The sequence below is a fragment of the Lolium perenne genome, chromosome 5, assembly GCF_019359855.2.
Source record: "Lolium perenne isolate Kyuss_39 chromosome 5, Kyuss_2.0, whole genome shotgun sequence".
Taxonomy (NCBI): domain Eukaryota; kingdom Viridiplantae; phylum Streptophyta; class Magnoliopsida; order Poales; family Poaceae; genus Lolium; species Lolium perenne.
In genome coordinates, this window is record NC_067248.2 from 238494322 (window position 1) to 238566410 (window position 72089).

A 72089-nucleotide genomic window follows, 5' to 3' on the forward strand; every position below is an offset into this window, starting at 1 on the left:
GATCAAGGGGGAGAATGTTAGGATGATCTCCACCCGTTCGAGTCCAACGGCTCGACGTAACCCTTGACCGCGCCCTGATCGGGGGCGCCCAACCGCATCTGGTTGGTGGGCCCCTGTCGCCTGCGCAATAAAGAGAGGTGGGGGTCGGTGGCACTCAGCACGAGGTGATCTGGAGCTGCCACTCGCCCCACTTACAGACCCACCGATTAGGGTTTGCGCAGTGCCGATGGGATGCTCCGCCGCCACCACTCCCTCACGGATCTGCCGCCGTCACCACGTCAACGTCGACGGGTTCGTCCTCCTCCAAGTGACAAGGTAAATGCTCACAGTTCCTCTCCTACCCGGCAATGATCTAGCCTAGATGATCCCAGCAATGTAAACAAAAATAAAATCTGAAGGATCACCATTCCACACATGGTTCTCCTTTGAGCTATAAGCAAATTTCGCTAAATCGTGCACCACTTTATTAGCATTTCTTGGACAATGATGGAAATACACCTCTATCATCTGACCGGCTTTTAAGAAACATTCAGCTAATCTCGCCACATATGGATTTCAGACTTCAATCGTGTCGTTACAACATTTGATCAGTTCAAGAGATTCCGACTCGATCGACACGCTGGAGCATCCAAATTTTCTAGGAATTCCAAGCCTTGCATCTGCCATAGTCGCACTTAGCATATTTTTAAGTTGGCAATACAATCCCCCTATCGCCTATCTTCGTGACTTTCTGTCTCTAGAATTCGATAAGAAACTTTCAACCCATCATCGGGACCCATCATAACATTTTTTAGGCAGTGGTACCATAACTATATGTCTGTATGTACAAGTAGTTCATTACCGGTCTATGCAGGGAATACTTAGTTAAATTTTTTTGGAATGCAAAGGAAATTACTTTTTTTAGAAGGATTACTACAAATACATTTTTTCAGGGAAGAATGAGAAAATTTGAGCAAACCTTCGATTTTTTCTTATTTAATCAGGAATTCCCTGCAAGCGTGGGCTTTCTCTTAGAAAGACGTGTTGGGCTTCTTTTAAGAATAGTGTTAGGCTTCATTAGCGCTTGCAATTACAATAACTTTGGGCCGACCCTCTGCACTATATATTGTGGCTGATTACAACTCCACCACATGACCTAGCGAGCTGTGAGAAGTGCGAGATGCGCAGCCGCCACGACGACCAACTCTCCCAGATCCTTCTTCACGCCGGTGACCACCGTTCCCTGTACGTGCGATGCACCCATGGTTTTCGAACTGGTGCTCCACACATCTCTGGCTTGAAGCGGTGTTGAGATGAGATTTCCCCATATATCGCCTCGTCGGAGACCTGCCTACGGGGTAATCTCATCTCAACATCTCTTCCATCCGAGGTTTCTAATCTTCTAATGAGCTTGCTTACCCCGTTATTGATACGAAGCAAGTTTGTTGGTATCCCCTTTACATGTTGCTTGGCAAGTATCCTTGAATTCAGTCTTGACAGGAATAGCCTAGCAGTCATACCTCTTCCTATAGGCGTGGATTCAGAGTTAAGTCGTTACTGCTGGCCATATCTGTAACTGACAGAGCGTAGCTGTTCTACGGTTTCAGCATATACCTGTAACTTGTCATTAGCCACTAGAATAACAGCTATGATTTGTGTTGATTCTAGTTTCTTCAGTTTTGGCCTCCATAGATGTTTAATACTCCCTCCATCCTATGAAACATGTCTTAACTCTGTCTAAATTGTCTTAGCTTTGTCTAAATTTCGATGTTTCTAGGTGCTAAATAGTGTTACCTACATCAAAATTTAAAAAAGATAAGAGAACTTTCATGAGATGAAGGGAGCACTTAATGTCGAAGGCATGATCAAAAAGACATAATTTGATTCGTCAGTAAAACTTCATTAAACTTGGTTTGTTAGCTACTATCTAGCTCGTCCATTTGTAGAATGTTTCTACTTTTCTACCACATGAGTCCCTAATGTAAATCTTAGAGCCTCTATTTGGACCAGTTGTAGCCAAGGCTGCTAATATTACAAGCCAGTACACTAATATTTGCTGTTTCAAATGTTGATTTTTAATATGATGCTGAGATGATTCAACTTCGGATCTGTTGTCACAGTTTGTGCATGAGTCATAAATAAATTGGGAGACTAAACTCCCAAAGTTTTTTTTTCATATTATCAGAACAAACGTCGGCTGCTGCTATTTTTTCCTTTGCAGGTATCAGGTGTTACATTTCGGTGGCCAAGATGCATAAATGTGCCATTAAGTCGATCTGACTTTTTTATTTTAATTAGTTTTTTATGGTTTTTTTAATCTGCTTTATGCGTTTCAACAATGCTGTGTGTGTGTGTTTGTGTGTTTTACTATTTTCCATGTAGTATCAGGCAGGGAGATGTTGACACCGGATTGCTTCTTATTTTCCATGATTTCCCATTTCTTTTTTTGTGTGTGTTTATTGAATTCGAATTTAGTTCAGATCTGATTATCTTGAACCTTAGTTTGATTGTAGAATGAAGAATGAATTGCACCTGCCTAATTGTTATTTGCTCATATGCTGGTGACTTAATCAGAGCGGGTTTCAGTGGTATTTTGCTTTCTTCTAGATGCTGCGAGTGCGAAGGATTGGACAAGTTTCCTAAAATCTGGATTGTTTGACGAGTTGGATAACATTTGAAAGTTTTAATGGCTTATCTTCTTAACACACAACATTTGATATAGTTATTTATGGCAATAAGTTAATATGCATAATTCGGTTGTTGTTACCACTATAGGAGATAGGTAGATCAGAGCCAAATTAACATTGCTGTGGATATTATGTATTGGTTGTGCTGCATTTGTTGGCGTAGAATGTAGTTCAGATTATTGGCGGCATGCTGCTCCTGCAGCCCTGGTAGCACAGGAAGAATTTGGAAATTAGGGCAATCTGCTGCTGCTGACCAGGCAGCATCAGGAGGAGCACTCGAAGGATGGCAACGGCAGTGTGGCATTGGGGTCTCTTATGTGGAACTCGCTTTTTGATGGCAGAAACGATGCTAACCTCGAAATGTATTTTCAGAGCATAGTATTTTGCTATTTTTTTCTTCTGTGGGGCGCGGTTTCATAACATCGCTTCCTAGTCATGCAGAGTATTTTGTTGAAGGGATGATGCTCAAGTGGTGGTTTTTCTGTAGCCAATTCTTGCATGGTGTTCATTTCTGGACATAGCCCATGGTGGTGGTGGTGCATCAGTCTCTGTGAAAACAAACTTGGATATTAAACTGATATCCCAACTCAACTGGCAATAACTTCATGCATGATAACTCCCATACTGGCTTTGACAATTAAGCTGATCTGAACGGATGGCATATTTCCGTGTGTTCCGTTTCAACTTTCAACAGGATAGGCCCTAGTTTATCTGCACAGCTTATTAATGTGAGAACTTACACTGCGATATCACACAAGATCCAGGAGCCAGGTGTGGTAGCTGACTTGGGGAAGACAAGGGTGGGTGGACTGCCAGGTTCTCATGAGAAGACAGCCAGCGATCCATGGCCATGATCATTTGATTTCTCTGATCAGTTGGCACTGTTTGATCAAGAAGAAGATTGGGTGTGTGAACTGTCGGTGAGGACTTTTCTTTAATTTTATTTGTAAATGTTCAGTCTGTCTCTACATTTTATTCAAACCACCAAAATCCATTAAAAACGAAAAGAGAGTTGTTGTGCCCTTAAAATCAAGTTGCGAAGGTACAAGCGTGCATTATGAAAAGCTAAAAAGACTTACTAAGAAATATATTTTCCCTAGAAGCTCATTCCATTCAACGAACTTCACGGCATTCGAAACAATAACAACAACAAATAAATCGTCCCACAGATTGCCGAACAATGATATGCACCAAGCATGAGACTTGATGCGGAAGCACGTGCATTGCGAGGCTAAATACAAAAATCTTAGACTCCATAAAGTTGTTGGGACGATATGAAAAATAATGATAGCTTTCATCGATCTATCAAGGAGATGTCTTCAGCTTTACAAATGGTGACGATCGATCGAGCAGCAAAGCGCTTAGAGGAGAAGCAAAGCTAAGCAGATCTCACGGAAACAGAAAGCCGGGGACGCGCTAGCAGCAACTTCTGGTATTTTGGGCATGAGTTACAAGGCGGGAGACCGCCAAAAAAAGCTGCCCAGTCTAGTTGCTAGCTACCTTTCGAGCAACGCATTTGATTAAGTCATCCTCAGCTTTAGACAGTGGCAATTTGGGACCTCAAAGAGCCAATCGCCTCCCTGAGGCAGTGCTAACTCCACATGCCTATTTTTTTCTCCAACACTTCTTTCGCATATGCTTTATTACGCTATTAAAAGCTTCATCACGACATGACATGAGAAAATATACTTCACTGTCAATTGCACGCTTAACTTCTGACTATAAATACAACATTGGAGGCTAAGACAAGTTCCATTCCCCAGAAACCAAAACCAGTTTCTCTCATCTCCAGTGACCTACCCTTTTTAAGCTTGAGGCATCACAGCTCCTTAGTTGTTGCCATACATAGGCTGGTGTGCCACCTCTCTGAAGCAAAGATGAAGATCGCCAAGGCCCCCATGCTCATAAAGAAGGCTGCGGCGATGTGCAAGAGCAAGACCGCCATGCTCGCGGCCAGGCTCCTCCTGCTCGCCTCGCTCCAGAGCCGTAGGATGGCCGCGGTTGCCGTCATCTCTCACAAGATCCACGCCCTCGTTGTAGCCGACCGACAAAGAGTGGATGGCCCGGGGGCTCTCGTGATGTGCAAGGTCGAGAATAGACAGCCCGTCGTCCATGGTGTGGACATGGCCGCCGATCTCTCACATCAATTGGCTCTGTTCGACCAGGAAAGTGGTCATGCTGGTTGACCTGACTGGACACTGCATCCCATATTCAGGGACGATGAAAATTGCTATACAGACGAGTGCGACGACGAAGATGATGGTGATGTGCTACTCGATGCTTGCCATGATGAGGACGAGCCATCAGTCATGGATGTAATCAGGATCAACCGAGAGGTAGACGGGTTAGAGTTCAACATGGAGGAGGAGATTGACCAGGCTGCCGATATGTTCATTAGGAGGTTCCGGGAGCGGTTGAGCAAGACCTTTTAGTGGGTCTAGTTTTCCGCATGCATGTATCCCATCCTTGCAACGGCCTAGGTGTTGTCGTCTTTTTTAGGCACCGACAGATTAGAAATTTTTGGAGAAATCAATGTGAGTGTGAATTGATATCGAGCACAAATGATCCTTTTAGTCCTTTATTTGAACAGTTTTGTCAAGATCTAAGACCTGCTGATTTAAGATCCATATCCACTATTGGTATCAGTTTTTTTTTTTGCATACTGCCCTCCGACTGTGTAACATACAAACACTCGGCATAAACATAATACACTCGGTGTTTTTTTACTTTACCAACAGTTTTCTTATGGGACACAATGTAAAGATGTAGTCACTATGAAAGGGTAACGTGAGCGTCAAGAAGGGGTTGAATAGACGCTACAAGTTTTTCGGTTTTTTAAATTTAATAGTGGAACACTGGAACTAGGAAAGTAATGGTGTAACTTAAAATAAGCGATGATTCTATGATGTGATGCAAATAAGAAAATAAAAACAAAAAGTAAAATAGCGTGCGAAAAAGGTAGTGGTACAACCAGGGAGCAAACGAAGACGAGACGAGATATGTTTACCGTAGTTCCTTTCCAAGGGAAGTACGTCTACATTGACGCAACACAAATGTGCCAACCGCCACATAGGCATCACCTTATTTCTCGTGAGCACACCACAAAGGCGTACTCACCTCTCCACTAAGCAATGCCACTCAAGACGGCTAACCTTCACACAAGGTTGGGGCACAACTTCACAAAGGTCATGGAGGCTCCCAACGACATCAAAAACTAGTCACAACAACATGTAGGCTCTAGATGCCCTCAACAACAAGGATCCCCACTAATTAAGAAGATCTAGGGTTTCCAAATTCACAAAGTAAAGGTTGGGGTTTTTTGAAATTTATTTCGTAGATAGGTAGATCTAGCCCTCCTCCTTCAATGCCTAAAGTTTGGGGTGATTAATTGTCTAGGGAGAGAGATCCACGCGATTGAAACTCAATAACTATGAAGAGAGAGTGTTCTTAGTGCTGGTCATATCTCATCTCAGGAGGACGTGACACTACTTCTTTCGCATCACCTCGAGGGCCACCGCCACACTTCCTGTAGATTGATTTTTAAGGGGGAGATAGTGATAGAGTTAGGTTCTCTAAGCGTAACATGGTGATGTATATTTACGGGGCCACACCCACAATTTTCCTTGCTCCACAGTTTACATAGAGGCCCAGATCAGAACGGGCCTAGTATAATGACCCATCTGGCATGTCTAGGCAATTATCATCCACTATTGACCATTGCGTATGTAGCTACGGTCTCACGATCACCCATTTCTATTATCCATCATATCACACGCGCCTTTTTATTTCACCATGTTTGTTGTGAGGCCCATGTATGATGGCGGGTGTGCTTAGGGCTGTTTTGTACTATTGACCACATCAATCATAGGGTCATGTTTGATTCCTTCGTTCCCTTTATTGACCAGGTCACCTACACTTCAATCATGGAGTATGGCACGGAGTGGCCTCGTCTAGGGGATTAGGGTCCCCCGCCCCATCGGTTGCCTAGGGGAGTTGACGCGAGGGGGTCACACAAACACTTGCCTCCCCACTTACCTTCTGAATAAAAAGGGTACTATCCAAAAGTGGGTTCCTTATATCTAAACTCCACAGCTTAATGTCATGAGCAAGAAGACCTTAAGGGAAATTCGTTAGAAAAACTGTTTTATGGTGGACCGAGCCTGAACTAGATTCAAAACATCTAACGACATTGTTAAACATAATTATTCTAGCACACTCAACGATGTGTTAAGCTTTATGCACTAGCCACTTGAACCAAAAGTCCGAACTGATGGAAAGGGCTAGGCAATCCACATATGCACTTCACAACACCCCCACTCGCGTGTGACGGGAGAAGAGAAAGTCAACACGTGAAAGAAGAAGAGCACACCGAAACAGCGGTGGCTAAAGAGGGGGGGCAACAGCAATTTTTAGGCTTAATTGCGAAAACCATGTGAAAGCCAGGATTTGAACTTAGACCTGGGGCTATGATACCATGTTAAGCTTCATGCACTAGCCACTTGAACCAAAAGTCCGAACTGATGGAAAGAGCTAGGCAATCCACATATACACTTCACAACACGATGCACGTACGACACAACATAAAAATATATATGCATACTGCTAAAATCCGAAAAACAATGTACACACCATGCATGAGACTTGATGGCTGCGTGAGAGCACGGCAAGCACGTGCATTGGGAGGCTAAATGCTCAAGTCTCCGTTTCCATAATATTTTTGTGACAACTAAAAAGCCAAAAACTCCCATCTATCTGTCGCAGATATCTCTACCGCTTTATGCGTGTTGAAGATCGATGGAGCAGCAGAGCACATAGAACAAGAAGAGAAGCAACGCTAAGCATATCTCACGGCAGCACAAAGCATGGGACGCGCTAGAACCGCAACTTTCTGTATTTTGGGCATGAATAACACGGCAGGAGACCGCAAAGAGAAGCTGCTCGTGTATTGGCTGCTAGCGAGCTTTTGGGCAAATCAAATTTTAATCATTCGTCAGCTTTAGATAGTGGAAATTTGGGACCCAAATAGCCTATATATCAGTCCCTGCGGAAGGACCCTTTGTGACCTGCTATTATATTTATCTCTTTTGCTTGTATTGACTTATAGTGCTCACTCCACATGCCAATTTTTTCTCCAATGGTACTTTCCCGTGCTTTCTTGCGCTGGAGACCAAAAGTTTGATCACGACATGACATGAACAAAGGTACTTCACGGTTAATTGCGTGCTCACCTTCTGACTATAAATACACCCTTGGAGCCTCCGGACAAGTTCCATGCCTCAGAAACAAAAAACCAACTTCTCTCGTCTCTGGATCCGATCCCAATTTCAAACCTGAGGCAGCTGCTTGGCAACCCTCCCAGCATCAAAGATGAAGATCTCCAAGGCTCCACAGCTCCTGAAGAAGGCCGCGGCAATGTGCAAGAGCAAGACGGGCGTGCTCGCAGGCAGGCTCCTCGTCCTCGCTGCGCTCCAGCGCCGCAGGATGACCTCGGTCGCGGTGATCTCTCACAAGATCCACGCGCTCGTTGTGCTTGACCGGGAGAGAATGGACTGTCGCAAGGCACTCATGCTGCACAAGGTCGAGAGGAGACCGGCCGTCATCCATGAAGATGACATGGCTTCCGATCTCTCTCATCAATTGGCTCTGTTCGGTCAGGAAACTGCTCATGGTGGCTGCCCTGACTGGACACTGCACCCCATCTTCAGCGATGATGACAACTCCTACACCGAAGAGTCCAACGACGAAGATGATGGTGATGTGCTACTCGATGCGTGCCATGATGATGACGACGAGCCATCGGTCATGGATGTTATCAGGATCAACCGAGAGGTAGAGGGTTTGGAGTTCAACATGGAGGAGGAGATTGACCAGGCTGCCGATATGTTCATCAGGAGATTCCGGAAGCAGTTGAGCAAGGGCTTTTAGTGTCTACATTCATGTGTCAGCATCCTTGCAACGGCCTAGGGTGTTGCTTCTTTGTTGAAGCACCCGCTAATTAATTAGGAAATTTTGGAGAAATCAATACGAGTAGGAATTGATATTGAGCACACAAATGATCCTTTTAGAACTTTTCTAATTTTCTCATCGATCTAAGTCCTGCGGATTTCAGAACCATCTCCACTATTGGAATCGGGTTTTCCACCCAGTCTCCATGCATCCCGATTGTATTCGTCGATCACATGGTAAATACAGTTATTATTTACTAAGTGTAACATACAAAACACTTGGTAATTTACCACATCAGCAAACTAACTGAAATACAACGCTAAGAAATACTCATTGTGAAAGGTCTCACATCCTCTGCATTCCAGCACCCACCCCTCGTGGGATGAATTGTCGTACAAAATCGCACAAGGATTGGTTGTATGTGGTAGTACTTTCAATCTTCTGGTAGTAGTGCAAATTAGCTATAGTATGAGACTCGGTCACTGGGTAATGCTGTTTATAGTGGAGAGTTATACAATATAGATTAGTGTACATCCAATATTACTATCGGGGGCGAAGCTAGGTACAATTAGTAGAGTCTATTCACCCGAATGGTTTAATGAAAATCATCATCAAGTTAGGAATAAATATTGCTCATTAGTTTTTGTAAATAGTAGGTCTTGGCCCTGTGTTAAATTAACTAGATGATACCCCGCGCGTTGCATCGGAATTTTTTAGCATTGTACGAATAAGAATTTTTATATATAGCTTTATGAAAACTTTGATGTAAATTAACAATTCATTTACAAAAAGTTTATTACATGATATGATATGACAACTTGATGAATGACATGTCTTTGAAAATTTGTTTGTCACCAGAAAGGATGGCTCTCACATGTCTTTCCATATGTATTCAATTGTGAAGAACATATGATCTGATCCAAGTATGCTTGTCATGTCGTTGAAAAAAAAGTATGATTGTCATGTCAGCACGTGAAGATTCCCCTCTTGTAAAGTTAGATGCAATGGTCGTTTCATATATTCGAGTTTTTGTACTGTCTTGGTATATATCTTGCAGGTTTCTATTTGGCGATTTAGCTTAAGATAGAAGTACTGCATGGATAGAGAGAAATGTATATGAAAATAGCAATGTGAAACATTAATAGAATTGTATGGTTGTGGCCTTGCTTCACAGATAGTAGAACCTTGTGGTTCAAAAGTTGTATCTTGATCATTGTTCAAAAAATCGTCCGATTCAACGATTAATCGCCCGATTAATCCCTATTCAGTGGTCATCGATTAGCCGATAAATTCATTTATCGTCCGATTAACTCATTTATCGCCCGATTAATCGTCCGATTTGCCTATTAATCGCTAATCGTCAGCCGACCGAGTTGAACCCGATAAGCGATTTTCTCAACATTGATCTTGATTTTGCTCCCGACAAAGGAAATGGATTGTTGTTGTTATAAGGAGGTATGCTTTGTGCCTTGAATTCGGTAAGGGGTTACTACAGCAGCTTCCAAATGGGCGTTTACCTAAGAATCATCTGAGGCAAATTTTCTAGCATATAATAAGTATTGGTTACTTTACTTATGTTTTAATTGGCAGCGGGGTATTTAGCCTGAATAACAAACATACTTGTATTCTGCACACACCAAAACTCACGAATGCCAAGGCACATTACCAACCAAAGTTCTATAAACTGCAGTAGAGGAGCATAATTAGAATATAACTGTAGAGTGTGAGAAAGACCTTAAACAGAGGTGCACAATAAAGAGAGGGAAAAGCGTAAAAGAATTTATTTTTACTTTCGTACCATGTATTTTTTTACCTCTAATTATTGCAAAACCAAACCGTAGGAAAGGATGGCATGTATATAATTCCAAATTTGGTGGAACATTACAATGCACAATTTTCAATGAATAGAAGATGGATATAACTAAATGAAATTTATTCTGAAGCATATCACTCTTTTTCGGAACTATCATTGATAAGATCATCACACTTGTAAAACCACTTATCACTTTGAAAATCTATTGTCAGCTGTAAACTGAGACCGCAAGAAGGCAACTGGGTACAGACATGTGTAGCTGGTCGGATGAAAGTTGTCAAATGTTTACCATTCGGATTGTTGTTACTGGTTGCAACACAATGCACTGCATATAAAGGAGAAAAATATGAATGTGCAAATAGTTGGCAACTCTGCAGCTCAAATTGACATTTTTCGAAAGGAGAATTGACTTACCTATTGATGCTGGCGCGCAGTTAACGTGCCCGTTGGGAACCCCAAGAGGAAGGTGTGATGCGTACAGCGACAAGTTTTCTCTCAGTAAGAAACCAAGGTTTATCGAACCAGTAGGAGCCAAGAAGCACGTTGAAGGTTGATGGCGGCGGAGTGTAGTGCGGCACAACATCAGAGATTCCGGTGCCAACGTGGAACCTGCACAACACAACCAAAGTACTTTGTCCCAACGTAACAGTGAGGTTGTCAATCTCACCGGCTTGCTGTAACAAAGGATTAGATGTATAGTGTGGATGATGATATTTGCAGAGAACAGTAGAACGAGTATTGCAGTAGATTGTATTCGATGTAAAAGAATGGACCGGGGTCCATAGTTCACTAGTGGTGTCTCTCCGATAAGAATAAGCATGTTGGGTGAACAAATTACAGTTGGGCAATTGACAATTAAAGAGGGCATGACCATGCACATACATATTATGATGAGTAGTGTGAGATTTAATTGGGCATTACGACAAAGTACATAGACCGCTATCCAGCATGCATCTATGCCTAAAAAGTCCACCTTCAGGTTATCATCCGAACCCCCTCCAGTATTAAGTTGCAAACAACAGACAATTGCATTAAGTATGGTGCGTAATGTAATCAATAAATATATCCTTAGACATAACATTGATGTTTTATCCCTAGTGGCAACAACACATCCACAACCTTAGAACTTTCTGTCACTGTCCCAGATTTAATGGAGGCATGAACCCACTATCTAGCATAAATACTCCCTCTTGGAGTTACAAGCAAAAACTTGGCCAGAGCCTCTACTAGCAACGGAGAGCATGCAAGATCATAAACAACACATAGATGATAGATTGATAATCAACATAACATAGCATTCACTATTCATCGGATCCCAACAAACGCAACATGTAGCATTACAGATAGATGATCTTGATCATGTTAGGCAGCTCACAAGATCCAACAATGATAGCACAATTAGGAGAAGACGACCATCTAGCTACTGCTATGGACCCATAGTCCAGGGGTGAACTACTCACACATCACTCCGGAGGCGACCATGGCGGTGAAGAGTCCTCCGGGAGATGATTCCCCTCTCCGGCAGGGTGCCGGAGGCGATCTCCTGAATCCCCCGAGATGGGATTGGTGGTGGCGGCGTCTCTGGAAGGTTTTCCGTATCGTGGCTCTCGGTACTGGAACTATTATCGACGAAGGCTTAAGTAGGCGGAAGGGTAGGTCAGGGGGCAACGCGAGGGACCCACACAACAGGGCCGCGCGGCCAGGAGGTGGGCCGCGCCGCCCTAGCGTGTCGTCGCCTCGTCGCCCCACTTCGTATCTCCTCCGGACTTCTGGAAGATTCGTGGAAAAATAAGATCCTGGGCGTTGATTTCGTCCAATTCCGAGAATATTTCCTTACTAGGATTTCTGAAACCAAAAACATCAGAAAACAGCAACTGGCTCTTCGACATCTTGTTAATAGGTTAGTGCCGGAAAATGCATAAATATGACATAAAGTATGTATAAAACATGTAGGTATCATCAATAAAGTAGCATGGAACATAAGAAATTATCAATACGTTGGAGACGTATCAGCATCCCCAAGCTTAGTTCCTACTCATCCCGAGTAGGTAAACGATAACAAAGATAATTTCTGAAGTGACATGCCATCATAATCTTGATCAATACTATTGTAAGCACATGTAATGAATGCAACGATCCAAAGCAATGGTAAAGATAATGAGTAAACAACTGAATCATATAGCAAAGATTTTTCATGAATAGTACTTTCAAGACAAGCAGCAATAAGTCTTGCATAAGAGTTAACTCATAAAGCAATAAATTCGTAGTAAAAGCGTTGAAGCAACACAAAGGAAGATTAAGTTTCAGCGGTTGCTTTCAACTTGTAACATGTATATCTCATGGATAGTTGTCAATGCAAAGTAATATGATGAATGCAAATATGCAAGTATGTAAGAATCAATGCATAATTAACACAAGTGTTTGCTTCTTGAGATGGGAGGAAATAGTTTAACTGACTCATCATAAAAGTAAAAGAATGGCCCTTCAAAGAGGGAAGCATCGATTGCTATATTTGTGCTAGAGCTTTTATTTTGAAAACAAGAAACAATTTTGTCAACGGTAGTAATAAAGCATATGTATCATGTAAATTATATCCTACAAGTTGCAAGCCTCATGCATAGTATACCAATAGTGCCCGCACCTTGTCCTAATTAGCTCGGATTACCTGGATTATCACCGCAATACATATGTTTTAACCAAGTATCACAAAGGGGTACCTCTATGCCGCCTGTACAAAGGTCTAAGGAGAAAGCTCGCATTGGATTTCTCGCTTTTGATTATTCTCAACTTAGACATCCATACCGGCACAACATAGACAACAGATAATGGACTCCTCTTTAATGCTTAAGCATTCAATAACAAATAATTTTCTCATAAGAGATTGAGGATTGTTGTCCAAAACTGAAACTTCCACCATGGATCATGGCTTTAGTTAGCGTCCCAATGTTCTTCTCTAACAATATGCATGCTCAAACCATTTAACTCATGGTAAATCGCCCTTACTTCAGACAAGACGAACATGCATAGCAACTCACATGATATTCAACAAAGAGTAGTTGATGGCGTCCCCAGAAACATGATTATCGCACAACAAGCAACTTAATAAGAAATAAGATACATAAGTACATATTCAATACCACAATAGTTTTTAGGCTATTTGTCCCATGAGCTATATATTGCAAAGATAAAGGATAGAAATTTAAAGGTAGCACTCAAGCAATTTACTTTAGAATGGCGGAGAAATACCACGTAGTAGGTAGGTATGGTGGACACAAATGGCATAGTTATTGGCTCAAGGATTTGGATGCACGAGAAGTAATCCCTCTCAATACAAGGCTTAGGCTAGCAAGGTTATTTGAAGCAAACACAAGTATGAACCGGTACAGCAAAACTCACATAAAAATATATTGCAAGCATTATAAGACTCTACACTGTCATCCTTGTTGCTCAAACCCTTACTAGAAAATATCTAGACTCTAGAGAGACCAATCATGCAAACCAAATTTCAACAAGCTCTATATATTTCTTCACTAATGGGTGCAAAGTATATGATGCAAGAGCTTAAACATGATCCTTATGAGCATAACAATTGCCAAATATCAAATTATTCAAGACATTCTACCAATTACCATATGTAGCATTTCCCGTTTCCAACCATATAACAATTAACGAAGCAGTTTAACCTTCGCCATGAACATTATGAGTAAAACCTAAGGACATATTTGTCCATATGCAACAGCGGAGTGTGTCTCTCTCCCACACAATGAATGCTAGGATCCATCTTATTCAAACAAAACAAAAACAAAAAACATACAGACGCTCCAAGTAAAGCACATAAGATGTGATGGAATAAAAATATAGTTTCACTAGAGGAACTTGATAATGTTGTCGATGAAGAAGGGGATGCCTTGGGCATCCTCAAGCTTAGATGCTTGAGTCTTCTTGAAATATGCAGGGATGAACCACCGGGGCATCCCCAAGCTTAGAGCTTTCACTCTACTTGATCATATTGTATCATCCTCCTCTCTTGATCCTTGAAAACTTCCTCCACACCAAACTCAAAACAACTCATTAGAGGATTAGTGCATAATCAAAATTCACATGTTCAGAGGTGGCATAATCATTCTTAACACTTCTGGACATTGCGCAAAGCTACTGAAAGTTAATGGAATAAAGAAATCCATCAACAATAGCAAAACAGGCAATGTGAAATAAAAGGCAGAATCTGTCAAAACAGAACAGTCCGTAAAGACGAATTTCTAAGAGGCACTAGACTTGCTCAAATGAAAATGCTCAAATTGAATGAAAGTTGCATACATATCTGAGGATCACTCACGTAAATTGGCAGAATTTTCTGAGTTACCTACAGAGAATTCAACCCAGATTCGTGACAGCAAGAAATCTGTTTCTGCGCAGTAATCCAAATCTAGTATGAACCTTACTATCAAAGACTTTACTTGGCACAACAATGCAACAAAACTAAGATAAGGAGAGGTTGCTACAGTAGTAACAACTTCCAAGACTCAAATATAAAACAAAGTGATGTAGTAAAATCATGGGTTGTCTCCCATAAGCGCTTTTCTTTAACGCCTTTCAGCTAGGCGCAGAAAGTGTGTATCAAGTATTATCAAGAGGTGAAACATCATCATCATAATTTTCACAATTTGTCCCATTAGGTATCTTAGATGCTCCCTTATCTATAGTGGTATTAATAGCTTTATCAATTTTAGGCCTATAATAGTTTTTTGGTTTAGGCACCTTAGAGACATACATGAACTTTTGCTCCTTACCCACATAAGCTTTCTCTCTAAACTTAATAGATGAAAAAGTTGAACCCAAGGTTCCCATAGCTTCTTCAAGTTCACTAATCCTTTGGGTTTGATTATCATGAGTAGCACAAGCTTCTAGGATGGTGATTCTCTCATTAATTCCACCTAGAGATTTGTCAAGTTTATCAGTGCTATTAAGTAATTCTCCCAGTTTAGTCTCAATACTTGGAAGGTTTTGCTCTATGGTTTCCAACTTTTTCATGACATCTTCAAGAGATGTTTCAATTTTAACTTCATTAACAGGTGGTATTCCAAATAGACTCTCAATAATGCAACTAGCTTCTAAGGCAGGAGTTCCTAGGAAGTTACCTCCCGCGAGACAATCAAGAACATACCTATTCCAGCTAGAGATACCAACATAAAAATTCCTGAGTAGGATAGTGGTGGTGTGTTTCTTAGTGCACCTATTATGGGCATCACTAATTCTATACCAAGCATGTTTTAAAAATTCTCCCCCTTGTTGCTTAAACGAACGAACTTCAACTTCAGGATTACTAATTTTAGCAATAGTAAATAAAGCAAACTAGATAAAGTAAATGCAAGTAACTAATTTTTTTTGTGTTTTTAATATGGAGATTGCAAACAAGACAGTAAATAAAGTAAAGCTAGCAACTAATTTTTTTGTGTTTTGATATAATGCAGCAGACAAAATAGTAAATAAAATAAAGCAAGACAAAAACAAAGTAAAGAGATTGGAAGTGGAGACTCCCCTTGCAGCGTGTCTTGATCTCCCCGGCAACGGCGCCAGAAAAAGTCTTGATGCTGGCGCGCAGTTAACGTGCCCGTTGGGAACCCCAAGAGGAAGGTGTGATGCGTACAACGACAAGTTTTCCCTCAGTAAGAAACCAAGGTTTATCGAACCAGTAGGAGCCAAGAAGCACGTTGAAGGTTGATGGCGGCGAAGTGTAGTGCGGCGCAACACCAGGGATTCCGGCGCCAACGTGGAACCTGCACAACACAACCAAAGTACTTTGTCCCAACGTAACAGTGAGGTTGTCACTCTCACCGGCTTGATGTAACAAAGGATTAGATGTATAGTGTGGATGATGATGTTTGCAGAGAACAGTAGAACGAGTATTGCAGTAGATTATATTCGATGTAAAAGAATGGACCGGGGTCCACAGTTCACTAGTGGTGTCTCTCCGATAAGAATAAGCATGTTGGGTGAACAAATTACAGTTGGGCAATTGACAAATAAAGAGGGCATGACCATGCACATACATGTTATGATGAGTAGTGTGAGATTTAATTGGGCATTACGACAAAGTACATAGACCGCTATCCAGCATGCATCTATGCCTAAAAAGTCTACCTTCAGGTTATCATCCGAACCCCCTCCAGTATTAAGTTGCAAACAACAGACAATTGCATTAAGTATGGTGCGTAATGTAATCAATAAATATATCCTTAGACATAGAATTGATGTTTTATCCCTAGTGGCAACAGCACATCCACAACCTTAGAACTTTCTGTCACATCGTCCTGCATTTAATGGAGGCATGAACCCACTATCGAGCATAAATACTCCCTCTTGGAGTTACAAGCAAAAACTTGGCCAGAGCCTCTACTAGCAACGGAGAGCATGCAAGATCATAAACAACACATAGATGATAGATTGATAATCAACATAACATAGCATTCACTATTCATCGGATCCCAACAAATGCAACATGTAGCATTACAGATAGATGATCTTGATCATGTTAGGCAGCTCACAAGATCCAACAATGATAGCACAATTAGGAGAAGACGACCATCTAGCTACTGCTATGGACCCATAGTCCAGGGGTGAACTACTCACACATCACTCCGGAGGCGACCATGGCGGTGAAGAGTCCTCCGGGAGATGATTCCCCTCTCCGGCAGGGTGCCTGAGGCGATCTCCTGAATCCCCCGAGATGGGATTGGCGGCGGCGGCGTCTCTAGAAGGAAATAGATTAAAAAGCTCATTGTTGTTTTCCATTATGCCTAACTAGTGAAAAATAAAAACAAGAAACAAAAAGATGCAATTGCAGGATCTAAAGGAAATAGCTTCGAGCACTCACACACCGGCAACAGTGCTAGGAAATAGCTTAGTAGTCGGAGGATGTGAATACCTTTTACCTTACCTCCCCGGCAACGGCGCTAGAAAATAGCTTGATGTCTACGCACGCTTTTATTCCTGTAGACAGTGTTGGGCCTCCAAGAGCAGAGGTTTGTAGAACAGCAACAAGTTTCCCTTAAGTGAATCACCCAAGGTTTATCGAACTCTGGGAGGTAGAGGTCAAAGATATCCCTCTCAAGCAACCTTGCAATTACGATACAATAAGTCTCTTGTGTCCCCAACACACCTAATACACTTGTCAGATGTATAGGTGCACTAGTTCGGCGAAGAGATAGTAAAATGCAAGTGATATGGATGAATATGAGTGGTAGTAACAATCTGAAATAAATATGGCAGCAAGTAAACATGCAGTAGGACAGTAAATAAACGGTGATTTAGATATTTGGAAACAAGGCCTAGGGATCATACTTTCACCAGTGGACACTCTCAACATTGCAATCATAATTGAATATAAATATAAGCACTTCATCATACTACTCTCTTATTGGATAGAGAACTCAAATTCATTGGGCAAGTGTGCAAAAGCACACCTCAAAGGCGTATTCCCAAGTACTAATAAACACCCCACACCGTCATCGTGAGCATTCATAGGAGGTACTAACACACCACAATTCATAAGGGAGCTACACACGGCGCACACACTGTCACCATTACACCGAGGTCACAGTAACCCCAAAGTTCACATAATTAAGCACTTGAATAGCATATGACATCTAGATTACAAAGCTCATCATATGGATCTCAATCATGTAAGACAGCTCATGAGATCATTGTATTGAAGTACATGGGAGAGAGAGATGAACCACATAGCTACCGGTAGAGCCCTCAGCCTCGGGGGAGAACTACTCCCTCCTCATCATAGGAGACAGCAACGATGATGAAGATGGCGGTGGTGTCGATGGAGATGACTCCGGGGGCAATTCCCCGCCCCGGCGGCCTGCCGGAACAGAGACTTCTGTCCCCAGAATTGGAGTTTCGCGATGGCGGCGGCGTCCCTGGAGTCTTTCTGGAGTTTCGTCAATTGGTATCGAAGTTTTAGGTCACGAGGGGTCTTATAGGCGAAGAGGCGACGCAAGGAGGCGCCTGGGGGGCCCACCCCATAGGGCGGCGCGCCCCCCTTCCAGGCCGCGCCGGCCTATGGTCTGGGGCCCCCAGACCTCCCCTCCGACTCTCCTTCGGTGTCCTGGTCCGTCTCGGTGAAGTATGATGTTTGGTCTTCGTTTCGTCGAATTCCGAGAATATTGCCCGAACAGCCCTTCTGGAACCAAAAACAGCAGAAAACAGGAACTGGCACTTCGACATCTTGTTAATAGGTTAGTTCCGGAAAATGCATAATAATGACATAAAGTGTGTATAAAACATGTGAGTATCATCATAAAAGTAGCATGGAACATAAGAAATTATAGATACGTTTGAGACGTATCATATATCCACGAGGAAAGTCACGAATCGGCGGAACACAACATTCCCCCTTTCGATGGCAACGAAAAAATCTATCGCCGCCGGTCCTGGGATGCAGAGGCTAGCGACGAAGAAAAAGCGGCGACAGAGGCGCTGATGACACGCATCCACGAGCTTCAAAATACCCGCGGACAAGAATTGTCGGGTATCCAAATCACGGCATATTTCCCTAGGATTAGGGTGCAGCCTTTGCAAGCTCGCAAAAACCCCCTTTGGATGTATGCTGGCGACAAGGATGTGGATCGCCTGTCGGTAGATTTACCGGTCAAGGACTTAGAAAAACTTGTCCGAAAAATCTCGTCGCTTAGCAAGAAAGACACCATCCCGTCATATTGCCGTGTGACACCATATAGCGCCACCAACGCGCTCCCGCAGGTAATATTTTTATCGTCTGCTTATTTGTTCACTTCTCTTCTTCTCTTTTTTTTACTGCTATTTCTTCGACTGCTGTTATTGATACAAATTCCTGTCGATACTTTTTCTATCTTTGTCCAGAACCACAAAACTGCGTCGCCTCTTCCTCCCCTTCCCGAAGGTGGAGAGGTCGAAGATCGCGCAATCATTACTGAAGACACCCAGGTTCCTCCTCATCCTGAGAGCGAGGTCACGGTTTCTCACAAACCCTCAGCTTCCTCCGAAAAGGAATATGAATCCGAGGCTACCGCATCGACACACTCCCTCCCCTCCGCTGTTTCTCCAAGGAACAAGAGAAAAAGGGACGAAGTTGCCGATTCTGGCACCTCCAAAGCCGGCGCATCTCCTGCCGAAGAAGTTGTTCCTACTGAGGAAAAGACAACTTTCAACCCTTACGAAGATGCCCTTGTCAGCTCGTAAGTTCTTGCTGCTCTTTGTTGTTTCCTCTCGATATTTTATCTATGTTGTTTCTTAAATTGTCGCCTTTTTATTGTAGTGGTGACGAGGATGAAGATCCACCCATTGACGCGACTGCTCGAACGAGTACGTCGCGTACTTTAGTTGTCTCTGAAGCTTAGCCTGATGAAGATGAAACCTCGCCTCCTCAGCAAGACATCGAGCATCCAACTTCAATTGCAAGCCCCCGTGCCCCTTCACCAAAGAGGGCTAGGGTTGAGCCGGCCAAGGAGCCTACCTTGCTAATTGGTAGTTCCACGACTCCTTCAATGGATGATGTAAGTTTTTCACTTCTTCTTTTATGTTCCAAATTTGTCAATGCTTTCGACTCTCCTTTGCTTGTTGCTGTCAAACTTTTTCGCTTCCTATATTGATTTTTTGATCTCTATTTTTCTTTGCAGCCTTTGATGAAGGAGTTTATCCGTCTCGGTACCCAATTCGTCGGGTACCGTGACCATGCGAAAAAGCTTGAAGGTACTATTTTTGCTGCTTCTTCTGGCAAATAACCTCCCCATGATTCTTTTGTCATGACATTTATTGCTATCAATTGTTTTACCAGCCAATCTTGCGGAAGCCAACAAGCGTGCTGATGCTCTTGCTCTTAAATTGGAGCAAAGCGAAAAAGCTCGCAAGAAAGCTGAAGCAGATGCTGCCGCTGTCGAAGATCTTCGAAAAAGACTTCAAGACACGGAAACTTCTTTAAACGAAAACATTGCTCAGCAGACTGCTCGAGAAGATGAAATCCTTGCTCGCTTGGAGTCGCAGAGTCGGCCTTTTGTCAGTGAGTACTTCAAACCATTGTTACTTCTTCGGGTGATCATATTTTTCCTTTCGCGCTTTTTGACGAGCTTCTTTTTGCTTGTTTTTTAGGGAAACGCATCAGGATTTTGACTTGGAAAGTCCTGAAGGCGATCGCCTTCTTGACGCGCTCTCCCTCCTTGAGATTCATGGAGACGAGGCACGCGAAGGCCTTGCTGACGCTAAAGCAGGTCTGTTGAAGCTTTTCCCCTACTTCTTTGCGAAGAAGAAAGAGCCCGAGACTTTTACTGCTCTCGCCAAGTGCTTTAATTCGAAAGAAGATCTTGGGCTCAATCTGCGACAAGAAGGCCTGAAGATTGGTGTCGAAGGCACCATTTCTTTGGTTGCTGACAGCCAACAAGATGTCGACTGGGCTAAAGTTGGCGATATAAAGGAGATGGAGACGAAAAAATGGCAGTCTTTGATTAAGGCTGCCAAGCCAAAATCAAAGCCAATCCTCGCCTTCCTTGGATGCAAGCGAACTCCTGCTCCCAGTTCGTCGAAGCCGGAGGTCAAGTAGACCACCTTGTCTCTCTTTTGTTTTTCTTCTCTTTTGATGCTGTCGCCAAAGTAGTTTTGGCGACAACTATCCCATTAGTTCAGTAGGAACCCTCCTTTGTAATAGCCACGTAACTATCTGACCTTATTAATGAAAAGCTATGTTGCAGAGATATTGATATCGAAGTATTTCTTTCCAGTTAATTTTTGACAACTACACCGTGGTGCCTCCCTCTGCTGCTTTGCCTGCTACATCTTACTCGAAAAGGTCCTCCGCTGACGAGTTTATTGGAGGTTCGTCGAGTGCTGCACAGAATGAAGATTTGGATGAGCTTCATCAACAACTGCAGTCGATGAAAAAACAATCTCTCGTGATAATGGAACAGTCTTGGAGATCATCTGAAAATGAAAAACTGGCTGTTCAGCAAGCTCGGGAAGCTATAGCGTTGAAGGAAACTGCGGTTGCTGAAGCTGCTAAAGCTACTTCCCAAGAAAATTTTATGCTTCAACTGATGAACGATGCTAGCTTGGATATGACGGGTATGCTCCACAAACGTAGTCATGCTGTCTTTTGTTCTTACTGTGTTGATTCCTTACTGATGCTCTCGCTGAAATAGGTTCTTTTTTGGATACTGCTGCCGAAGATCAACGCGTGGAAGCCCGAACCAATGTGCTTCTCAGGCTTGCTCATCAACATGGTTCCAATTTCTGGGTTACTCCTGAGCGTACTCGCCAAATAATCAGGTTCCAAGATCGCGCGAGTCAGGTCCGCGATTTTCTCGACTTCTACACAAGAACCTTGTCTCTAGTTTATAGTACCATGTTTCCTCGTAACAAAATACCAGACACTCTCCCTGCTCTGATGGAGAAGTTCCGAGATTCCCCTCGTATCCATAAATTTGTATGGGCTCAGCTATCTACTGGGGCAAGATTCGCCATGATTATGATACAGATCTGCTACCCGAAGTTAGATCTGACTCAACTTGTCACCAAGTGTCTGGCCAAGCAAACGAAGCGGAAGAGGAATATCGACAAAATCAACGACATTGTAACTCCTGTAGCCGAAGAATTGATGGACAAACTTCTTCGGATGGACTCAGAATTCTTTGTAAAAGGTAGCTATGCTGAACATAAAACTGGTGCTGCGAACAATGAAGGTGTAACCATAGATGATATACTAGGTAGCAACTGAGTTTTACTATATTGCGGGAGTTCATATATATTTTTTCTTGTCGAATTCTTGATGATGAGGTTGTCTATATTGTAAGATATAATCTACTCCCTCCGTTCTGATTTAGTCTACATTCTAGAAAAAATAAGACAAATTAGTAGTGTATTTATTAGTACTACTTAGATATTTGAACAACCAATCCAAGCTACATTGAAAATAACAATATCCAATAAAAAGTGTAAAACCACCTCGTTTTCAGTGTTGTTGTTGACTAAAAGGTAGAATGTAGAGTATTTCAGAACAAATTTTGGGGCTAGAATGTAGACTATTTCAGAACGGAGGGAGTATATTGTAAAGCCCCCGAGCCTTTGGCCGTAGCTTGAGCTATGTTTACGCCATGATGAATTTACTTTTTTGCGAGAGTGTATATGTATATCACCAATATCTTTTACTATATTGCAGCACCGCGAGCCCGCCTCATTAAAAACATTTCAGCCCCACTCGGTGCCCTGAAAGGAAAAGAGTGCGTCTGAAAACTCGCGGGCGTTTCAGTAGATTGTATGCTTACAAAGAGGACTATATTTCGACTTCAAGCATAAAAACGCCTTAGCTGCGCCACGTTCCAGGGATTTTGCTCGGGAACCCCTGTCTTCTTGTCCTTTATCCTGTATGCTCCTCCTTCGATTACTTCTGTGATGATGTAGGGGCCAAGCCATGGCGACTCGAGTTTTTCATGGCTTTTTTGTGTGAGCCGTAGAACTAAGTCGCCGACCTGAAAGGATCTTGGTCGCAAACGTCGACTGTGGTAGTTTTTTAAGTCTTGCTGGTATTTGGTGACCCGTGATAATACTTCGTCTCGGGCTTCGTCAAGTGCATCGACATCGTCCTCCAATGCTTTTCTGGAAGCTTCTTCATCATATTCCGTGACTCTTGGAGAATCATGCTCTATTTCTATCGGCAGTACTGCCTCAGCTCCATGGACCAGGAAAAATGGAGTCTCCTGTGTCGCTGTATTTGGTGTTGCTCGAATACTCCATAATACACTTGGCAGCTCCTCTGGCCAAGTATGTCGCGCTTTTTACAATGGTGCTAGCAGGCGCTTTTTGATACCATTGCAAATGATTCCATTGGCTTTCTCGACTTGACCATTGGTCTGCGGGTGCGCAACTGACGCAAAGTGCAGTTTGATGCCCACCTCTGCGCAGTATGCCTTGAATTCCTTGGATGTGAAATTACTACCATTGTCCGTGACGATGCTATGAGGTACTCCAAACCGAAAAACGATGCTTTTCACGAACTTTATTGCCGACGCTCCGTCTGGTGAGTTTATCGGCTTTGTTTCTATCTACTTGGTAAATTTGTCGACAACGACGAGCATATACTCGTATCCTCCTGGCGAGGCTTTGTGAAATTTTCCCACCATATCGAGACCCCACTGAGCAAAGGGCCAAGACAACGGTATTGGCATCAACTCTGCTACCGGAGAATGAGGTTTTGTGGCAAATCTCTGGCACGCGTCGCAAGTTCGAACTATCTCCTTCGCATCTTCGATTGCTGTCAACCAATAAAATCCTGCTCTGAAAACCTTGGCTGCTATAGCTCGACTTCTTGCGTGATGACCACATATTCCTTCATGTACATCTTTCAGAATTAGCCTTCCTTCTTCGGGTGTGACGCACCTTTGTAACACTCCCGAAATACTTCACTTGTACAACTCCCCTTTGACCACAGTAAAGGCTTTAGATCGTCTAATAACTCGCCTTGCTTCAACTGGATCGTCGGGTATTTCTTTCCTTAGGATGTATGATATGTACGCTTGCATCCATGGAATTTGCACCATCATCACTAGGTCTTGTTCCTCTTCTTCTTCTAGTGCTTCTTTTGTAGCCCCCGAGGGTTTCTCATCCTTCTGTTTCTTCTGTGATTCCTTCGGCTTTGCAGATCTCTCGGCTATCTCTTCCCAGAACACGCCTAGTGGAATCGCGAGACACTGCGACCCAATGTTTGCAAGAACATCGGCTTCATCATTGCTCAGCCTGCTGATGTGATTTACTTCGCATCCATCAAAGAGCTTCTCTAGCTCGTTGTACACTTCTTTGTATGCTACCATACTATCATTGACTGCATCACATTGGTTCATGACTTGCTGAGCCACCAATTGTGAGTCGCCGAAGATTTTTAGTCAAGTTGCACCACACGCCTTCGCCATCTTCATCCCGTGTATGAGAGCTTCGTATTCTGCCTCATTATTAGATGCGTTTGGGAATGTCATCCGTAAGACATATTTTAATTTGTCGCCTTCAGGTGATATTAGTATCACGCCTGCTCCAGCTCCCTCTAATCTCTGGGACCCATCGAAATTCATAGTCCAGGTTCTCGATAAATCCGGGGGTCCCGTATTTTGTAGCTCCATCCACTCTGCGATGAAGTCTGGCAAGATTTGCGACTTCATTGCTTTTCTTTTTTCATACGTGATGTCCCGAGGAGAAAGCTCTATTCCCCAAAGGGTGACACGACCCGTAGCCTCTGGATTGTTTAGTATATTGGATAAAGGCGCCTCGTTGACCACTATTATCGGGTGCGCCGAAAAATAGTGCCACAATTTTCTTGCGGTCGTAAACACTCCATATGCTAGCTTCTGGTACTGCGGATACCGCTGTTTTGAAGGCGATAAAACTTCACTGATGAAATATACCGGCCTCTGTACTCCATGGAGTTTTCCTTCCTCTTCTCTTTCGACTACAGGTGCTGTGCTGACCACCTGAGGCGTGGCTGCAATGTATAACAAGAGGGGTTCCTTCTCCTTAGGCGCCACCAAGATTGGTGGTGTCGAAATTGTGCGCTTGAGATCCTCGAAAGCTCTATCTGCCTCTTCGTTCCATTGAAACTTCTCTCCTTGTTTGATCAGGGCGTAGAACGGCAACGCCTTTTCTCCCAGTCTGGCGACGAATCTGCTTAAAGCTGCGTCTCGCCCAATTAGCTGTTGTACTTATTTCAACTTTGTTGGCTTTCTCATTGTTACGATAGCTTGAATTTTTTCTGGGTTGGCCTCGATCCCTCTTGCTGAGACTAGGAAAACGAGAAGTTCTCCCGCAGGGACGCCGAAAGAGCACTTCGTCGGGTTCAGCTTGAGGCAGAACTTGTCAAGATTGTCGAAGGTTTCTTTTAAATCCTCGATCAATGTTGTCCCCTTTTTTTGATGTTATGACGACATCATCAATGCACACTTGTACGTTTTTTCCAATCTGTGTTGCCAAGCATTTCTGCATCATCCGCTGATATGTTGCTCCCGCGTTTTTCAGACCAAAAGGCATTGTTTTGTAACAAAACACGCCGTAAGGTGTAATGAACGCTGTCTTGACCTCATCCCCTTCTTTTAATCTGATCTGGTTATAACCAGAATATGCGTCTAGAAAAGAAAGACGTTCACATCCTGCCGTGGAGTCGATGATCTGGTCGATCCTTGGGAGGGGGAAGTGATCCTTTGGACAATGTTTATTGAGAACCGTAAAGTCGACACACATGCGAAGGAATTTCGTGTTTTTCTTCGGGACCAGCACTGGGTTAGCTACCCACGTGGCCTCTGTGTGCAGCTCTTTAATAAAACCAGCTTCTCTGAGTCGATCAATCTCTGACAGCATAGCTTTGCGCTTTGGTTCCGAAAAACGCCGCAAAGGTTGTTTAATTGATCTCGCTATTGGATCCAAGTTTAGGTGGTGCTCGGCAAGTTCCCTGGGTACTCCTGGCATGTCAGCTGGACACCATGCGAAGATTTTCCAGTGCTCACGGAGGAACTCGACGAGCGCGCTTTCCTATGCGAGGTCCATGTCTGTTGCGATGGACGTTGTTTTCTTTGGTTCTGTCGGGTGAATCTGCACCTTCTTGGAATCTTTGGTAGTGTTAAAGGTTGGCTCCCTGAGAGGCCTCCCTACATCTGGCAACACATCATAATCAGTTGTGAGCCTTGACGTCATGTATTCTGCTTGCATCCCGAAAGTTTCTGACAGTCGATGAAAATCTTTGTCGCATTTATCGGCTAACGCAAAACTTCCTTTGACTGTAATTGGTCCTTTAGATCCAGGTAACCTCCACAACAGGTACGTGTAGTGTGGTACCGCCATAAACCTGGCATACGCTGGTCGTCCCAACAAGGCGTGATACTGCGAAAGGAAATCCACGACTTCAAACTCCATCTTTTCTGTTCTGTAATTTTCTCGGGTCTCAAACTGAACGTCGAGATTGATCTTCCCCAACGGATAACTTGGCTTCTCTGGCGTGATACCATGGAAACGTGTGTCAGTTGGTTTCAGATTTGCTAGGGATATGTTCACCTTCCTTAGTGTATCTGCGTACATAAGGTTTAAACTGCTGCCTCCATCTATGAATACTCTAGATACGTTGAACCCTGCGATCACTGTTGGTAAAATAAGTGCTGACTGCCCTGGTCGAGGAACTTGCTGCGGGTGATCCGCTATTGTGAAGCCAATATCCTGTCCCGACCAATTTAAGTACTCAATCGTTGGTGGAGGCATCTTCTCTGCCATGAACACTTGTCGCGAGATTACTTTATGAGCTCTATTGGACAGCCTACCCTTCTGAATCATCGAGACCACACCGTTGGAGTTGGGATCGAAATATGGAGGTGGGTGTGGTGCTGCCGTTATTCTGAGCTGGTGCCGATTTTCGTCCGTAATTGCGGGAGGACGTGGCAAGTGGATCTCACTCCTGGGCCCTTGGGGATTTCTATTTGTTGCTTGAGCATTGGCTTGCCCCGCAAATCTCAACATTGCTTGAAAATTTCGACAGTCCTTCTGCAGATGTCCTGACTGTCTCTTCCCATTACTGTCGAGATAAAAATGCATCTGACACGGCCCGTTCATCATATCCTCGGGAGACACGAAAGGTCTCTGGAACCTTGGTCCACTATTTTGCCTGTTATTTCGGGAGTTATTGATACGTCTCCAACGTATCGATAATTTCTTATATTCCATGCTCCTTTATTGATGATATACACATGTTTTATACATACTTTATGTCATATTTATGCATTTTCTGGCACTAACCTATTAACGAGATGCCGAAGAGCCAGTTGCTGTTTTCTGATGTTTTTGGTTTCAGAAATCCTAGTAAGGAAATATTCTCGGAATTGGACGAAATCAACGCCCAGGGTCTTATTTTTCCACGAAGCTTCCAGAAGTCTGAAAGGGAAACGAAGTGGGGCGACGAGGCGACGCCACAGCAGGGCGGCGCAGCCAGGGCTTGGGCCACGCGGCCCTAGCGTGTGGGCCCCTCGCGTCGCCCCTAAACCTACCCTTCCGCCTATAAAAAGCATTCGTCGATAATAACTCCAGTACCGAGAGCCACAATACGGAAAACCTTCCAGAGACGCCGCCGCCGCCAATCCCATCTCGGGGGATTCAGGAGATCGCCTCCGGCACCCTGCCGGAGAGGGGAATCATCTCCCGGAGGACTCTTCACCGCCATGGTCGCCTCCGGAGTGATGTGTGAGTAGTTCACCCCTGGACTATGGGTCCATAGCAGTAGCTAGATGGTTGTCTTCTCCTCATTGTGCTATCATTGTTGGATCTTGTGAGCTGCCTAACATGATCAAGATCATCTATTTGTAATGCTACATGTTGCGTTTGTTGGGATCCGATGAATATTGAATGCTATGTTATGTTGATAGTCAATCTATTATCTATGTGTTGTTTATGATCTTGCATGCTCTCCGTTATTAGTAGAGGCTCTGGCCAAGTCGTTACTTGTAACTCCAAGAGGGAGTATTTATGCTCGATAGTGGGTTCATGCCTCCATTAAATCTGGGACAGTGACAGAAAGTTCTAAGGTTGTGGATGTGTTGTTGCCACTAGGGATAAAACATCAATGCTATGTCTAAGGATATTTGTGTTGATTACATTACGCACCATACTTAATGCAATTGTCTGTTGTTTGCAACTTAATACTGGAAGGGGTGCGGACGCTAACCCAAAGGTGGACTTTTTAGGCATAGATGCATGCTGGATAGCGGTCTATGTACTTTGTCATAATGCCCAATTGAATTTCACACTACTCATCATAATATGTATGTGCATTGTCATGCCATCTTTATTTGTCAATTGCCCAACTGTAATTTGTTCACCCAACATGCTATTTATCTTACGGAGAGACACCACTAGTGAACTGTGGATCCCGGTCTATTCTTTACATCGAATACAACCTACTGCAATACTCGTTCTACTGTTCTTTGCAAACATCATCATCCACACTATACATCTAATCCTTTGTTACAGCAAGCCGGTGAGATTGACAACCTCACTGTCACGTTGGGGCAAAGTAATTTGGTCGTGTTGTGCAGGTTCCATGTTGGCGCCAGAATCCCTGGTGTTGCGCCGCACTACACTCCGCCACGATCAACCTTCAACGTGCTTCTTGGCTCCTACTGGTTCGATAAACCTTGGATTCTTACTGAGGGAAAACTTGCTGCTGTACGCATCACACCTTCCTCTTGGGGTTCCCAACGGACGCGTGCTGTACGCGTACCAGTCATCTCTATTGTCGCCTCGCTGCTCGCTACTCCTTTGATATTCATCTCTATTGCTTCCTCCAGTATTTCCTCGGAAACCAGCCGATATTTGGCCAGGAGCATCAGAACTCGAGAACTTCCGAGGAAATCGTCGTCTATTTTGAAAATTTCGACTGCGGTCCTCTTCAGGCGACCTGTGCCGCTTATTGTGAACAGCACCCTCTCCATCTACCCACCTGTTTGCTATCTCCATCAATGCTGATACTTTCCTTGGGTTGGTTCTCCCCAAGTCTTCGACAAAGTCTCCTCGTCGAATTCCTGCTACGAACGCATCTATCGCTCTCTCGTCAGATATGTTCTCTGCCGAATTTTTAATGATGTTCCACCTTTGGATGTACTTTCTCATTGATTTATCATGCTTTTGTCGACACGATCTCAACTCTTCTAGTGATGCGGGTTTTTTGCAGGTGGATCGGAAATTGTTGACGAACACGTCCTCAAAACTGTCCCAGCTGTCGATGGAACCTGGTGGAAGCTTCTTTATCCAAGATCGCGCGGCTCCGCACAGATGTACTTGAATGCTCTGCATGGCTGTTGCTCTTGTTCCTCCTATCAGCTTCACCGTCTCGAGATAATCAACTAGCCAATCCTATGGATCTTGCAGGCCGTCGATTTTTTTGAAATTATCGGGTAATTTAAACCCTGAAGGAACTCGAGTTTTCCGGACCCTCCTTGTAAAGCACGGCAGCCCACACATATCCTCGTCATCTATCTCTGGGGAATGCCGATGTTCTCTTCTATTTTGTCGTGCTCTGTCCACCCGTGCTTGTGTTGCTGTGTCTCTTGCTCCACTTGTTCTCTCGGGACCTGGTGCTGCTGCAGTAGGTCGTGGACTATTTTGCCTTGCTGATCCTTCGGGAGGTGAATTTACAAACGCCATTCCCGTGGCTCCAACTCCTGCCATGGCCATATTGTACAATGCTTCTCTTGGATCTCCGGGAGGTGGCTTGGATGCGAGGATGAAGGCTTGCATCGCCATATACCCAGCTTCCGGTGTCTTAGGGATAATATTCCCCCTTGTGTCTATCGACATAAAGGACATGTCGAGGTTTTGAACCAGATTTTCTCTGTCGGCCTCAGGTATGTTTTGCAGCCGAGATCTTGCTCTGTTTCGAGCTTCTCTGTGACTATCTCCCGAATTTCCTGATTGTCGGCTTAACTCCGCCCTTCGCCTACTTGACGCGGAAGCTGCCTCCCTTCTTCTATTCAGAGCAGCTGTCTGTTTTTCCAATTCTCTTCCAACACGGGCGAGTCTATATTGGTATGCTTGCAATTCTTCTGACGTAGCCGTTGTAGTCATTGGTTCTGTACCATCCATAGCTCTTGCGGCTCTATCCCACGCTTCTTGTGGAATTTGAACCCTTAAACGCGGTGTAGGCCCGACATATTTAGTGCCTAAACCCCGCCTAAGGTCAGCGGGATCGATGTATGGATTTCCCAAATCGTCGAAAGCATCTGATGTCTCCTCCTGTTCACGACTTGGTTCTCCAATGGCATAAATCTGATGATATCTTGGATACTGAACCTTGTTGGGTTTGGTGACACCATCATAGGGATTGGTGAAGACCTCTCCAACAATAATGGATCTGTCGATGAAGTTGAAGCCGTCGATGTTGCTTGAGTCATTGCTTATATCGGAGTCCGCAGATGACTCGAAAGACATGTCGCTGAAGATCCTGGCGAGTTTTTCACTTGCCATAGTGCTGATGAAGCGTGGCGACGAAATCTCTTCATCGCCTGACTCGGTTGACGATGCTGAACTCGAAAAATCGGGATCGACCGCTGATAATCCCGACGAGATCGGAACTTCGAGGCGATACGCTCCTTCTTTCTCGACGCGGAAGTGGAACTTTCCGAACGTCATCTCCATGGGCTCCTCCAGATACGCACATGCATCCAAACGGGAGGACGGGTGAGGAATAAAATCAACTAGACCAGTTTCGATCTGTTTACCTCTGTCCATCGCGTTGCTTGCAGTTGACGAAGTCGACGATCTTGAACGTGCCATCGAGATCAGATCCTTGACACCTCTAATTCCCACAGATGGCGCCAATTGACAAGGGATTAACTTATCAATGCCTACAGATTGTAGACTAGGGTTTTACTCGGAAGTAGAGGGCAAGTAGATCCCGAAGGTTTCAGCCGAAAAGTACTCGACGATGTGAAAACTAGGGTTGCGTGAAACAATGAATCGATGCTCTCTTTGTCCCTCGACTCCCCCTTATATAGGAGGTGGAGTCGAGGGATTCATAATACACAAGTTAGAGAGTTCGGGAGGGTTTCCAACTCCTCCCGTAAGATTACAAGTATGTATTTCCTAATACAATTCTAGCTTTCCTTAATACTAACTTGGGCTTCCGAATCTTCATATTCATCGAGTCGTGGGCCTTCAGGAAACCCCGGGTACCATCTTCGGCAGGCCCATTGGGGATGCCTATGTCACTGGACGTCAAGAATCACCTCCCCGGGTTCTGCCTTGGCCTCTGCATCGCGAAAAGAAATGTTATGCGTATCAAGGATTACCATGATTGAAAATAAATGTATACACACAGTCTTCCCCTCGCAGCACTCATAGCTGCAGTTTCCCGCGCAGTGTGTGCCACTGTCGCCTCGATTCTCCGCGTTCCGCCTCGCCATGACTGTGAAGTCCTCATCATGCCCGAGCCGCCTCGTCCTAACCTCCTCCTCCCATGCATCGGCATGCCGCTCAACCCACTCGGGGATAATCTGAAAATGCAATACTGAACTCAATATAATGCGATTGCAACTTAGCAGGAATGTAGAATCTCATTGATATTTTACTCCCCGACAGGTAGTCATCCACCGTCATCGCGTACCGGGGCTTAGGATTCTTACTGACAATGTCGTCCTTGTGGACCCTCTCGCCTCTCTCAGCCCCCAGAAATGACTAGCGGCTGTGACCTTTTGGTTGTACCACACCTGCGGTGTCAACTTCTCACAAGCCTTCCGCAAAGTCGATCATCTCCGCCGTCTCCTCATCCCCGGTCGACACACGATAAAATGCTTCAACCATGCATAAAACAATTGTGAGAGACATGAGTTAGCACATTTGGGTCATCAAATATGAACGAAGCTCGAGAAAATATGTCTTAGCCAAAACATGGTGGTCACGGACTCAGTAGATGTCCGGAAGCCTACGCCAGGGGCAGACTAGTGGCTAGCTTCTTCGGGCCAGCGGGGATCGAGCCAAGGGGATAGTACTTTCTCGTCCAGTACTTTCTAATCATAGCTCCAAGCATGCAGTTTGGCAGGTGTACCTTGGTCCCCGGAGGAAATGATCAATTGCTGCACATAAAAACAAACATTAGTACATGCCAAATTATCTATGACCAAAACATGCGTAGACATGATGTACCAATGAAATCTTCGAGAAGTTCCACCGCGGAAGATTTGTCAACCCTTACCCCAATAATGTTAGAGGAGATGGAGGCTTTCACGGGCTTCTGGGGAAATTTTTCTTAGGCGGAAATTCCGAAGATGTCCTAGGGCATATGCACCAACGACATCTTCGAGAAGTTCCGCCACGGGAGATTTGCCAACTCTTTCCCCAACATGGTTAGAGGAGATGGAGACTTTCATGGGCTTGCGGGGAAATTTTTCTCAGGCGGAACTTCCGAAGATGTCTTAAGACGTGTGCACCAACGACATCTTCGTGAAGTTCCTCCACAGGAGATTTTCCAACCCTTTCCTCCGGACATGGGGACGAAGCTCCCTACCTTCTAGGTTGGCTTGTTGAGCTGCTGGTGGTGTTGTGTTGGAGGAGAAGACATGTCTATATGTAGGGAGGCGAGAGGTTGAAACGACGGGAAAACATGGCGGGAGAGAATGGGTGGGAGAAAATGGTGGGAAAACTGGGTGGGAGAAAACAACGGGAAAACTTGGTAGGAGAGAAAGGGCGGAAGAGAAATGGCGAGAGAGAAATGGCAGGACATAAACGGTGGGACAAACTTGGCGGGAGGAAAAGGGCGGGAGAGAAAGAGTGAGAAAGTTTGGAGCAAATTGGGCGGGAAAAAGAAAAAAAATAGCGTGGGCAATGCCGACGGTACCCCTCGGCATAGGCATTGACTGTGACGTCATCTAGCGGGAGAAAAAAAATGGGCGTGGGCTACGCCAACGGTGCCCCTCGGCTTAAGTCTGACGCCGTTACATGGCCGTCAGGGCACGGCTAAGCTGGGTTGTCTACTCAGGGCTACGACGATGGCCAGGTATACGCCGAGGGGCACCATCGGCGTAGCCATACATACGCCAATGGCATCAATGTAGGGATTCGTAGCATAGAAAACAAAAAATTTCCTACCGCGAGAACGCAATCCAAGCCAAGATGCAATCTAGAAGATGGGAGCAACGAGGGGATGAACGAGACTAACCCTTGAAGATTTTGAAAGCCTACGAGAGGAGGCTCTCGTTGTTGCAGTAGACGATCACTTGCAGCTTTCAAAAGCGCGTAGAAGATCTTGACGGTGCCACAATCGGGCAGCACCTCCGTACTCGGTCACACGTTCGGTGTTGATGAAGACGATGTCCTTCTCCCCGTTCCAGCGGGCAGCGGAAGTAGTAGCTCCTCCTTGAATCCCGGCAGCACGACGGCGTGGTGGCGGTGTCGATGGAGATCTCCGGTGGAGCTTCGCTAAGCGTTTGCGGGAGAGGTGGAGGAGGTGGGGTGGCTAGGGTTTGGGAGAGGGGGTGGTCGGCCACTATGGGGTGCGGCCAAGGCTTTGGCTTGAGGTGGCCGGCCCCTCCCCTTGTCCCTCATTATATAGGTGGAACACCCAAGAGTTGGTCTACAAGTCTTCGAATAAGACCCCAAACCAAAACCTTCCATATGACATGAAACCTACCCAAGGTGGGATTCCCACTTGAGGTGGGATTCCCACCTTTCCTTGGGAGGGGGTGGCCGGCCACCATAGGTGGAGTCCACCTGGGACTCCACCCCCTAGGGCTAGCCGGCCAAGCTAGGTGGAGTCCCTCCAGGACTCCGCCTTCCATAGTGATTTCTTCCGGACTTTTCTAGAACTTTCCATAAATGCACTGAATCATTTTCAAACTATAAAATGACTTCCTATAGATGAATCTTATTCTCCGGACCATTCCGGAACTCCTCGTGATGTCCTGTATCCCATCCGAGACTCCGAACAAAACTTCAAACTCCATTCCATATATTCAATATCTACTAATACGACATCAAACCTTAAGTGTGTCACCCTACGGTTCGCGAACTATGTAGACATGGTTGAGACCTCTCTCCAACCAATAACCAATAGCGGGATCTGGAGATCCATAATGGCTCCCACATATTCAACGATGACTTAGTGATCGAATGAACCATTCACATATGATACCGATTCCCTTTGTCACACGATATTTTACTTGTCCGAGGTTTGATCATCGGTATCTCTATACCTTGTTCAACCTCGTTTCCTGACAAGTACTCTTTACTCGTACTGTGGTATGTGGTCTCTTATGAACCATTCATATGCTTGCAAGCTATTAGACGACATTCCACCGAGAGGGCCCAAAGTATATCTATCCGTCATCGGGATGGACAAATCCCACTGTTGATCCATATGCCTCAACTCATACTTTCCGGATACTTAATCCCACCTTTATAACCACCCATTTACGCAGTGGCGTTTGATGTAATCAAAGTACCTTTCTGGTATAAGTGATTTACATGATCTCATGGTCGAAAGGACTAGGTAACTATGTATCGAAAGCTTATAGCAAATAACTTATTGACGAGATCTTATGCTACGCTTAATTGGGTGTATCCATTACATCATTCATATAATGATATAACCTTGTTATGAATAACATCCAATGTTCATGATCATGAAACTATGATCATCTATTAATCAACAAGCTAGTTAAGAGGCTTACTAGGGACTCATTGTTGTTTACATAACACACATGTATCAATGTTTCGGTTAATACAATTATAGCATGTATATAAATATTTATCATAAACACAAAGATATATAATAACCACTTTTATTATTACCTCTTGGGCATATCTCCAACAATCAATACGCTGAGGGGCTGGGCTGGCCGGCCCATACGCAGACGGCCCCGATATTTGGCCATCGGCGTATGGCACGGACGTCGGCACCTCGTGCCATTCACGTAGACTCTAGTGTATCTCTTTTGGCTCGTATGTGTGTAGATGCACCCACTGTTTTAAATATATGTTTTAAAATGTTAAAAAATCTGAAAACAATTCTAGATGTACGTTCGGACATTTCATTACCGCACATAAATTTCACCAAAAAGTGAAATATTTATAACTTGTGCGAAAAAGATATTTTTTTGTTGCTCCAAAATAGCCTATCAGAGACCCAGCCCACAAAAAAGTCTCTTTCGCCGCAAAATTTCATGTATGAACATAACATATCCGGATGTATACCCACATTTGTTTCAGCACTTAGAAATACATTTAAAGTGCATTTTTCATAATAGATGCATTTAGACCTATTGCCAAACATTATTAGGAAAACAACTATAGCCGGCCGTGCTGTCTCCGGCGTGCCCAAACTGTTGTCCGCTGGTGCGATATACTGCCGGTGCAGCAAGTTTTCTGGAGAGCCAGTGATAGATAAATACTCACGGCGTAGCGAAAAAAGGGTGCATCGGGGATACGGTTGGACCAGGTCCGGGGCGGAGAAAAAAATGTGAGGCCTGTTACCGCCGACGCACTGCTATAGTGGGACGACGGTGGTAAATTAATTACCACCGGTATCCTACTATAGTGGTGCCCCGGCGGTAAAGGCGGCTTAGGTTTTTGCTCCTCCACCCCCTCAATTTTCTTTTTGGATTGAAAAATATATATGAAAATTATAGAAATTTTAAAAAATAAAATCCTTCGAGATAGCCATATGTTATATGTTCTAGTCGTTAGGAAAATTAACAAATATGATTTTCAACTTTTTTCCTTCAAAATGTCGTCGCCGTTCGGTAAAATGGCATTTTACGTTGCATATGACAACCTACGGTGAAAAAGTTATCTATATGAAAATGTATCTAGAGAAAAGTTTTACATCCGAGTGCGACGCTCTCAATGCATTTAGCAAATTTTTTAGAATCGTCAAATTCAAAACGGAAACAGGAGTTTTTGGAGGATGAAAAATTTGATGAAAAATAAAAAATAAAGAAAAAAATACCGTCAACGCACCTCCATATAGTTGGTACACCTGAGATAACCTTTCATATATTTGCACAAACCAGCCTCCTTCTCTTTCACTTCACCTCTCTCTTCCTCTTTCACTTCTCGTCCTCCTCCTTCACTTCTCCGGCCACCTTCTCTTCTCCTCCCTCCACTTTCCCTTCTCCCTACTCCTCTTCTACCTTATTACCTCTCCTCCTTCATCTCCCTCCCTCCGACAAGGACCTTCTCAAGCTACTCACCAGCGACCACCTCCTCGACCTCCCTCCGACGAGCTTCTGCCTCTGGCCGACCTCCCTCTGGTGAGCTTCTCCGACGCGACTACCTCCTCTCACTCCCGCAACCACCTCCTCTCACTCCAACGAACATGGCCACAGTGACAACCATGGTGACAGCGACGACCACGGTGATAGAGGGGCCACGGCCACGACCTAGAACTCGACCTAGATTTAGATTGGACTTTTTTTAAATCTTTGAAAAAATAACGTTGGCGATAAAATGTTACCACCGGCATGTTCCCACCAGCCATAATAAGTGATTTTGGTGCGCCAGGATAAGGCTTTCCCTAGTAGTGAAAACACCATGTCCGCTTCCGTCTTCCTTTTTCAGTGTTACGCGGCATGCATGTGTCGGGAGCCCAATAAACTCCCAAAAAACAAGAAGTGGGCTGGACAAAGTTATGGGTGGCGCCACCTGTTGGCAGTAATTTTGGGATGTCAGTACACTAGTAGGGAAAACGCTATAGGGGCACAACCATTAACAGCAGACCCATCTGAACACACGCAGCTGATATTAGTAGCCGGGGGACACGTAACTGATATACTCATACGTGGCAGCATAGCAGACAGAAAGGCACACGACTACTAGGTGGCCCCCAGATGTACTTAGTTTCGTAATATGCCGGTAGCGCGCACCAATGGAGACACGCGACTGCTATTTTCATACCGGTCACGTCTGTCGCTCTTCACCCACTTTGAATATATTGGGCTGACGGGTGTGGGTGAGCCAAAATACTAGTCACGTGCCTTGTTTTGAGCATGCTGCTATTATCAACTTAATAGAAGTGTGCCGTATTTTAGACATCCCAGGTGCATCGACGTCATCTTTTTCAGTTTTTGAAAAAGAATTCATAGAAAATGATAGAAAATTCAAAACATAAAACCTTTAGAGATGGCCATGTGTTATGTCATCTATTTTAAGAAACAATAACAAATATGAATTTTGATATATTATGCAAAATGAGGAGATGTTTCAAAAACGGTTATTCTGGTTGTATAAGACATCCGATGAAAAAGTTTTTTATATGAAAATATATCTACATAAAATTTTACATTCCACCTACATATGTTAAGAGATTTTTTAGATTCCAAAAAATGAAAAGGAAAACAGAGTTTTTTCTTGTTTTTTACCAAGAATTTTTTCAGGTTTTAGATTTCCGCGCAAAAAAATGCAAATCTGGAAAATTTCACTTTCCTACTACTACTCCACCCTCTTTCCCTCATTCTCTTACACTTATCCACCTCCTCCCTTCCTCCTCTTCCACTTCTTCACCCTCATTATCATCCATAGCCACCTTCTCCTCTCCTCCTCTTCCCCATCTCCACCTTCTTTCCATTCTCCTCTTTCACTTATCCACCATCTCCTCTCCGGCAATGACCGACCATCTCCGATGATGGAGACCACCGGCCCTCCTCTCCAGCAACTTGGCCACCTGCTCCTGGGGATGTGACCACCTCCTCCCGGCAACAGCGACTACCTCCTCTTCGGCGACGATGACCACATCCTCCCGCGACGACGGGGACCACCTCCTCCCCCGACGACAACAACAACTTTCTCCCCAATGATGGGCCACTGCCGACGCCTTGCTCTGGTGACCTGCTCCTCTCCTAGATCTCATCAATAACAAGGACTCGATTTTTTTTCTTTTTTGTTTTTAGGGTGTTTTGTAGAAAATCACGTGGAGAGCTGGTCGCTGGTCCTAGCTTCATTTTTAAATCGCCAAAAAATAAGGCCGGACGAGAGCCCATGACAAATAACTTATTGGCAGCATACCGGGTGCGCACACGACTAGTACCCGACATACTAGTCGAGTGCCTGGTGCGCACACGACTAGTAGGCCTTACCACGGGTGAGATACCACTAGTGGGCTAGTGCTCATGACTGGTAGCCAAAGTTGGCATGTGACTGGTAGGATTTTCTGTACTAGTGGTAAGAGAATAATTTATGGTATCCCAATAGACCTATCAGGGGTTTTTTTGGGACGTCGGTGGATATGCTCTTACCTAACTTCTACTTCTATTATGTTCCATAGTGGATCAATTTAACAATGAATTGGGATGCATCCTTCAGTGTCAAAGAAAATACACTCGTTAAACATGTGACCTGTTAGGGTTTCCCGAGTGTATTGTCATAACATTTGGTAAAGTAATATTCTAAAATAGTATTTTAATTTTATTGTAAATTATTGTATAATCCACCACTTCTGTGTTGTCCTTATGTTTCGGTTTTCCTTTACCACTTATGGTGATAAATTTGAATTAAAATCACCACTTTGATGCAACAAACAACTATTTACCATGTTCTGAAGATGTTTAAAGGGAAATGCAAATAATACCTTAAATTTGTCATAAGTTATTATTTTGTATAGTCATATTTTTTATATATAAAGATAGGGTAAACATGAAAATTCAATAACCCTGCGGCTGAGACAGGGCCCAAAAATGGAGGCCGCACAAGCAAATCTCTGCCGCCCATCACCTATGTCGGGGCATTTAGGCTGGTAGCAGCCTCAAGGAGCGGCGAAGGGATGGAGTGGCATTGGCTAGGGGATTAGGGTTCCCACATCGATCTCCTAGGGGAGATGACACGAGGGGGTCACACGAGCACTTACCTCCCTACTTACCTTCTGAATAAAAAAGATACTGTCCAAAAGCGGGTTCGTTACTTCCGAACTCCACAGCTTAATGTCATGAGGAAGACCTTAATGGAAATAGGTTTAGCAAAACTGTTTTATAGTGGACGGAGGCCGAACTATATTCAAAACATCTAATGACATAGTTAAGCATAATTATTCCAACACACACACACACTGAAGGATGCGCGCCCCCGACAGAACATAAACATATATATCTATTCACTGATAAAATCCGAAAAACAATGTACGCACCATGCATGAGACTTGATGGCTGCAGTGAGAGCACGAAAAGCACGTGCATTGCGAGGCTAATTGCTCAAGTCTCGGATTCATAATGTTGTTGTGACAACATAAAAAAAAACTAAAGCTCCCATCGATCTGTCGCGGAGATCTCTTCGGCTTTATGTGTGTTGACGATCGATGGAGCAGCAAACCACATAGAACAACAAGAGAAGCATACATATCTCACGCCAGCACAAAGCAGGGGACGCGCTAGCTGCAACTTTCTTTATTTTGGGCATGAATAACACGGCAGTACTCAGTAGAGCGCGAAGAAAAGCAGCCCGTGTGGGCAAAACAAATTTTATGCAATCATCAGCTTTAGATAGTGGAAATTTGGGACCCAAAATAAACTATCACGTCCATGCGGAAGGACCCTTAGTGACCTGCTATTATATTTCTTTCTTTTGCTTGTTTAGACTTGTAGTGCTCACTCCACATGCCAATTTTTTCTCCAATGGTACTTTCACGTGCTTTCTTGCGCTGGAGACCAAAAGTTTGATCACGACATGACATGAACAAAGGTACTTCACCGTTAATTGCGTGCTCACCTTCTGACTATAAATACACCCTTGGAGCCTCCGGACAAGTTCCATGCCTCAGAAACAAAAAACCAGCTTCGTCCCTCATCTCTGGATCCGATCCCAATTTCAAACCTGAGGCAGCTGCTTGGCCACCTTCTCAGCATCAAAGATGAAGATGTCCAAGGCCCCACAGCTCCTGAAGAAGGCTGCGGCGATGTGCAAGAGCAAGACAAGCGTGCTCGCAGGCAGGCTGCTGGTCCTCGCTGCGCTCCAGCGCCGCAGGATGACATCTGCCACTGTAATCTCTCACAAGATCCATGCGCTCGTTGTGGCTGACCGGCAGAGAATGGACTGCCGCAAGGCACTCATGCTGCAAAACGCCGAGAGGAGACCGGCCGTCATCCATGGTGGTGACATGGCTTCCGATCTCTCTCACCAATTGGCTCTGTTCGGTCAGGAAACTGGTCATGGTGGCTGTCTCGACTGGACACTGCACCCCATCTTCAGCGACGATGAAAACTCCTACACTGAGGATTCTGAAGACGAAGACGATGGTGATGTGCTACTCGATGCGTGCCATGATGATGACGATGAGCCATCGGTCATGGACGTTATCAGGATCAACCGAGAGGTAGAGGGTTTGGAGTTCAACATGGAGGAGGAGATTGACGAGGCTGCCGATATGTTCATCAGGAGGTTCCGGCAGCAGTTGAGCAAGAGCTTTTAGTGTCCTCGCATCGTTGCAACGGCCTAGGGTGTTGCCTTTTTTGTTGAGGCACCCACAAATTAGAATTTTTTGGAGGAATCAATACAAGTAGGAATTGATACTGAGCACATGAATGATCCTTTTAGTCCTTTTTCTTGAAAAAACTTCTCAAAGATCTAACACCTGCGAATTATAGATCCATCTCCACTATTGGAATCACGTTTTCTACCCACCATCCTCATACTTCCCGAGTGTATTTGTGGGGCACATGGTAAATACAGTTATTATTTACTAAGTGTAAAATACAAAACACTTGGTAATTTTTTATCTTTACCAACTGCTTTCCTATCGAAGGCAATGTAAAGATTTAGTACCTCAGTAAAGAAGTGGACATGTGTCCATCTTAACCTCGGTTGACGAATTTGGGTCAAAAAATGCATTGTACCTCTTATTTCAGCATGACACTATGGCCAACATTACACACCTGGTAGGGTACTAGTTTGTTTGTTAACAACTTTTACAGACTGTTCTGTGAAATCGATAAAAAAAAACCAAGGTGCTTGTAGAACAGTGGATATTTCCAAGGTAATAATTAACTTGGGACTATTCTATAAATTTTTTGATATGAGCTAAAATGTTAGCTAATACTAAAAAATTATGTTTTACTGCATTTATAGCTTGTTTTGTTTACACTAGTTCAAGATTTAATTATATCTAAAAAAACTAGATGTTCATTTAATTCAAGATACTAGCAAATGACACTCGAAAAATACACAAACTTGACATTTGTCTATAGCATGTAGAAAATATTTGGAGTATTTTGGATAAATATTTATGGATGCCACCACACAAGGTGATGTCTACGGGTGCTTCTATTCTTGTAGATAGTGTTGGGCCTCCAAGAGCAGAGGTTTGTACAACAGCAGCAAGGTTCCCTTAAGTGGATCACCTAAGGTTTATCGAACTCAGGGAGGAAGAGGTCAAAGATATCCCTCTCATGCAACCCTGCAACCACAAAGCAAGAAGTCTCTTGTGTCCCCAACACACCTAATACACTTGTCAGATGTATAGGTGCACTAGTTCGGCGAAGAGATAGTGAAATACAGGTGGTATGAATATATATGAGCAGTAGTAACGGCACCAGAAAATAGCTTGATGCTACAACTGGCGTGTGGTTGATGGTGGTAATATTGCAGGCAGTACAGATGCAGTAAAACAGTAAACAAGCAATGATTGCAGTATTTAGGAACAAGGCCTAGGGATTATACTTTCACTAGTGGACACTCTCAACATTGATCACATAACAGAATAGATAAATGCTATACTCTACACTCTCTTGTTGGATGATGAACACCACTAATTGTGTAGGATTACACGAACCCTCAATGCCGGAGTTAACAAGCTCCACAATATTCGATATTCATGTTTAAATAACCTTAGAGTACATGACAGATCAACAAAACTAAACCAAGTACTAACATAGCATGCACACTGTCACCTTCACGCTACGAACGGAGGAATAGATCACATCAATACTATCATAGCAATAGTTAACTTCATAATCTACAAGAGATCACAATCATAACCTACGCCAAGTACTACACGATGCACACACTGTCACCATTACACCGTGCAGGAGGAATAGAGTACTTTAATAACATCACTAGAGTAGCACATAGATGAATAGTGATACAAAACACATTGCAATCATAAAGGGATATAAATAAGCACTTCACTATGCTATCCATAACAGTGAATAAGTATTCTGTAAAATATAGCCTAAGAGACCCACACGGTGCACACACTGTCACCTTTACACACGTGGGACAAGGAGTCTCCGGAAATCACATAAGTAAAATTCACTTGACTAGCATAATGACATCTAGATTACAAGCATCATCATATGAATCTCAATCATGTAAGGCAGCTCATGAGATTATTGTATTGAAGTAAATAGGAGAGAGATTAACCACATAGCTACCGGTACAGCCCCGAGCCTCGATGGAGAACTACTCCCTCCTCATGGAGACAGCAGCGTTGATGAAGATGGCGGTGGAGATGGCAGCGGTGTCGATGGAGAAGCCTTCCGGGGGCACTTCCCCGTCCCGGCGGCGTGCCGGAACAGACACTCCTGTCCCCCAGATCTTGGCTTCGCGATGGCGGCGGCTCTGGAACTTTTCTCGTACCGTGGCTTTTTTTTCGTCTCGAAGACTTAGGTCAGGGGCTTCTTATAGGCGAAGAGGCGGCGTCAGAAGGGGTCTGGGGCCACCAGACACTAGGGCGGCGCGCCCCCCCTGGGCCGCGCCGCCACCATGTGTGGGCCCCCTGTGGCCCCTCTTTGGCGGCTCTCGGGTGTTCTGGAAGCTTCATGCAATCCTAAGACTCTGGGCGTTGATTTCGTCCAATTCCGAGAATATTTCCTTACTAGGATTTCTGAAACCAAAAACAGCAGAAAACAGGAACTGGCACTTCGGCATCTCGTCAATAGGTTAGTTCCGGAAAATGCATAAATATGACATAAAGTATGCATAAAACATGTAGATATCATCAATAATATGGCATGGAACATAAGAAATTATCGATACGTCGGAGACGTATCAGCATCCCCAAGCTTAGTTTCTGCTCGTCCCGAGCAGGTAAACGATAACAAAGATAATTTTTGAAGTGACATGCTACCAACACAATCTTGCTCCAATAATAATGTAAAGCATATGAACTGAGATCAAATCACTCAAAGCAAATGTCTATATTGATATAAGAGATGATAATGCAAGAGTTAAACAAGCTAGAAGTTTTCATGAACTATTGCTTAAAAGACATGAAACCGTACAAAGTGTATTAAAGATGTGTTAAGTATTCAGCGTAGAAGTTCTATCCTTCATTCCAAGCATCAAGTAAATTTTCACAACATAAGAAGGATTCAGTCAAGTAAACAAAAACATGAACGTCATGAATCAACTGTTTCGAAGTCTACTCAACTGGTGAGCGCAAGCATTTGGTATTAGCACCAGGATGTTATGGCATAAAGAACGTTATTGGGGGTTTGGAAGGCCAAAAGGAAGAAAGGCTTGCAAAGCTATAAGTGACCATTAGACAAGAGGAAGCCTTATGATCGAAGCTTATGCAAGGAGTAGTGATTGCCATGCAACGGATGCACATAGAGCTATATGTGTATAAAAGCTCTCCAATGGAACTAGTGGGGGTGCATCCAACTTGGTTGCTCACGAAGACCTAGAGCACTTTTGAGGAGGCTCATCATTGGAATATACAACCCAAGTTCTATAGTGTAAATTCCCCACATAGTTATACTAGTAAAACATGAAAACTCTCTCATATGGAATATAGGTGCTAAACATGAGCACAAATGATGACTATGAATACTGCAGGTGCTAAAACATGAGCACAAGTGTGGATAAAAGATAGCAATGCTGCCCCCTTTTTCTTTATTCTCTTTTTTTCCTTTTCTTTTTCTTTTCTATTTTTTCTTTCTTTTCTTTTTCTCTTTTTGATGGTCTCCATGGCTCTTTTCACTTTTAGGGGCAACATCCTAATATGACAACACACTTTTTGGTACAAATAACTCATAATGAATAAAACATGATGTATGAAACTGTATGCCTCTCGCTGCCAGTAGCAGATGTGCAATGATCTAGCGTAACATGGGTAAACCACACATCAGCTGTATATGATCATGCAAAGCAATATATAAATAATAAATGACAACATGACATGTAATGTAAAATGGATGTTGCATGGCAATATATCTCGGAACAGCTATGGAAATGTTGTGGTAGGTAGGTATGGTGGCTGTTTTGAGGAGATGTATGGGCTTATGTGTAGGAGGACAAGAGAAAGTCCTCCCACGGGTTTGGATGTACCGGCGAAGTATGCACAATTCTCAATGTGAGCAAAAGGCAAAGCATAGTACCGAAGAGGCTAGCAAATTTGGATGGTGGAAGTGCCAAAACCGTAGCTTAACATTAGTCAAAAAGAACTCACAAGCTTATTGCAAACAACTAGCAGGTTCATCATTAAGAGCATGATTAAAATTTACTCCAAGGAGGGCGTTCACGGTGGCACAAGTACCCCGCTAGCTCCCTCGACCTTTAGCACAACTTAGTTATTACGATGAACTCTCAGACATGGAAAGCTATCAAGTCCAACTACACCTTCAACTATTTAAATAGAGTTTGTAGTACGGCACAAGCTTTAAAGACAACAATCCACTACTAATCTTAACTTATTCATCCTGCAAGCTTTACCATCTAAATACCTCAAAAAATTTGCCAAGAATCAAGTTATCAAAGCTCAATGATCTACAAGATTATGCAAGTGTTTCATTATACCACTACCACATGTAGCATTTCCTGAACCGACCAAATAATGATGAACGAAGCAGTTTCAAACTTCGCCATGAACATTAAAAGCTAAGAACACATGTGTTCCTATGAACCAGCGGAGCGTGTCTCTCTCCCACACAAGCATGAATTTATTCAAACAAAACAAAAATAAAAACAAACAGACGCTTCAAGTAAAGTACATAAGATGTGATGGAATAAAAATATAGTTTCACTAGAGGAACCTGATAATGTTGTCGATGAAGAAGGGGATGCCTTGGGCATCCCCATGTTGGAGATATGCCCAAGAGGCAATAATAAAATGGTTATTATAATATCTTTGAGTTTATGATAATGTTTACATATCATGCTATAATTGTATTAACCGAAACATTGATACATGTGTGTTATGTGAACAACAAGGAGTCCCTAGTAAGCCTCTTGTATAACTAGCTTGTTGATTAATAGATGATCATCGTTTCATGATCATGAACATTGGATGTTATTAATAACAAGGTTATGTCATTATGTGAATGATATAATGGACACACCCAATTAAGCGTAGCATAAGATCACGTCATTAAGTTATTTGCTATAAAGCTTTCGATACATAGTTACCTAGTCCTTATGACCATGAGATCATGTAAATCACTTATACCGGAAAGGTACTTTGATTAAATCAAACGCCACTGCGTAAATGGGTGGTTATAAAGGTGGGATTAAGTATCCGGAAAGTATGAGTTGAGGCATATGGATCAACAGTGGGATTTGTCCATCCCGATGACGGATAGATATACTCTGGGCCCTCTCGGTGGAATGTCCTCTAATGTCTTGCACGCATATAAATGAGTTCACAAGAGACCACATACCACGGTACGAGTAAAGAGTACTTGTTAGGAGACGAGGTTGAACAAGGTATAGAGTGATACCGATGATCAAACCTCGGACAAGTAAAATATCACGTGACAAATGGAATTGGTATCGTATGTGAATGGTTCATTCGATCACTAAAGTCATCGTTGAATATGTGGGAGCCATTATGGATCTCCAGATCCCGCTATTGGTTATTGGTCGGAGTGAGTACTCAACCATGTCCGCATAGTTCACGAACCGTAGGGTGACACACTTAAAGTTGGATGTTGAAATGGTAGAACTTGAATATGGAATGGAGTTCGAATATTTGTTCGGAGTCCTGGATGAGATCCCGGACATCACGAGGAGTTCCGGAATGGTCCGGAGAATAAGATTCATATATAGGAAGTCATTTTATAAGATTTAAAATAATCCGGAAGGTTCTACGGAAGGTTCTAGAAGGTTCTAGAAAAGTCCGGAAGAAATCACTAAGGAAGGCGGAGTCCCGGAGGGACTCCACCTCCCATGGCCGGCCAACCCTAGGAGGGAGGAGTCCACCTTGGGCTCCACCAAGGTGGCCGGCCAACCCCCTACATGGAAGGGGGGAATCCGATTCACCAAACCAATTCTTATCTCTTTCTGAAGGAATAAATAAAAAGAATAAGCAAAAATGAAGAATGGGTTTAATTAATTAAATTAAAAAAGTTAATCAAATAACTTCGTTACCTAGTTATTACCTAAATAAGGATATTTATTAAAATAAAAAAAAAGGTTGCATTTTTTTACTTTCTATTAATTTTGATATTTCTTTAAAGAGTGGCATTCTATGTCCAATATCTCGATTTGTGGATTACCCCAAGTGGGATTCCCACCTTGGGTAGGTTTCCCTATCACATGGAAGGTTTTGGGTTTGGGTCTTATCCGAAGACTTGTAGTCCAACACTTGGGGCTTCCACCTATATAATGAGGGGCCAAGGGGAGGGGCCCGGCCACCCCAAGACCACAAGGTGGCCGCACCCCCTAGTGGCCGGCGCCCCCCTCTCCCAAACCCTAGCGGCCCTCTCTCCTCCACCACATCCCGCACGCTTAGCGAAGCTCTGCCGGGTTTCTCCACCACCACCGACACCACGCCGTCGTGCTGCCGGATTCAAGAGGAGCTACTACTTCCGCTGCCCGCTGGAACGGGAGGTGGACGTCGTCTTCATCAACAACCGAACGTGTGACCGAGTACGGAGGTGCTGCCCGTTCGTGGCGCCGTGATCAAGATCTTCTACGCGCTTTTGCAAGCGGCAAGTGAACGTCTACCGCAGCAACAAGAGCCTCATCTTGTAGGCTTTGGAATCTCTTCAAGGGTGAGACTCGATAATTCCCTCGTTGCTACCGTCTTCTAGATTGCATCTTGGCTTGGATTGCGTGTTCGCGGTAGGAAAATTTTTGTTTTCTATGCAACGAATCCCTACAGTGGTATCAGAGCCGTGTCTATGCATAGATGGTTGCACGAGTAGAACACAATGGTTTTGTGGGCGTTGATGCTCTTGTTGTCTTTAGTTTGAGTACTTTGCATCTTTATGGCATAGTGGGATGAAGCGGCTCGGACTAACTTTACATGACCGCGTTCATGAGACTTGTTCCTCGTTCGACATGCAACTTGTATTGCATAAGAGGCTTTGCGGGTGTCTGTCTCTCCTACTATAGTGAAGATTCAATTTACTCTTCTATTGACAACACTAGTATCACCGTTGTGGTTCATGTTCGTAGGTAGATTAGATCTTACTCGAAAACCCTAAACCACGTAAAATATGCAAACCAAATTAGAGACGTCTAACTTGTTTTTGCAGGGTTTGGTGATGTGATATGGCCATAATGTGATGATGAATATGTATGAGATGATCATTATTGTATTGTGGCAACCGGCAGGAGCCTTATGGTTGTCTTTAAATTTCATGATGAGTAGTTTTTCAAAGTAGTTGTAATAGTTGCTACATGAGGTGAACAACCATGAAGACGGCGCCATGAACCTTGACGCTACGCCGACGATGATGGAGATCATGCCCGTTGATGATGGAGATCATGTCCGTGCTTTGGAGATGAAGATCAAAGGCACAAAGACAAAAGTGTTCTCCCCTCGTATGCATGTGATGTTAATCCTTTATGCATCTTATTTTGCTTAGAACGCGACGGTAGCATCATAAGATGATCCCTCACATTAATATCAAGATAATAAAGTGTTCTCCCCTCGTATGCACCGTTGCCAAAGTTCGTCGTTTCAAAGCATCTCGTGATGATCGGATGTGATAGATTCAACGTTCATATACAACGGGTGTAAGCCATGTTGCACACGCGGAATACTTGGGTTTGCTTGACGAGCCTAGCATGTACAGACATGGCCTCGGGACAACGGAAACCGAAAGGTTGAACACGAGTCATATGGATGATATGATCAACATGTTGATGTTCACCATTGAAGCTACATCATCTCACGTGATGATCGGTTTTGGTGTAGTGGATTTGGATCGTGTACCACTTAACAACTATGAGGGATGTTGTATTAAGTGGGAGTTCATTAGTAATTAGATTAAAACATGAACTAATTATCATAAACTTAGTCTGAGTAGTATTTTGAATTAATTTTGTAGTATTGGCATCCGTTTTCTAACATGCGCTAGTCTTGTAATTGAGATAGAAATACTGTTAAAATCTGACAAGAAACTTTACGGATTGGTACCGTATTGTTAAAGAATCAAGAATTGATTAAGTCCTATTGCAAACTTTTAGTAAACCTCACATTGTTGATTCAAAGAGCTATGTTTTCAATTAGTACCTAAAGTTATCTTGTCTCTATTCAAATCTGTTTGAAAAGTAAGGAGCTGAAAAATTAGTTTTCAGAAATAATCAAGGTATGAGATATATGTGATATCTAAGACCTTATTACAAGATGATAGAATATAATTTGGTGAGACTACATAAACTCATAAGTTTTATGGGAATGTATGAAGGTTGAAGACGCCAGGCGTCACAATCCTCCAACTATTGGGGCACTAACAATATTCGCATATCCATGAAGTTATCATCCTTAGTATGCACCGTTGCTAAGACTCGTCGTATCGAAGCATCACGTGATGATCGGGTGTTATAGATTCTACGTGTGCATACAACGGGTGCAAGCCAGGTTTGCACATGCGAATACCAAGGTTAAAAATTTATTAGCCTAGCATGTACAGACATGGTCTCAGAAAGTCATCATGATACAATGGATAAAATTATGAGTGAAATTGTTCATCATATTACAAGGTTACTAATAGTGAAATCCGGAACACTTGTCATATGATGATCAACTTCAAAGTAAGAAACTCAAGGTTATTGGTATTTGACCAACAAACCGAGAAGATATTGAAGTTGATGTGTTTTTCTGAATAATGAGGAAAGCTAAAAGAGAAACTACAAAAGATTATTGGCAGAAAGAAAGAAAAGACTAGAATGTCTAGCTCAGGTGTATATAAATGATATACATGTTATGATTATATTTCTAGTTAGGTCACACAATGAAATTCTTGGGTATTTGTACCATATTGGTTGGTATGAAGTGTCATACAAAACAACGCAATACAAGAATACAATGGCCTAAGTAACGACAAGGAATATGATAGGAATGCACGACTGGAACAAAATAAAGTGTTATTATGTTCGTCATTAGCATTCTATCTAGCCCTTAGAATTTATAATAAAGAACTTAATAATTGTTATTTTGCTCTGGTCAAATGAAAACAATGAGTTGTTCAAATTATGACATTAATCCATGTACGATGGATAAGTTATTATAAATCTTAATGGTGAAACACACACACACATAACACTGACGCTAAAATGCCATAAGGCAAAATGATTTGAATTCCACTTATTTGTGGAACCGCCATTTAGGTCATATTAGAAAGGAACACATGAAGGAACTCCATGCAAATGGATTTTTGGAGTCATTTGATTTTTGAATCGTTTGGCGCTTGCAAATCTTTTCTAAAGAGAATGACTAAATACCGTTCATAGGCCAAGAGTTGAACGGGCAACTAACTTAGTGAAAATATACATGATGATGTATGTGGTTCACTGGGCATAGTTGTGTGCGGGAGATTCTTCTACTTCATGAAAACTTCCAACAATGAATTGAGTATATATATATGGATATATTCGATAAGGAAGAAGTTTGAAACATTTGAATGGATTCAAATAATTTTCAGCATGAAGTGGAAATCATCGTAATAGAAAAGTCAAATATCTATGATTGGATCATGGTGGAAATATTTGAATTATGAATTTTAGTGAACATCTAAGAGAGTTATGAAATTGTTCTACAACTCACGTTTCTTGGAGTATCATAGTGATGATGAAGTATCCGAGAGATGTATCCAAACCTTGTTGGATTAATAAATATTATGACGCCATTATATTTTTGTGGATTATGCTTTAGTGACTACCGCTTTTACACTGAATAGAGCATCATCATGATCCGTAGAAATGACACCATACGAGTTATGGCATGGGTATGAACCCTAATAGTCCTTTCTTAAATTTTGGTATGCATAGCATAAGTAAATAAGTTTACAACCAAAATCAGATGAATGTCTTTGTTGGTTATCCCAGAGAATTGATTGGGAATTCTTCCCACTATGGAGACAAATACAAAAGTGTTTGTCAATGTTTATTATTTCCAAGAAATTGTTTCTAGCGAAATTTTTGAGTGGGAGGACAATAGAACTTGATAAAGTTTATGAACCTGAGCATAATGATCAGAGTAGCGTAGCATCGGAATTGGTTCCGGAAGCGGCCACGACGATCATGGCTCCCATGACTACAAAGTGTTTTAGCCATGGAGATCGAAGTACATATTGAACCTTGTAGGTATGGTTTACTTTGTGATCAAATAAATAATTTGTGGACAAAGGGTTGATTTTGAACAATGATAAACCAACTACAAACAAAGAAGTTATGATGGGCCCTGACTCTGTTAAAATGGCTATACGCCATGAAATCCAAGATAGATGAATACTTTTTGAAAGTAATGGATCTATAAAATTGATGGACTTGGAAGAAATATCTTTGAAGAAGCTCGACTTTTCGAAAAATTATTTACGATAAAGTTCAAAGAATTGACTACGATAAGATTAGATCTTCCGTAGCAATGCTTATAGTCTATGTGGATTATTCTAGTAATCACTACATATTTCTTTTATGAGATATGCTAGTAGGATGGAAAAATACATTACTTAACAGAAGTGTGTATTAAAGGTGTATACAAGATACAACCAATTGTTTTGCTAGTCCGTGGAATACTAGATAGGTATACGAACTTCAATTGGAAGAAGTGAGTATCACGGAGTTGGAATCTTCACCAGATGAAATAATCAAAGAGTTTTTGATTTCATCAGAAACGACAAAGAGGCTTGCATTTGCAAGAAATTAAGTGGGAGCGCTGAGACATATTTATAATACTTTATGTAGATGACATATAGTTGGTTATAAATGATATAATTATATACTTGTTTAAAAGGTTTCATTGAGAAATTAACTTTAATGAAAGGATATGGACTAAAACAAATTTTGTGTCAAGATCTATGAAGATAGATTGAAACACATAATATGTTTAAGTCAAAGTACATAGAATGGATATTGAAATAGTTCAATATAGAAATATTAAGAAAATGTTCTTGTCATGTGAAGTTTTAACAAAACTTAAGTGTATCTGACACTTGATGAGTAAAAACACATGAGTGATTTTAGATCACGAATAATATGTACAAAATCAGATGTCCTATGCTCTAAAAAGTTAGGAGCATATACCAGAATGATTCATGTGATGATCATTGAAAAACAGTAAGAATATTCTTGAGTACTTAAAAAGAACCAGGAATATATATATATAGTTTTTGTATGAAGAAATGACAAACAAATCGCTGTAAAGTGTTGCACCGATATTTGTTTTGTCACATATGAAAATAAAATTTCAATTTCAAATTAGACTAAGTGTTGTTTAAAAGGTAGCACAATGAGCTAGAAGTTGTCTATGCTAGATTTAGAAGAGTTCTAAATATTGTGACGGATTCTACAAAAGAAGGCAAAGTATGTCATTGTTTTGACAATAACAAAGGATGTTAAGTCAAAATGTTCTTTTAGAACTTGGTGTAGTTCCGACAGAGTCAGAACTTTGAACCTATATTGTGTGTGACAATATTAGTGACATATTTCAGACCACGGAATTAAGGTTCCACCAGAAGACCAAACATATTTAATGCCGACTCATTTGGAAATGAGTGATGCGTTGAGACGCAAATGAATTACAAAATACATATGGTTCTGAGCATGTCAGATCCGTTGACTAAAACCTCTTGATACGTCTCCGACGTATCGATAATTTCTTATATTCCATGCCACATTATTGATGATATCTACATGTTTTATGCATACTTTACATCATATTTATGCATTTTCTGGAACTAACCTATTAACAAGATGCCGAAGAGCCAGTTGCTGTTTTCTGCTGTTTTGGTTTCAGAAATCCTAGTAAGGAAATATTCTCGGAATTGGACGAAATCAACGCCCAGGGGCCTATTTTCACACGAAGCTTCCAGAAGACCGAAGAGTCAACGAAGTGGGGCCACGAGGTGGCCAGGAGGTAGGGCGGCGCGGCCCAGGTCTTGGCCGCGCCGGCCTGTCTCCTGGGCCCCTCGTGACGCCCCTTGACCTGCCCTTCCGCCTACAAATAGCCTTCGTCGCGAAACCCCCAGTACCGAGAGCCACGATATGGAAAACCTTCCAGAGACGCCGCCGCCGCCAATCCCATCTCGGGGGATTCAGGAGATCGCCTCCGGCACCCTGCCGGAGAGGGGAATCATCTCCCGGAGGACTCTACACCGCCATGGTCGCCTCCGGAGTGATGAGTGAGTAGTCTACCCCTGGACTATGGGTCCATAGCAGTAGCTAGATGGTTGTCTTCTCCTGATGTGCTTCATTGTCGGATCTTGTGAGCTGCCGAACATGATCAAGATCATCTATCTGTAATGCTATATGTTGTGTTTGTTGGGATCCGATGGATAGAGAATACTATGTTATGTTGATTATCAATTTATATCTATGTGTTGTTTATGATCTTGCATGCTCTCCGTTATTAGTAGAGGCTCTGGCCAAGTTTTTGCTAGTAACTCCAAGAGGGGGTATTTATGCTCGATAGTGGGTTCATGTCTCCGTGAATCTGGGGGAGTGACAGAAACCTCTAAGGTTATGGATGTGCTGTTGCCACTAGGGATAAAACATTGATGCTATGTTCGAGGATGTAGTTATTGATTACATTACGCACCATACTTAATGCAATTGTCTGTTGTTTTCAACTTAATACTGGAAGGGGTTCGGATGATAACTCGAAGGTGGACTTTTTAGGCATAGATGCATCTTTGGATAGCGGTCTATGTACTTTGTCGTAATGCCCAATTAAATCTCACAATACTCATCATATCATGTATGTGCATGGTCATGCCCTCTCTATTTGTCAATTGCCCAACTGTAATTTGTTCACCCAACATGCTATTTATCTTATGGGAGAGACACCTCTAGTGAACTGTGGACCCCGGTCCATTCTTTACATTTGAAATACAATCTACTGCAATTGTTCTACTGTTCTCTGCAAACAATCATCATCCACACTATACATCTAATCCTTTGTTACAGCAAGCCGGTGAGATTGACAACCTCACTGTTTCGTTGGGGCAAAGTACTTTGGTTGTGTTGTGCAGGTTCCACGTTGGCGCCGGAATCCCTGGTGTTGCGCCGCACTACATCTCGCCGCCATCAACCTTCAACGTGCTTCTTGGCTCCTACTGGTTCGATAAACCTTGGTTTCATACTGAGGGAAAACTTGCTGCTGTACGCATCACACCTTCCTCTTGGGGTTCCCAACGGACGCGTGCTGTACGCGTATCAAGACTGTTTTCTGGCGCCGTTGCCGGGGAGATCAAGACACGCTGCAAGGGGAGTCTCCACATCCCAATCTCTTTATTTTGTTTTTGTCTTGCTTTATTTTATTTACTACTTTGTTTGCTGCACTAAATCAAAATACAAAAAAATTAGTTGCTAGTTTTACTTTATTTGCTATCTTGTTTGCTATATTAAAAACACAAAAAAAATTAGTTACTTGCATTTACTTTATCTAGTTCGCTTTATTTACTACTGCTAAAATGGGTACTCCTGAAAATACTAAGTTGTGTGACTTCACAACCACAAATAATAATTATTTCTTATGCACACCTATTGCTCCACCTGCTACTACAGCAGAATTCTTTGAAATTAAACCTGCTTTACTAAATCTTGTTATGAGAGAGCAATTTTCTGGTGTTAGTTCTGATGATGATGCTGCCCATCTCAATAATTTTGTTGAACTATGTGAAATGGAAAAGTATAAAGATGTAGATGGTGACATTATAAAATTAAAATTATTCCCTTTCTCATTAAGAGGAAGAGCTAAAGATTGGTTGCTATCTCTGCCTAAGAATAGTATTGATTCATGGACTAAATGCAAGGATGCTTTTATTGGTAGATATTATCCCCCTGCTAAAATTATATCTTTGAGGAGTAGCATAATGAATTTTAAACAATTGGATACTGAGCATGTTGCACAAGCATGGGAAAGAATGAAATCTTTGGTTAAAAATTGCCCAACCCATGGACTGACTACTTGGATGATCATCCAAACCTTTTATGCAGGACTGAATTTTTCTTCACGGAACCTATTGGATTCAGCTGCTGGAGGTACCTTTATGTCCATCACTCTTGGTGAGGCAACAAAGCTTCTTGATAATATGATGATTAATTACTCTGAATGGCACACGGAAAGAGCTCCACAAGGTAAGAAGGTAAATTCTGTCGAAGAAACCTCTTCCTTGAGTGATAAGATTGATGCTATTATGTCTATGCTTGTGAATGATAGGACTAATGTTGATCCTAATAATGTTCCGTTAGCTTCATTTGTTGCTCAAGAAGAACATGTTAATGTAAACTTCATTAAAAATAATAATTTCAACAACAATGCTTACCGGAACAATTCTAATAACAACTATAGGCCATATCCTTATAATAATGGCAACGACTATGGTAATTCTTATGGGAATTCTTACAACAACAATAGGAACACACCCCCTGGACTTGAAGCCATGCTTAAAGAATTTATTAGTACACAAACTGCTTTTAACAAATCTGTTGAAGAAAAGCTTGGGAAAATTGATATACTTGCTTCTAAAGTCGATAGTCTTGCTGCTGATGTTGATCTTTTGAAATCAAAAGTTATGCCTCATGAAAATCATAATCATAAAATTGTTACTACAGCAAATTCCATCCAAGTTAGAATTAATGAGAATATAAGATTGATGGCCGAATTGCGTGCTAGGTGGGAAAGAGAAGAAAATGAAAAAGAAGATAATATAGCTAAAGTTTGGACTATTACCACCACTAGTAATGTTAATGCTACACATGTTGTTGCACCTCCTACTAATAATGGTAAAAGAATTGGTGTTAGCAATGTTTCCACTTCTAATGCAAAGCGCGAAAAACTGCCTGAAACTGCTAAGACTGCTGAAACTGCTGAATTTTTTTCCAACATTGGGGATGATGATCCCATTGCTTTAGATTATAATGGTTTAAATTTTGATGATTGCCACATCTCTGAAGTTATTAAGTTCTTACAAAAACTTGCTAAGAGTCCTAATGCTAGTGCTATAAACTTGGCTTTCACGAAACATATTACAAATGCTCTCATAAAAGCTAGAGAAGAGAAACTAGAACGCGAAGCTTCTATTCCTAGGAAGCTCGAGGATGGTTGGGAGCCCATCATTAAGATGAAGGTCAATGACTTTGATTGTAATGCTTTATGTGATCTTGGTGCAAGTATTTCTGTTATGCCTAAGAAAATTTATAATATGCTTAACTTGCCACCATTGAAAAATTGTTATTTGGATGTTAATCTTGCTGATCATTCTACAAAGAAACATTTGGGGAAAGTTGATAATGTTCGCATTACCGTTAACAATAACCTTGTCCCCGTTGATTTTGTTGTCTTGGATATTGAATGCAATGCATCTTGTCCCATCATATTGGGAAGACCTTTTCTTCGAACTGTTGGTGCTATCATTGATATGAAGGAAGGTAATATTAAATATCAATTTCCTCTCAAGAAAGGTATGGAACACTTCCCTAGAAAGAGAATGAAGTTACCTTATGATTCTATTATTAGAACAAATTATGATGTTGACACTTCGTCTCTTGATAATACTTGATACACACTTTCTGCGCCTAGCTGAAAGGCGTTAAAAAAAGCGCTTATGGGAGACAACCCATGTTTTTACTACAGTATTTTGTTTTATATTTGAGTCTTGGAAGTTGTTTACTACTGTAGCAACCTCTCCTTATCTTAGTTTTGTGCATTGTTGTGCCAAGTAAAGTCGTTGATAGTAAGGTTCATACTAGATTTGGATTACTGCGCAGAAGCAGATTTCTTTGCTGTCACGAATCTGGGCAAAATTCTCTGTAGGTAACTCAGAAAATTATGCCAATTTACATGAGTGATCCTCAGATATGTACGCAACTTTTATTCAATTTGAGCATTTTCATTTGAGCAAGTCTGGTGCCTCAATAAAATTCGTCATTACGAACTGTTCTGTTTTGACAGATTCTGCCTTTTATTTCGCATTGCCTGTTTTGATATGCTCGATGGATTTTTCGATTCCATGGACTTTCAGTAGCTTTGTGCAATGTCCAGAAGTGTTAAGAATGATTATGTCACCTCTGAACATGTATATTTTGATTGTGCACTAACCCTCTAATGAGTTGTTTTGAGTTTGGTGTGGAGGAAGTTTTCAAGGATCAAGAGAGGGAGATGATACAACATGATCAAGGAGAGTGAAAGCTCTAAGCTTGGGGACGCCCCGGTGGTTCACCCCTGCATATATAAAGAAGACTCAAGCGTCTAAGCTTGGGGATGCCTTCTTCATCGACAACATTATCAGGTTCCTCCCCTGAAACTATATTTTTATTCCATCACATCTTATGTACTTTGCTTGGAGCGTCGGTTTGTTTTTGCTTTTGTTTTGTTTGAATAAAATGGATCCTAGCATTCTTTGTGTGGGAGAGAGACACGCTCCGCTGTTGCATATGGACATGTATGTCCTTAGGCTTTACTCATAGTATTCATGGCGAAGTTTCTTCTTCGTTAAATTGTTATATGGTTGGAATTGGAAAATGATACATGTAGTATTTGCTATAATGTCTTGGATAAAGTGATACTTGGCAATTTTTATGCTCATGTTTAAGCTCTTGCATCATATACTTTGCACCCATTAATGAAGAAATATAGAGCATGCTAAAATTTGGTTTGCATATTTGGTCTCTCTAAAGTCTAGATAATTTCTAGTATTGAGTTTGAACAACAAGGAAGACGGTGTAGAGTCTTATAATGTTTACAATATGTCTTTTATGTGAGTTTTGCTGCACCGCTTCATCCTTGTGTTTGTTTCAAATAGCCTTGCTAGCCTAAACCTTGTATCGAGAGGGAATACTTCTCATGCATCCAAATACTTGAGCCAACCACTATGCCATTTGTGTCCATCATACCTACCTACTACATGGTATTTCTACGCCATTCCAAAGTAAATTGCTTGAGTGCTACCTTTAAACAATTCAAAATTTATTACCTCTGATTTGTGTCAATGTTTTATAGCTCATGAGGAAGTATGTGGTGTTTATCTTTCAATCTTGTTGGGCAACTTTCACCAATGGACTAGTGGCTTCATCCGCTTATCCAATAATTTTGCAAAAAGAGCTGGCAATGGGATTCCCAGTCCCAAATTAATTAATAAAAATAGACACTCCTCCACGGTATGTGATTGTTGGACGGCACCCGAAAGATTCGGTTAGCCATGGCTTGAGAAAGCAAAGGTGGGGAGGAGTGTCATCATAATAAAACTAAAATAAAAAGGCACTCCTTCATGGTATGAGATTGTTGGCAGGCACCCGAAGGATTCGGTTAGCCATGGTTTGTGAAAGAAAGGTTGGAAGGAGTGCCACACAAAAATAAAATAAAATGGGAGCCGCTCTTTGAAGGTTTGTCTGGCAAGGGGGTTAGAGTGCCCACTACCATTCGTTGACAACAACAAACACCTCTCAAAATTTTACTTTTATGCTCTCTACATGTTTTCAAAATCAAAGCTCTAGCACAAATATAGCAATCAATGCTTTCCTCTTTGAAGGACCATTCTTTTACTTTTATGTTGAGTCAGTTCACCTATCTCTCTCCACCTCAAGAAGCAAACACTTGTGTGAACTGTGCATTGATTCCTACATACTTGCATATTGCACTTGTTATATTACTCTATGTTGACAATATCCATGAGATATACATGTTATAAGTTGAAAGCAACCGCTGAAACTTAATCTTCCTTTGTGTTGCTTCAATGCTTCTACTATGAATTATTGCTTTATGAGTTAACTCTTATGCAAGACTTATTGATGCTTGTCTTGAAGTACTATTCATGAAAAGTCTTCGCTATATGATTCATTTGTTTACTCATGTCATTTACATTGTTTGGATCGCTGCATTCACTACATATGCTTACAATAGTATGATCAAGGTTATGATGGCATGTCACTCTAGAAATTATCTTTGTTATCGTTTACCTGCTCGGGACGAGCAGAAACTAAGCTTGGGGATGCTGATACGTCTCCGACGTATCGATAATTTCTTATGTTCCATGCCACATTATTGATGATATCTACATGTTTTATGCATACTTTACATCATATTTATGCATTTTCTGGAACTAACCTATTAACAAGATGCCGAAGAGCCGCTTCTTTGTTCTCGCTGTTTTTGGTTTCAGAAATCCTAGTAATAAAATATTCTCGGAATTGGACGAAATCAACGCCCAGGGGCCTATTTTCACACGAAGCTTCCAGAAGACCGAAGAGTCAACGAAGTGGGGCCACGAGGTGGCCAGGAGGTAGGGCGGCGAGGCCCAGGTCTTGGCCGCGCCGGCCTGTCTCCTGGGCCCCTCGTGACGCCCCTTGACCTGCCCTTCCGCCTACAAATAGCCTTCGTCGCGAAACCCCCAGTACCGAGAGCCACGATACGGAAAACCTTCCAGAGACGCCGCCACCGCCAATCCCATCTCGGGGGATTTAGGAGATCGCCTCCGGCACCCTGCCGGAGAGGGGAATCATCTCCCGGAGGACTCTACACCGCCATGGTCGCCTCCGGAGTGATGAGTGAGTAGTCTACCCCTGGACTATGGGTCCATAGCAGTAGCTAGATAGTTGTCTTCTCCTTATGTGCTTCATTGTCGGATCTTGTGAGCTGCCGAACATGATCAAGATCATCTATCTGTAATGCTATATGTTGTGTTTGTTGGGATCCGATGGAAAGAGAATACTATGTTATGTTGATTATCAATTTATATCTACGTGTTGTTTATGATCTTGCATGCTCTCCGTTATTAGTAGAGGCTCTGGCCAAGTTTTTGCTAGTAACTCCAAGAGGGGGTATTTATGCTCGATAGTGGGTTCATGTCTCCGTGAATCTGGGGGAGTGACGGAAACCTCTAAGGTTATGGATGTGTTGTTGCCACTAGGGATAAAACATTGATGCTATGTTCGAGGATGTAGTTATTGATTACATTACGCACCATACTTAATGCAATTGTCTGTTGTTTTCAACTTAATACTGGAAGGGGTTCGGATGATAACCTGAAGGTGGACTTTTTAGGCATAGATGCATGCTGGATAGCGGTCTATGTACTTTGTCGTAATGCCCAATTAAATCTCACAATACTCATCATATCATGTATGTGCATGGTCATGCCCTCTCTATTTGTCAATTGCCCAACTGTAATTTGTTCACCCAACATGCTATTTATCTTATGGGAGAGACACCTCTAGTGAACTGTGGACCCCGGTCCATTCTTTACATCTGAAATACAATCTACTGCAATTGTTCTACTGTTCTCTGCAAACAATCATCATCCAACTATACATGTAATCCTTTGTTACAGCAAGCCGGTGAGATTGACAACCTCACTGTTTCGTTGGGGCAAAGTACTTTGGTTGTGTTGTGCAGGTTCCACGTTGGCGCCGGAATCCCTGGTGTTGCGCCGCACTACATCTCGCCGCCATCAACCTTCAACGTGCTTCTTGGCTCCTACTGGTTCGATAAACCTTGGTTTCATACTGAGGGAAAACTTGCCGCTGTACGCATCACACCTTCCTCTTGGGGTTCCCAACGGACGCGTGCTGTACGCGTATCACCTCTCCCGTGAGCAGAACATGATAAAGCACCGGAAGGCCAAGGTGTTATATCTTTACAAATGTAAACTAGATTATTAACTCTAGTGCAAGTGGGAGACTGTTGGAGATATGCCCAAGAGGCAATAATAAAATGGTTATTATAATATCTTTGAGTTTATGATAATGTTTACATATCATGCTATAATTGTATTAACCGAAACATTGATACATGTGTGTTATGTGAACAACAAGGAGTCCCTAGTAAGCCTCTTGTATAACTAGCTTGTTGATTAATAGATGATCATCGTTTCATGATCATGAACATTGGATGTTATTAATAACAAGGTTATGTCATTATGTGAATGATATAATGGACACACCCAATTAAGCGTAGCATAAGATCACGTCATTAAGTTATTTGCTATAAAGCTTTCGATACATAGTTACCTAGTCCTTATGACCATGAGATCATGTAAATCACTTATACCGGAAAGGTACTTTGATTACATCAAACGCCACTGCGTAAATGGGTGGTTATAAAGGTGGGATTAAGTATCCGGAAAGTATGAGTTGAGGCATATGGATCAACAGTGGGATTTGTCCATCCCGATGACGGATAGATATACTCTGGGCCCTCGGTGGAATATCATCTAATGTCTTGCAAGCATATGAATGAGTTCGTAAGAGACCACATACCACGGTACGAGTAAAGAGTACTTGTTAGGAGATGAGGTTGAACAAGGTATAGAGTGATACCGATGATCAAACCTCGGACAAGTAAAATATCGCGTGACAAAGGGAATTGGTATCGTATGTGAATGGTTCATTCGATCACTAAAGTCATCGTTGAATATGTGGGAGCCATTATGGATCTCCAGATCCCGCTATTGGTTATTGGTCGGAGTGAGTACTCAACCATGTCCGCATAGTTCACGAACCGTAGGGTGACACACTTAAAGTTGGATGTTGAAATGGTAGAACTTGAATATGGAATGGAGTTCGAATATTTGTTCGGAGTCCCGGATGAGATCCCGGACATCACGAGGAGTTCCGGAATGGTCCGGAGAATAAGATTCATATATAGGAAGTCATTTTATAAGATTTAAAATGATCCGGAAGGTTCTACGGAAGGTTCTAGAAGGTTCTAGAAAAGTCCGGAAGAAATCACTAAGGAAGGCGGAGTCCCGGAGGGACTCCACCTCCCATGGCCGGCCAACCCTAGGAGGGAGGAGTCCACCTTGGGCTCCACCAAGGTGGCCGGCCAACCCCCTACATGGAAGGGGATTCCCCCCTTGGGTAGGTTTCCCTATCACATGGAAGGTTTTGGGTTCGGGTCTTATTCGAAGACTTGTAGTCCAACACTTGGGGCTTCCACCTATATAATGAGGGGCCAAGGGGAGGGGGCCGGCCACCCCAAGACCACAAGGTGGCCGCACCCGCTAGTGGCCGGCGCCCCCCTCTCCCAAACCCTAGCGGCCCTCTCTCCTCCACCACATCCCGCACGCTTAGCGAAGCTCTGCCAGGTTTCTCCACCACCACCGACACCACGCCGTCGTGCTGCCGGCTTCAAGAGGAGCTACTACTTCCGCTGCCCGCTGGAACGGGGAGGTGGACGTCGTCTTCATCAACAACCGAACGTGTGACCGAGTACGGAGGTGCTGCCCGTTCGTGGCGCCGTGATCAAGATCTTCTACGCGCTTTTGCAAGCGGCAAGTGAACGTCTACCGCAGCAACAAGAGCCTCATCTTGTAGGCTTTGGAATCTCTTCAAGGGTGAGACTCGATAATTCCCTCGTTGCTACCGTCTTCTAGATTGCATCTTGGATTGGATCGCGTGTTCGCGGTAGGAAATTTTTTGTTTTCTATGCAACGTATCCCTACACCCCAAGCTTAGACGATTGAGTTTTTTTGAAATATGCAGGGATGAACCACCGGGGCATCCCCAAGCTTAGAGCTTTCACTCTCCTTGATCATATTGTATCATCCTCCTCTATTGACCCTTGAAAACTTCCTCCACACCAAACTCGAAACAAACTCATTAGAGGGTTAGTGCACAATCAAAATTCACATGTTCAGAGGTGACATAATCATTCTTAACACTTCTGGATATTGCACAAAGCTACTGAAAGTTAATGGAATAGAAAAATCCATCAAACATAGCAAAACAGGCAATGCGAAATAAAAGGCAGAATCTGTCAAAACAGAACAGTTCGTAAAGACGAATTTCTAAGAGGCACCAGACTTGATCAAATGAAAATGCTCAAATTGAATGAAAGTTGTGTACATATCTGAGGATCACTCACGTAAATTGGCATAACTTTTTGAGTTACCTACAGAGAATTAGGCCCAGATTCGTGACAGCAAGAAATCTGTTTCTGCGCAGTAATCCAAATCTAGTATGAACCTTACAATCAAAGATTTTACTTGGCACAACAATGCAATAAAATAAGATAAGGAGAGGTTGCTACAGTAGTAACAACTTCCAAAACACAAATATAAAACAAAATTACTGTAGTAAAATAAACACATGGGTTATCTCCCAAGAAGTTCTTTCTTTATAGCCATTAAGATGGGCTCAGTAGTTTTAATGATGCACTCCCAAGAAATAGTATTTGAAGCAAAATTGAGCATCAAGAAGCAAATTCAAAACACATTTAAGTCTAACATGCTTCCTATGAAAAGGAATCTTGTAAATAAACAAGTTTATGAAGAGCAAAGTAACAAGCATAGGAAGATAAAACAAGTGTAGCTTCAAAAAATTTAGCATATAGAGAGGTGTTTTAGTAACATGAAAATTTCTACAACCATATTTTCCTCTCTCATAATAACTTTCAGTAGCATCATGAGCAAACTCAAAAATATAACTATGACATAAAGCATTCTTATCATGAGTCTCATGCATAAAATTATTACTACTCCCAACATAAGCATAGTCATTTTTAGTAGTTGTAGTGGGAGCAAATTCAACAAAGTAGCTATCATTATTATTCTCATCATCAAATATAGGAGGCATATTGTAATCATAATCAAATTTACTCTCCATAGTAGGTGGCACCAAAAGACCACTATCATTATAATCATCATAAATAGGAGGCAAAGTATCATCAAAGTACATTTTCTCCTCAATGCTTGGGGGACTAAAAAGATCATGCTCATCAAAACCAGCTTCCCCAAGCTTAGAATTTTCCATATCATTAGCAACCATGGTATTCAAAGTGTTCATACTAATATGTTTCATGGGTTTTTTAATTTTTGCATCAAACCATCCATGTCTTAACTCAGGAAAAAGAATAAAAAGCTCCATGTTGCTTTCCATTATGCCAAACTAGTGTAAAACAAGAAACAAAAAGATGCAATTGCAGGATCTAAAGGAAATAGCTTCGAGTACTTACAACGGAGCCGGAAAATAGCTTAGTAGCCGAGATCCGGAGTGTGAGTACCTTTTATCTTTCCTCCCCGGCAACGGCGCCAGAAAATTGCTTGATGTCTACGGGTGCTTCTATTCTTGTAGACAGTGTTGGGCCTCCAAGAGCAGAGGTTTGTAGAACAGCAGCAAGTTTCCCTTAAGTGGATCACCCAAGGTTTATCGAACTCGGGGAGGAAGAGGTCAAAGATATCCCTCTCATGCAACCCTGCAACCACAAAGCAAGAAGTCTCTTGTGTCCCCAACACACCTAATACACTTGTCAGATGTATAGGTGCACTAGTTCGGCGAAGAGATAGTGAAATACAGGTGGTATGAATGTATATGAGCAATAGTAACGGCACCAGAAAATAGCTTGATGCTACAACTGGCGTGTGGTTGATGGTGGTAATATTGCAGACAGTACATATGCAGTAAAACAGTAAACAAGCGATGATTGCAGTATTTAGGAACAAGGGATTATACTTTCACTAGTGGACACTCTCAACATTGATCACATAACAGAATAGATAAATGCTATACTCTACACTCTCTTGTTGGATGATGAACACCACTAATTGTGTAGGATTACACGAACCCTCAATGCCGGAGTTAACAAGCTCCACAATATTCGATATTCATGTTTAAATAACCTTAGAGTGCATGACAGATCAACACAACTAAACCAAGTACTAACATAGCATGCACACTGTCACCTTCACGCTACGAAAGGAGGAATAGATCACATCAATACTATCATAGCAATAGTTAACTTCATAATCTACAAGAGATCACAATCGTAACCTACGCCAAGTACTACACGATGCACACACTGTCACCATTACACCGTGCAGGAGGAATAGAGTACTTTAATAACATCACTAGAGTAGCACATAGATGAATAGTGATACAAAACACATTGCAGTCATAAAGGGATATAAATAAGCACTTCACTATGCTATCCATAACAGTGAATAAGTATTCTGTGAAATATAGCCTAAGTGACCCACACGGTGCACACACTGTCACCTTTACACACGTGGGACAAGTAGTCTCTGGAGATCACATAAGTAAAATTCACTTGACTCGCATAATGACATCTAGATTACAAGCATCATCATATGAATCTCAATCATGTAAAGCAACTCATGAGATTATTGTATTGAAGTACATAGGAGAGAGATTAACCACATAGCTACCGGTACAGCCCCGAGCCTCGATGGAGAACTACTCCCTCCTCATGGAGACAGCAGCGTTGATGAAGATGGCGGTGGAGATGGCAGCGGTGTCGATGGAGAAGCCTTCCGGGGGCACTTCCCCGTCCCGGCGGCGTGCCGGAACAGAGACTCCTGTCCCCCAGATCTTGGCTTCGCGATGGCGGCGGCTCTGGAACTTTTCTCGTACCGTGGCTTTTTTTTCGCCTCGAAGACTTAGGTCAGGGGCTTCTTATAGGCGAAGAGGCAGCGTCAGAAGGGGTCTGGGGCCACCAGACACTAGGGCGGTGCCCCCCCTGGGCCGCGCCGCCACCATGTGTGGGCCCCTTGTGGCCCCTCTCTGGCGGCTCTCGGGTGTTCTGGAAGTTTCATGCAATCCTAAGACTCTGGGCGTTGATTTCGTCCAATTCCGAGAATATTTCCTTACTAGGATTTCTGAAACCAAAAACAGCAGAAAACAAGAACTGGCACTTCGGCATCTCGTCAATAGGTTAGTTCCGGAAAATGCATAAATATGACATAAAGTATGCATAAAACATGTAGATATCATCAATAATGTGGCATGGAATATAAGAAATTATCGATACGTCGGAGACGTATCACAAGGTATTCAAGAAACATTAGTTACAAAGAAATCTATATCCAAGTGTTTTGAACTTGTCCAAAATTTTGATCATGTTCTTTTGAGAACATATAGAATCACCATCCCAACTTTCATAAGTTTTAAACCACACTTAGATCATATAACGAAACAGAAACCAATAGTGTACATTATAACTTTGGATTTTCCTAAACAAACTTTTGAGCGTCCCATATATTTGTGTTCCGGTCGGTTTTGTGTTCGTTTGTGCAGCTCCATCTCTTCCGATCAAGGTTGTCATCATTGACGACGTTTGCAGCTCTGGTGTGCTGGTCCTTGGCCTTAACAAGAAGACTACCCAACTATCTACTACGAATCCCTACTACTATAAGCTTTATCCAGCTCCAGCAATGGAGGGCGAGGACAGTGTTGTGTCTTCGGTTGTCGCTAGTGTTTATAGTTGTACACTACGGGAGAAAAGGTTGTTGCCATGCGGCACTTTGCACGGCAAAGGCTGCTATATGCACGGCAAATGCTTTGCCGTGCGTGCACGCACGGCAAAGGCTGCCTGGCAAAGAGACCGCCGACAAAGCCAACGTTGCCGTGCGCATCGCCAATCTGCACGGCAAAGAAAGAACCGCACGGCAAAGGAGCCTTTGCCGTGCACCTTGTCTGGCCGCACGGCAAAGGGGCCACCACGGCAACGTCCACGGCCTTTGCCGTGCATCGTTTCTTTGCCGTGCGGCTTGCTGTGTCTTTGCCGTCGTTTCTTCTTTACCGTGCGCTTTTTTTTTTCTTTGTCGTGCGCAGTATCATTGCCGTGCGTCACAGCTGACTTTGCCGTGAAGATTTTCTTTACCGTGCGCTTCTCTGAGACTTTGCCGTGCAGTTTGTCGTTGCCGTGCGTCCTACTGTCTGTGCTTTGCCGTGCAGTAGCTCACGGCAAAGAAAAGCCGCACGGCGATGCCTATTTTTCCCGTAGTGTGTCTAGGTGGTCAAAAGCTCTATTTATAATTTTTGTTACTGTTAACATTTTTCGTGCATATGTTAATGATCATTAATCGATAGGTGAATTCTTTGTAAAAAAAAAAACGATAGACTTGTGAAGCTTTCTTCCTTTCTCCTCTAAGAAAGAATGCACAAGTATGACGTCGCAGGCTGCACTCGATTGACGCCATGAGAAGGATTAAAACTCCCCACGCATGCATCTATGACGGGATTGGTTCTGCGTGTGGACGGATGAGAAGAGTTTGAGAAGGTGCAGAGAAGACAACAACTAACATCTGCTATTCAATTAACTACGTCAGGGTGATCCCTGATACCCTGGTTTTCTCAGAGCCCGGGGAGAAGCTGACGTACAACGGCACACGGCACACAGGCTGCAAACTCTCCGGTGTGCGCGTACCTAGCTTTACAATCTGCGCATGAAAATAATAAGGAAACTGCCAAGAAAAAAAAAAGGCAACCTGGTTGGCTTGCTTTCCGACATTCTGGTTAAACTGTCATCAGCTACTAGAACTTTATATATATTAATTAAAAAAATTGAGTAATAAAGCACCCATTATTAAAAAAGTAATTAAAAGTATATAATGAAAATTTTGTATCCGAAAGAGCCAATCTGTATCCCAGGGCATATGTCCAACATTTCATCATATTGCAAAATGTGATGACAATACTTTATTGGAATCTTACTTGAAGAGAAAAATGTTCTACTTATCAGAGCATTGTCTTCGTATGGCCAAGGGACATCAAACAATATTGCACTTGGTATGCATCCGTACTTTAATTCGTTCTCGATCTTGTGTGGCCAGTGCAGCAGTGCCAGTACGGTGGCAACTTGGCAGATTAATTATAGGGTAACAACGCTGAAAAAAAATGGTTCGTAGAGACATACTAACATGGAATCCAGTTTTGTAGGGTAAGAACTTTGTTGCAGCTGACAAGACTTTTGGGAGTAGTTTCTGTTGGATTATTAGGCAATTTCCGTGTGAGTTTAATTACCGAAAGCAACATTACAGATGCATAAGCATACTTAACCATACACATCAGACTAAGCACATGCATCAGATCTGAACATGGAACAAGTAGCAGTGCAAGGTAGGAGAGGGAAATCACATACATCGCGACCGGGAAGGTCGCACCAGCAGTAGCACCACCACCACCATGGGAGTTGTTGATGTCGCCCATGGTGTAGTCGAAGTCGTCGATGTAGCAGACGAACCGGCGAAGAAGAGCACGAACAGCAGCAAGCAGTCGCCGAGACGCTCCCCAAAAACCTTATCGCCCGTCTTCCGGTGCAGGATTTCAACGGACGGAGTTTCGGAGGCCTGCTCTCCCGGACGGCTGTGCACGCAGTCGCCGGGATGGGGAAGACTAGAGAGTAGCACAACAAAAGGAACTTCACGAGAGAGAGATCTAAGATCACTGTTCTCCATATCTGATCGATCTCCTTGTATAGCCTAGGAGGAAGCCGACCCGCCCGCGTTGACACGCGTAGGAAGCCAGGGACACGCGGCAAGCATGCACATGCAGGTCGACACGTACCCAACACAGTTGGTGCACCAAGCAAAAATTTAGGCTTCCTTGAGTGTGTCTCGAACTCAAACTCGAGCCACGAAACGCGACGTGCGTGCGTGCCGTGCCGTGCCGTGCCGAGACGGGCGGAGGAGGAGGAGTGCGCGAGGGCTCCTTCTATTCTCACTCACTTGGAATGACTAGAACAGCAGCCCTTATATACCACTCCAACTCTCTCCCAACTAGCAATGTGGGACTAAACTTTGTCCCCTAAGGCTGTCCCAAGGTGCCAACGTGATGGGCCTTGAGATTTCAGAAATTGTAGACCACATGGGCTGCCTTATTGGGCTGCAGCCCATCTACATTCAACAGTTTCAAGCGGCCCTCCTTGCATTTCCATCTTTTGCTTGGTTTTTCCTTGTTTTTTTCAGTTGATTCTCTCGACATCTTGTTTTTTTCGATAAAGAGTGTTTTATTACTTAAGTTAAGCATTACACCCGGTCTCTGCATAACTAGGATGCACACAGCCGTTCGAGCCAAAAGTTACACCATCAAAATGAGTACAATCCATATAGTAAATAACGAAAAGCTAAGGTAGCGCCACAGATGAATGAGGCTCAATCCGAAGATTTCTATGCCACCCACGTTGGGAAAAAATATCCCGACATCTTGTATCCTCCTTTGGCCGTATGGCCTTATTAATTTAAAGCGGGACATGGTGGCATTCAGTTTAGAAGGAAAAGTTGTGACTGAGCAGGTGTTCACTACACGCCCATACATTTTTTTTTTGTTTTTTTTGTATCTCACAAAATATATATAGTATGGATTTGAAACTTCGCTGGCCAATGAAACATTATTAATAGAAATTCGGAAAATTAATTTCTTTTTTAATCAATTTTTTTAATCTTCAAATTGTAAAATAAAATTTTAAAATAAATATAAATATTTAGTGTCATAAAAATACCAAAACTATTTTTCTTACATTCTATATCAAATGTTTCAAGGAACTGGAAATTTTGATCTTTAACGATTATACAATGTGAGAGATACAAAGAAAGAGAAGTTGTTTGAGAGATACACGGAAAAAACCTTCTTGCTAAAACTTCTCAGTAAAACTTGATGCACGTAAAGATTGTATAATATGACAAAAATAGGCTGGCACGAATCTTTATGCACGTATGAACATCCCATATGGGGTGTGTGTAGTGACCAGTGAGCACCTGCTTGGTAAAACTTCTCTCAGCATTAAAAGATTTCGTGAAGACAAATCCTTTTCTGTTTTGCTAAAATTAAGCAACTCGTTGAAATCATCATTTTCGATAGAATGTGCATGCATGAGATGGTTAAGGGTGTGATTGCTTACATTGTTCACACGATATTAATTGAGGCCAAAACAATACAACACTATGTGCACCAATACAGAGACATGCCGGTTTATCCGCATTTTAACAAGAAAAAGTAAACCAATAAAGAGGATCTGGTCTTCACGGGGTGTGTTGCCCGCTAACATTTGACCGCCTATGATGCGTCGAGATTCGGAAACAGATAACTAAGCATGAGCTTTATCCCAAGAAGCTAGTTTCTGCAAAATGTTATATGTTACGTACAAAACCAGGCACAAATGAGGGTGCATGCGCGTACGACATAGTCTAGGAAATCTGGAATTAGGGACAAATACTGCTGAGCCCGAATTCGCTTTTTGCAGTTCTTACTACGAGATTGAGCATGCATTGTGTTTCCATCTGTTTTTTTTTCCACCAGAATAAATGTTTATGTCTTTTCACACGATTATATCTCTAATAGAAAACAATATTGCTTCCGAAAGCCTCCCCTGCCGCTTCCCTCCCAGGCGGCGGCGGAGGCCCCCAATCATGCAACCCCAGCGACCCCTCATCCCCCGCCCCTCAGGCCGCCGCTGCTGCCATCTCGGTGGCGGTGGCGGCGCCCCTCCCGTCAAAGAAAGAAGGGATGGAGAGGGCTCCGCGGCGGCGCTTCATGGGAGATGGTGGGGCGCATGCTGAGGACGCCGGGCGGCACGGCTGCGGTGGCCGTGACCTGATGCACTTCGCCGGTCGTCATGGAGGAATGGGTGGAGTGTGGTGGTATTCGCCTCCGGCGGTGGCGGAGATCTGGGCCAGATTTGAGCCCTCTTCGCCCCAATCGGCACAGGAACCATGGCTTCGGCCAAGCCATCGTCGGTGCTCCGTGACGCCTTATTCTTCTCTGGTGATCCCGCAGGAGTGACTGGCGACGTGAGGGCTGATGGTCTCGCAAATAATGGTGGTGGTCATAGGATCCCTCTCGCGCCAAGACGAACATCTACTTCATGCGTGTCCTTCTAGATATGGCTGGAGTGTGGAGTTTCGGAAGGCTTCGCTGGCGAATGCAACAGTGCACCTTATGCATGTAGTTTGCTGGATCGGTGGTATTCGGTCGTGCGTACCCATGCTTTTATTCCGACTGTTTAGTTCTGGAGGGAGCGGCGCGAAACTCTGTTCTCTGTTGCCATCAGATGACTTTCTAATCCAAGGTGAAATCAGAGGCGGAGAATATCATGAAGGCTGGATTGAAGGACTAGCGATGGAGGTTTGAGTCTCTGCGATGTTGAGGGACTTGCTTGATACTCTAGGTTTGGTGGCAACAGTATGCAAGTGGGGGCGGCAACAAAGGTGAAGTTCAGAGTCTTACCTTTCATGGTGAAAATTCAAAGTCTGGCCTTAATTGGTTGTGTCTAGAAATGACCTTGTTGAAATCATTGTTTTGAGAACAAAGACTATCTTCAGGGTGAAAACCTAAGATCTTTTTATCTGGTGACGACGATGTTTGTGCATTGTTCCCTTTTTGGAGGTGCCACTTCTAGAGAGACTGGAGTTGAGGTGTTGCCTTGGTGGTGGTTGTACTGTTGTTGCTAGGACTGAAATATCATAGCGGGACTTTTCTTTGACCCGGACTTTTGGCTCTCGGGTGCAGGCGCACCCTATATACTCCAAAAATTGTGGTAATTTCAAATAAAGTTTAAAAAATCGAATCCTTTTAGGAATCAAAGATAATCAAGTATTGTACTCGTATAAATTTGTTTGGCCAAAAAATGTTTCACATTGACTTCAGGCAAAAAAAAAACAAATCTATGACGAATATAGCGTGAATAGTACTTTAATATAGGACCTCCAAGTCTGTTTTTTTCACCCAGTAAACAAGAGAAGTTATTCCATGGTGAATCTTTCGTATACGAGTACAATACATGATCATCTTTGATTCCCAAAAAGATTTGAATTTTTTTGACCTTTTTCTGAATTACTAATCTTTTTTTCCATATAGGGTGCGCCTGCTCCCAGGTTCACCCAAGCAATTTCGGACTTTTCTTTTCTTAGTTTCTTTTTATTTTTTGCTTGTGTGTATCCGTACTACAATTAGCGTGTTGCATTGTTGGAGAAGCTAGATGTAATTGGTATCTTTTGATATTAATATATTCCATTTATCAAAAAAAAAAGGGTGAATAGCCCAGATGCGACATCGTTGAGCTGAATTGGAAGAACAACGACGTTTTTCAGAAAAATAGCTCGCATGCGACGTCTCGGCGCGTGGAAATAGCCATGGTCAGAAAACGGTTGTTTAAGTCTTAACCCTTGTCTTAACAAATACAGTGGGACCCAATGTTCTCTCAGATAGTGGGACCCAGTTAGGTGCCAAGTCAATTACCCATTTTCGACGAGGCACCGTGTTCTGTTTTTGTCAGACGGCGGCGGCGGCGGAGCTTTCAGGTGGTGGCGGTGCGTCGGGCGGAGATTTGGCACGGCGAATGCGGTGAGCCATTTTGCAGCCCTAGTCTCGTTCCTCAATGTCTTAATTTGAGGGATCTGCCCGCTGATTTCCGCCGATTTGGAACAGGGGATCGTTGCGCGTGGGCTGAAAGAAGAAGATGGAGGGACAGGAGGCAGATTTAGATCGGTAATGCCCTTCTCTTTAGCTCATTTTGACTTTTGATATCAATTTGGGGCTCGATGAGGTGGGTGTGCAGCTCACTGTGTACTGTCCGATTGACAAACAGGGGGGGCAGTCGGCGCACGTTCGAAATTACAGTGCAATTGTTTCCTTCGAAGGCCATTCTAGGTGATGGTAGCGTGAGAAACATCGAGAAAGATACATTTGTAAAATTTGAGGTTGAATTTTCAGAGATGGATGCTCAAGAACTACAGTCAATGGGGGAGAAGGCAGTGAAGAATTGGGTGGAGAAAATAGGAGAGAGTGTAGTTTGGAGTCCAGAGCAAGAATTGTCACTGTTAAGGTTCGACGATTGGAAGGGCGAGTATGTTAGAATTGAAGATGGAGATGATTTGGTTACTGAAATTGATCGGAGAGATGGTTGGACTAGCAAAAATGCAACCTTTTATGCAGAAATTGTTGATCGCAAATCTGATTCCAAAGTTGGATATGTGGCCTCCAAGTTGGCTGCACAAATTGCAGATGATGAATGGGCTTCACAAATGCAGATTATGCCCATAGTTACTGAAGTGTCAGTTATATCTGAATCTGATGCAGCTGCA

At 42.9% G+C, this 72089-nt stretch overlaps 2 protein-coding genes and 1 pseudogene across 2 annotated transcripts; all 3 read left to right on the plus strand.

The window, feature by feature from the left end:
* The first annotated feature begins 4400 nt into the window (after window positions 1-4400).
* LOC127298302 (uncharacterized) lies at window positions 4401-5239 on the plus strand (annotated as a pseudogene).
* A 2706-nt stretch (window positions 5240-7945) lies between these two features.
* On the plus strand, window positions 7946-8752 carry LOC127302378 (uncharacterized). The gene has a single exon (XM_051332822.2). The coding sequence runs from the start codon at window positions 8034-8036 to the stop codon at window positions 8589-8591; it is 558 nt and encodes a 185-aa protein (XP_051188782.1). The 5' UTR covers window positions 7946-8033; the 3' UTR covers window positions 8592-8752.
* A 30963-nt stretch (window positions 8753-39715) lies between these two features.
* LOC127302377 (uncharacterized) lies at window positions 39716-40749 on the plus strand. The gene has a single exon (XM_051332821.2). It carries the CDS (start codon window positions 39803-39805, stop codon window positions 40358-40360), a length of 558 nt encoding a protein of 185 aa, XP_051188781.1. The 5' UTR covers window positions 39716-39802; the 3' UTR covers window positions 40361-40749.
* The last annotated feature ends 31340 nt before the right edge of the window (window positions 40750-72089 follow it).

Coding starts and splice junctions, on each gene's coding strand:
- LOC127302377 (XM_051332821.2), top strand. CDS start 39,803: ATGAAGATGTCCAAGGCCCCACAGCTCCTGAAGAAGGCTGCGGCGATG.
- LOC127302378 (XM_051332822.2), top strand. CDS start 8,034: ATGAAGATCTCCAAGGCTCCACAGCTCCTGAAGAAGGCCGCGGCAATG.